Source organism: Notolabrus celidotus, chromosome 17 (genome assembly GCF_009762535.1).
Source record: "Notolabrus celidotus isolate fNotCel1 chromosome 17, fNotCel1.pri, whole genome shotgun sequence".
In the NCBI taxonomy this organism is placed as follows: Eukaryota; Metazoa; Chordata; class Actinopteri; order Labriformes; family Labridae; genus Notolabrus; species Notolabrus celidotus.
Genome location: NC_048288.1, coordinates 14,079,591 through 14,151,679, shown reverse-complemented (window position 1 = coordinate 14,151,679; position 72,089 = coordinate 14,079,591). Strand labels below are relative to the sequence as shown.

Sequence of the window (72,089 nt, the reverse complement as noted above, 5' to 3'; positions counted from 1 at the left end):
AACATTTACTGTCATTTGCTGCAAGTCATCAGGCCTTTTGCAATAATTTTTAAGCATTCACTTTATTTGAGCTCTATGCTGTGATTGAAATGAGGAAGAAATGGTCTGAAAAACTGCAGAAAAGTACTTCCATTACTGATATAAAGGATGGTTGTAATGGCTTTAAAGTTATCAAAATGTTAGAATTCAACCTTATAGCCAGGAGAAGGTGATGATTTTTTTTTTGGAAGTGTTTATTGCGAACATGTAAAAAAATGAATACAAATAAACAAAAAGACATTCCCCCCCAAAAGTAGACGTTACAAACAATGCAACATTTTTTCAAAAAAGTTGTTTCATCACTAATATGAATTCTGTAACATGTCTGATAAGGAATGGGATGTTGATCCTGCTTTAAGATGTGTGTTAGATCATTTTCTTATGATCGACTCAAATGTATGATTTATGTTCTTAAGTATGCAGATACAAATACAAAAAAAATTAAAACAAAACATAATTAGCAGATATAATTTTCAGGGTGAAGAGAATATCAATTTTGATTGTCTTACTTGATTGTTAGCCAGTACATTTTAAAAATCAGATACACACATACATGCACACACGCCTACAATGACACGTGCATGCGACAGACTGAGTTCCATGGCAACCATCAACGGGCTGACACCACTCAGCTGTTGCCTCCTCCAACCACCTCCACACCACCTCATCAGCAGACTGTGCAATGTGATTTGTGATTGGGTGCAGTGTTTTTCGAAATTAAGAAAGAACGGTGCCAGCTCTCAATGCATCAGCAGTTTACTTATTTGTATTTTGTTGTCACTATATTCTGGAAATAAACAGAATCAAGAGCAGACAGTGAGACAAGACGATTATTTCATAGACTAGATCATCCACTGGGAAATATAACTGACATACATAACACAAATTGAATGTACCAGGGGAAATTAAAAAAAAATTATGATAATTCTGAGTAAAATAATTCACTAATATTTTCAGCTTTCACATTTGTTTCCTAACGTTACTTTTTTCTTACTTTTTTGGCCAGTCCAAATTTATAGTAGGTATAAATTCCATGTAGACTAGCAGAAGACAGTGATATGTGGTAGAGACCTGTAACAGGTGTTGTAATGGATAGACAAGATAACCATGAAGGGCAGAGCTACTATGAGTGTGTTACAAGTGGCTGTGCAGTAAATGCCACCAAAGTGTAAGATGTAAAAGTGTCCAAAGGAGGAGTAGTGCTGCATTCATTGTGCATGGGGAAACTAAAAACAAACTGACTTCTAACTTAACATTATAGGAAAAATCTGAAGAATCTTGTTCAATTGTTTAAAGCACTGCAGTGACTATGTTTGCTAAAATGTATGATTGTATCACTTCATTTCAGAGGCAGCAAATCATTTCATATGTTCTTGAAGGAACAAGACAGGAACAACTATTGTCCACTGAGTAGAGGACATCTAGTGTGTCTTTGTATCAATAACAATAATCGTTAATTTCTTACACATCACACATATTTTCTTCATAGTTTTAACTTTTATGAGTGAGAATTGTACCACTTATCTCACCCTAACTAAAGCGAGAATCCATGTCTCACATTTAACTTATTTTATGCCTCAACATGACATCCAAATTCCCTTCATAATTAATAATACAAGGAAACACAGCTTGCACTGGATTTTTTTTCATCCACTCAGCTCAAGGCTGACTGCTTGAGAGTTTTCCAGTATGTATGTTTTAAAAAAGCAAAACAATGACCAGCTTTGAAATCTTTTGGTGTGAATGTTGTGCATTGCACTCTTGAGTCTTGGCCTGGTTTGAATACAATATTCAATCTTTGGAAATAATATGACACTAGTGTGAGTGAATGTCTGTGTGTGTGTCTTAAATTTGTCTTTACTTCTACCGTTTACTCCTTATCTTATCATCCTGTTTGATTTCTGTTCTTGGTTTTATGAGGCAATTTTGTGAAAAGAAATGCTGCACTATATCAAGGATTCTTTATACTTTGCTGGTTCCTCCAGTTCTCTTTGGATGATTTATTCATACTTGTGTACAACGTTAAATTAGTATTCTGAAAGCAGCCTACAAGCTAGTACTAAATCTTGTTCGAGCAAATATATCTAATCCTAAATTTCTAAATTCCTTCATTAAAAAATGAACTACATCAGAGTCATTTAATAATTACTGACTTTTCACAAATCCAGATATAAACTAAAACTGTACTTTTGAATCTTCTGAGCAAGTAAAATGCTTTGATGTGATAATTCTCTTAGAATAAATTTGCATTATAGTCATTTGTATTATTTTTTAATTTGAGACATCTGAATTGCACAGACTTTAATAGTAAATCTATGGGTTCATTTGTTGTCGTCAGATCTTTTCTTTAATGTGTACCTTTAGACTTTTGTAATTTAAGAAGGTTGACATTCTCTTCTTTTCTTTTTTTTCAAAAACAACTTTTTAAAAGAACCAAATCAATAACAGATATTTGTGTTACATGTATCATGTGCAATCAAATACCAAAAATGTGTAATTCTTTTATTATATGGAGCTCCATTGTTCCTCCTCTGTCAGGAACCAAATACCAAATTATACTAAATAAATGTTCCTTGATTATATTTTTCAATTTTTTTGTAGTTGGTGTTTGGGACTAAGTTTTAACAACAGAAACAAGCAATGAAACAACTGAAACAACACTTATTACAGCTTGCAGTTATACATTTTTAAGTTATATTTCTTAGAATTTGTGTGTGAGAGAAAATTTAAAAAAGAATCTTGATTCCATGGCTTTATCAAATACCACTCATGGTGCAAGAGTTGAACAGAGTATTCTATTTATTGCTTCTCTACAAAAGACATACAAAGCTGAGCTTTACCTACCAACAGCATGGAGTAGGTCATCCATAAGGAAATCATATCCAAAGTATAGTATCCAAATGCCAAAGACAACCAGAAACAAACTCATCTGCTATTTTAGACTGTCCATATGCTGATGCACTGTTTAAGTTGTAACTGTGAAAGCAAAGTTTGACATCCTCCTGCGTGATGGTTACAACACAAACACACACATGGAAGTATTGGCGGAACTGTCATTTCGATGAGGCTGAGTGGAGATGATGCTTCCTGCGGCTGTTCCCAATGACAGACACATGCTGTGTTCCAGTCCCAATCAAGAGTGTGTCCTGTCCAAAGCCATAACTTGTTCAAAAAGGGTAGTGTTCTGAATCTTTTGTGACTGCGAATTTCCACATATTACAAGATATGCTGTGCATCAAATAATAAATCAACGGTTTTCAGTAAAATTCCAGTTTTTCATGATAATAAAGGTTTACAAAAAAAAAGCAGTTGATAGTTATATAACATCCCAAAAGTGTTACAAAAGGCATTAAAAAGAAGTTAGACATGAGCATTTTGTGATCTGCTAACTCTTTGTCTGACAAAATAACTTAAGTTACAGAAAATACTTTGGCCTTTTTCTCATGGCATGGAGTGACTAAAACTGCTGCTAGGGGATCATAGTGTCAGATAAGGTGATTTGCATTATACTGCGAAGTGAGAAGGCTTCTGCATTTTTCATAGCAGAGATGCACAGTGAGTGCACATAGTGAGTGAATTAAGTGAGTACATTTAGGTGTCTGAATAAAGCAGAATAAGATTTTAGTTGAAAATCAAATCTTATTGACCTTTTGCATGTGATGTCACAATGTTCACACGCCAACGCCAGGACAGCAAAAAGGACATGTACCTACTGGATGCCGATGCTAAATAAAAACTCTCATCCACTAGTTCCCCACGGTTAGCTGTAATCTACATGTTCAACCATGATTATCTCCTGTTGAGCGGTGGGATGTAATAACAGGCAAGACAAGGCTGATGTAGCCTTCTATCATGTTCTGAAAAAATGGAAAGAAGGCAGATGTTGATCACAGCCATACAACAGAAGAATTGCCTTTCTACTTCCTATGCTAACTGGTCACTGTCATCCAGCGTTTGTTGTGTTTACCTATTGTATGAGCTGCCATCTGCTTCAGTCACAAGATTTGTGACACATTCCCAAACATTTCAACAGCGATTCCCAGGTCTCATCTCAAATCAACTGTAGCAAAACTACAGACCTAATCACAGATTAAAACATTTAATGTGTAAATTAAAATATTGGTGGGCTTGGATTTTATCTCTCAAGCACATGTGACTAAACTTGTGACTGAAGCAGATGACTCCTCATGCCCATAGGTAAACACGACAACCGACACCAGTCAGCATAGGAACCATAGGGCCATATAAATGAGGGGATAACACCATCTTCGCAAGTTTCCTTACGTACCTCTTTGTGAGCTCCCTTGACACCTGATTTGACAAAGTCACTGACATTTTTGTTAAGTAGGCTAAATATATTATGTTACTTTCTGTTACTTTTAAGGCTTCCAAATATACCTCATACATAATTATCAGTTAAAATCCAAAGTAGGGATGCACCAATCCTACTCTTTAGGTCCCGATATCGATACCTGGGCTTTAGTATCTGCTGATACCGATACTAGCCGATCGGATCCCGGTATTGATTTAAGAATCTCTGTTCCTTAATGTGAGGATAGTATCATGTTTTGGCAACTTCAGGCTTTTCTGACTTGATGGTGAACTGTACCTGGGTTCCAAGTGCTAAACCAGAGGCTGGAATCCCTTAATTTCATGGATTCGGAACAATTAAATCCAATAACCTGTCCGTTTTTTTCACACTTTGAATCCACTAATCCACTAATCCACTAACTAGAAGGTTTCTTGCTTCTTTGCAGTCGGCTACAGCTGACGTAAACTTCTTCCTTTGGGCTTCCATTATATTTTTCAGCGTGACTGCCACTCGTTGAAACAGTAGCGCTGCACATGTTGAATGTTTCCGGCAGAGTTGTTAGCAAAAGAAGCGTGACATGCAGCTGAACTGCAGAGCCTCTGTAGTTATCCTCCATCATGTTCCACCGGGCAAAAATGCACAGACCGGCAAGCGCTGATGATGTAGGAGACGAACATGGCTGTTGTAAACACAGAAAAGAGTAGAACTGAGATGAAAAGATCTGCCATATGGATCGGCACTATATATCGGCCCTGTGTCACCGATAACCGATCTAGCTTTTTGAGTCCGATCTAGCCGATATCCAACACCAGGATCGGATTGGTGCATTCCTAATGCAAAGTAGCTTGATGTCAACACAGCTACCTCCACTGTCCACTTCTAGGCTGTAGTAGCCGTCCACTATGCGGCATCATAGTGGACAAGTGACTGCAAGTTGCCAATAAATGTTCAAGACAATATCAGCGGTTAAACTTTTGTCCACCAGAGGGCACCAAAACTGGCACGAACTAAAAGTTCCTTATGGCAGCTGTAAGGCAGTAAGAGCTCCTGGATGTCTGTCAAGGGAACATCTGATAATATCTGTTGCATAAATCTAGGTTTATCACTAACAAGTGTATTGAAGTGAATGTGATCATAATAATCATGTTTTCATTTTGTCACAGCTTCATAAACAATCCAAAACCAAGCAAGCAATTTTAATTCTGAGAAAGAAATAGCTAATTGGGTCTAAGATGTACGAGTCATTTTCCCTTAGTATTTAGAAGTCAGATGCAGAAATATTCACAATATATCAGTGACTAAAGTAATTCATCCGCTTTTAGCTGTGCCTTTTAAAGGGGATGCATGAAATTACTGTCAAGTTAAATTGTACTTTTTCATATAAATCTTGACTTCTCCTGTCATGGTTTTTCAGAAGTGAGAGTCAACCCTTCCTCTCAGCAACATGAGGTTTTTTCCACTTTATAATGTTGCTTTAAAGTCACATTTACTGCTGCAGTGTTGTGTGTGTCACATGGAGCCTGTGTACACTAAATGGAAAATGTCACAGTGACTGTTCCTGTGAGAGTGTCATTTAAATCAAGAAAGGCAGGAACCAAGTGAATTATCACTCCAACGAATGCCCACTTTTCTGAAAACAATGAATCTCTGAGCTCAGTGAGGAGCAGCAAATGTCACGTTGGAGTTGTGAGGTTGGACACGTGCAAGGATTATCAGGAGGTTTTCAGACTCCAAATTAAACTGCTTCACATCGTTATGAAATGTGAAGTGTTTGGTTCAACTCCCTGAAAAAAGAAAGACATTGGACTGAAGTGCCTGATGTATCAGGGGTATGGAGTTTATGTAACACCAGTTGAAGGCGAACATTTCCAAAGAGTTATAGCACATCAGTGTTTCTTTTACCCTTTTAATATTTACTGAATGTTCAAGTCTCGTCTCCCATGACATGAGGAAATTAAAAGAAAGTTCAAACTTTTCATCTCAAGGCGGAAAGAACGGCATTCGTTTCTTTTCTGAATAATTCCCACCACAAATTTGATGAAGCATTAAGAGGTGGTAAATTATACTATAACATCAGAAATAATGATTTCATCAAATGTGTTAACACTCCAATAAAATACTGCCTGACCTCTCCTGAATATATTTTAGCACTTAGTTAAAGATCGGGACTTTAAGGTCTTTCTTTGTCTATGAAACATCAGAAACTGGAAAATTTGTTATATATATAATATATGTATATATATATATGTGAGTATATATATACAGTATATATTTCATTATAAGAACTTCAACCACCCAAAAAAACAGATGAGCATACACACACACACACACACACACTGCTTTCACTTGTATACAAAGCATCACTGCAGACAAATAAGACAGAGACATCAGTGCAAGTTCACACAGAGGGACACAACTCTGACAGAGAGGTGCTCCGTGTACATGTGAGTGTTGTGTGTGCGTGTGTGTGCGTGTGTGTGTATGTGTGTGCGTGTGTCTGTGTGTTATTGTGTCTTTCAAGCAGCCTCACAGAGGCACTGACATGCGTAAGAGTTTTTATTTCATGGTCGGTAGCCTTGAAAACACTGTCTCTTTCCCGTTGCACTCAGAATTCACATGCAATCACTGCAGACGTCTGTGCAACACAGCTGCAGGCTAAACAGTGCATATAATGTCATCATTTTACACTATTGAAAAATGAGAATTAGCCAAATGAGTACTAAGCATTCATAAAATATTACAATAAGGTGGTTATAATTCCGTATATGAGTATGAAAATATTTTTACATTTTTATCTAAAATGATCAACATTACACCAATAAATCATACTGTCACATGAGGTATATTTCCCTTGCAAAAGCACAACGTAGGTAGTTTTGATGAAATCCCACAGACACATTCTGTTGCCAGCAATAGAGGACTGATCAGTATTAATCTAACAAATGAAAATACCTTTAATCTGTATTGAAAATAATGAATCATTTGACCTTATGAAATTGTAAGTTTACCAGAAATGAATCAACAAAATCCAAAATAATGATGTAGAAATATGATACTTATAATACAATGATGCAGAATTTTACAAATGTCAAACAATTTAGTCAGCAGAAATGTCTTAACAGCCTGTGTAAGCTGATATCCCTCTTCTAATCTTACAAGGACATTCAATTTAAAATATTCAATTCAAATTACAACTCATACGAATTCCTTCACTCTTTCTTCACTGCACATTCATAGCACTTAAGAGAAAACGTGTTAATGCTGCTCCTCAAGAATAACTTTTCATCTGGCATCCTCGCCTGCTGAATATCTCAGTTTAACTGATAAAATACTACTGATAAAATACTTTGTTCAGAGCAATCTAACCGTATACACATAAAACCACATTTATCAGACGTTAAAGGCTTCTCTCACAACTTAAAATGAAATACTTTCACTGCCCCTGGAACCAGAGTGAGATCAACAAACCTGGTCACATTCATGCTGTCTGTATGACTCTCTCTGAGATCAAATGTTCAAACCCTTTAGAAGCTATTTGTTTAATCCACAATTATCAGCATCTCGAGTCAAATTGTAATTATTATCTCATCTAAAATGTGATCAGTAGTGATCCACTCTACGGACAACAAGGACAGTTTAACCTCACAGCTTATTCACACCCTCTAAAGCCAAAACATGCGCACACATGCACACGCCTCCCCCTACACACACGCATGCAAACACACATTCAGATAACTGCAGTTGGTCGATACACAGCATATTATCAACCCAATAACTGTGCTCTGGTGGGAGGCTTGCAGCATCCCTCCATCCACATCAATACTAAACACATGACATGATTTCCATTTTAGCAGGCGCAGCAGATAATTCATTTGGGTCAATACTCTGACACAAAGGAAAATCTTTGCAAACTTTTGGTTGCGTGCATGTGTGTGTGTGTGTGCATGTATGTCTGTGTGTGTGCAAGTTTGTGTGTTAATGGACCTACCTGGACAGTGTGGCAGGCTAATGCAGAGGGCTCTGCTCTGTTTCTGTGTGCAGCCTCATACTGGCAGCTCTGCCGGCTGCTGCTGCCTCTGATTGGACAGTTAGTGGAAGGGGGCTGTTATAGAGACAGCCAATACATGAGCGTTCTCTCACAAACACACACTCAAGCTGAGAGGAGCTCATCTTGTGTTCATACATGCATTCAATCCCCAGTGTGGGGATGATTCAAAAACCTGCTTGGTTTTGCACTGCTTCATTGAAGACTCTTAAAACTGCATGTACATTTTTGAAGTTACTCCTACTTTTCAACATTTCATTTCTTTAAGGTTGCGATTAAAAATCATTTTTAAAGAAATGTGTACTACAAAGCAATCAACTGTTTTAAAATTCTGGTGGGAAGAATCTTGCATTTTTTCTTTCTCTACATGCAGCTCCGCATGGCAGGTCCTCTTACAATCAGAATGCACTGATGCAACTAAAACTTCTACCAAATAACCTTGAATCCGCTTTTGCACTGACATTTCTCTGCCAACATAAGTATTTGTAACTAATTATACTATACCTACACACACGTCTCTCAGAAATGAAACAAATGGGTTGCAATTAAGAGATTAATTCCATCCATCCATTATCTTTACTGCTTATCCGCTTACTGGGGTCACAGGGGGCTGGAGTCTATCCCATCTGTCACTGGGCGAGAAGCAGGGTTCACCCTGGACAGCCTAACACAGGGCTAACATGTAGAGAGAAACAACCATACATGCACACACTCACACCTCTGGGTAATTTAGAGTCATCAATCAACCTGATGAGAATGTTCTTTGACTGTGGGAGGAAGCCAGAGTACCCAGAGAGAACCCACACAGCACAGGGAGAACATGCAAACTCCACACTTAAAGGCACTTGCCTGGTTGGGAATTTGAACCAGGAATTTTCTTGCTGTGAGGAAACAGCGCTAACCACTTAGAGATAAAATCCATTGCCCAGAATGAAATTTAAAATCATCACTGTGATGCAGAACAAAGGGTTAAATTTGATTATACATGACTGCATAGAGCAACATTTATTGAAATACAACAGTGCTTGTAAATCTCTGTCCTGCTTTAAGCCACAAGACATTACCAAATCACTCCCCATCAGTCCCTCCAGGAAATTGTGATTTCGCGATCGCAACTATCAACGCAAATTTAACCAATCAGCGCGATTTCTGTGCGGCGTTGCAATTTTACACAATCACCGCAACTTTCCTGCAAATTTGACCAATCCCCTTAATCTCAGACCCTGTATGTCATCGGTTGCGTCATCAATTTCACTTCCTTGTTTGCGGTTGACAAGATTAAGACTTGTCCGACGCGAAAAAAGCACATTTACCAACTAATATTTATGCCGAAGTTCGTTGAAGTCAGTTTCTGGATGTTTTTCATGAAAGCGAGGGTAAACTGGTTATTATCATACCAACCTGTTGCATGATATGGGACGAAATTTTGTTTCTCAGGTCCCGTATAAAGCCACAAAGAACACACAAGTAAAAGAACACATTATTAATAAATATAAAAATATAAATACAATATAAATATTGTGCATGGACTGATTGAGTTATTTATCTCATAGTGCAATTGAATGTGCAAATGTACAGTGTGCAAGTTTTGAGGTAGATAAAAGTAAGTCCTCGCTTGATCGGCACTTTTCAACAGCAAAACACGCACGAAGAACGGCTGAAGAGCGAGGACAGCAGGCAAGACAAGTGACGATGACAACGTTGTTATTTATAGATACTCAAATACCATTTCAGTATTAATAAGCTATAGATCATATTTTTTGATTTTGTTGACAAGACGAAAACTTTAGTAGCAGACTGCCGGACATTAAGAATCTATGTTTCCCCTGCGTCTACAGCTTGATTTAATCCAGTTTGGTGATACATCGGACACGTTTAGTAAGTTTTGATCAACTCCTTGTTGAAAGATGCAGATTCATTTCAGTGCCGTGAACTGACTGTCTGTCCAGTGCGTCACTGCAGGTACATTCAAGGACTGTCGTAAATGTGCAACACAGTCCTTTCACTAGCAAGGACCACACCATCAACAGAATGAGATTTGAAAGATAATTTATTGATTACGGATTATTATATTGATCGATATTGAACTCTTAGTAGCTTTGGGGAAGCTTCGCAGGGGATCCGCCGTAGTACCCGGGCACGACGAACCCCCTCAGGGCCATATGGATAAGGAGGAGAGGAGCAGAAGGAGAAAGGGAAAGGAGGGAGGGATTCAGAAACGAGAAAACGGAAGAGGCGCGGTTGAGTTGTGGCTCTGCTCCTGAAATTTTGATATCATCAGCACTTCATGGCATTTTTCAGTGAATCAAGAGAATCAAAATACAGTCACAGTGGTCACATCAAGAATGTTTTATAAAACCAACTGCCAATAATTTAGCATATTTACTTGCCCCTGAGATGTTATTGGGGGGGAAAAAGCTTTTTAAAAAGTTGCAACTTTCACTGCAATTTTCTCAAAAAGCTGTCGCAAAATCAGGCTTTTTTGGGCCGCAACAATCACAAAAAAAAAACAGCGAAATCCTGGAGGGATTGCCTAATGCCTTCTGTTACAACACCTCTGATCAAGAATCTTTCCGATGTCTCAGAAACTAGACTTAATACTTGAATGTGCAGAATGAAGCATAAACATGGAGCTTTGGTATAAGTTTTGTTTGACAGATAAAACAGTATGTACAATTTTAAAGTTGATGTCAATGAAAAATTTCTCCACAGGTAAGTCCACACTGAAATCTGTTTTGCTAACACTGAGAAGAGAGGTTTCATAAAAGGGAACTTAGTCACAAATGTTGAGTCATTTTGAATGTTTTGCTCAGAAGAAAAAAAATCTTTTGACTGAACTGAACTGCTTCCTGAAGCGACTCATTCATCAATTCATCAATCATTTTAATAAGCTCTCAGTCAGGTTTGAGCGAGCATGTAGAAAATCTCATTCATCAGTTATCAACACATGACAAACTACTGAAGGTCCTTTTTTGCTTTCATTTTGTCTGATATTGAAACATTTTCCTGGCTGATTGAACACAGTTAAACTAAATTCTTATTATTGTCAGATCTTTAATCAGTCGCCAAATTTCCATCGAAATACAGCTCTAATTTTACTCAACCACGCCGAAAATCTGTCAAAATCTGGATTAATTAACGTTTCTGTTCCAATGAGTTTGACATCACTCTCAAAATGTGATCGATGGCTGTGTCCTAACGCTTGTTCACTTGCTAGTGAACACTTGCTCTCCTCTGCTCTATGTGTCGGTTTACTTGTGAATAAAGAGCCTAAGATTATCAGAGCACACAAAGCATTAGCCCCTATGAGAGCATAAAGGTGAATCCATGCCTCCCTGGAACAGTTTCATCAAAAAAAGTGTAATCCTCACGCAAAAAAATGCTTTTGCAGAGCAGTATTAGATTTATTTAGGTGTTCCTAATAAAACTTCATCTGAGAAGAGACTTTGTAAAAAATTAAGAACCATCATTTAAAAAAAGTTTGTGGTTGGCAATTTGAGTGAAAGTGTGCTGGCCCTTTAAAAATAATTAACAATGAATTTGGATGTCTTGTTCATTTCAAGTGCCAATGAAAAAAGTTAAATTGATGTTCTAATATTCAACATATGAACAGTATGAAAAGGAAGAAAAGCAACTTGTCTTCTGCTCAACAGCTCAGTCCGCCATCCAACACTGCGAAGGATTGAACTAGACGACGTTAGCTAGGCAAGACGTTAGCTAGGCAAAAACTGTACCATCTATGGGCTTCTACGAATCATTAACTAACGTGTTAAATAAATGTTGCCAATATTAAGTTTTTCTTTTTGCTCTCAAAATGCAGCCCTTTTTTGGAAACTTAGCAGCTGATACAGAAGCCCCTCTTCCGTTCACCAACGGTACTTGCATGTAGTGAAGCACATCAGCAGCGGGGGAAGAACTGAGCATAGACTGTGTGATCTGTGATCATTTACACCTTAAAACTAGGCATCTATTTGTCACATTATGTTTAAATGTCTACTCTATTATTATTGCGTTCAACTTCAAACGTTCCTCATATCAGTGTATGAATGTATGCTAACTAGCATACATTAACCGATTCCATAGCTTTATGCTAACATGAGGGACCTTAACATGAGTGTCCCTTCCAGTCATATAAGAATGGAACTGAAGTGATAGGCTTCAGTCATCTCTTCCTTTTTTCTCTCATCACAGATAAAAAAAATTAGGCCAATAAAGGATTGTTTCAAAATTGTATCTCTCAAAAGCAGCGAGGAACACAGCACTGCAGCGAACTGAAAACACAATATGTGTTAGCGGCTTGGACCTAGAAACAGTTTGATCTGGAGATGTTACTACTTAACTACCCGATAGACAAGGTGAGGCAGTTGTGTAATACTTGTGACAGGCCCAACTGCTCAAAACATCATGTTTCTCCCCTCAGCATCAACAACACTAAGCAAAAAAACAAGTCATCTGAGGTTATACAAAGAACATGTATTCAATCATGATTTTCTAAGTCTGGGTATTGGGTCAACAACAATTGTACCCAAACTTAACCGATCCAGTTTCAGAAAGCAATATGAAACATATATTAGTTAATGTTACAGGTTTACCTACAGATCTTGCTGTGAACATGTAACTTCAAATCTACATTCTAGGATAAGGTAACACTTTGTTCTGCATCTATTTCCCTTTTTATCAGGGTCTTTAGGAAAAGGGTAACTACCTCAGTGTGTTACTGGCTCTTATCCATCTAAGACAAGTATGAGTATATGATATGAACCATCTAAATACAAAAAAAAACAAAGGAAACATTTTCAATTAAAACAGCATGTATGTTCCTTTGAAGAAGAAAGGAAGTGAAATACATTCACAAAATGGTCAAGTAAGGTCCTCTATAAAATGGAAATTGAATCTCAGGAACAGTAATTACAATGGGTGCCCCTGGGTTTCTCGCTTTTCAGGTTTTTGTCTTACATAAGAAAATTGTTATGTAACTATTTTTCAAGCAAGATGTCTACAGTGCCACCTCTTTTTTTTTTCACCCTCCTCCATGTTCTCATAATGCCACAGAGAGATGCAGAGAGGAAGAGAAAGCAACCAAGGACAAGTGTTTTACAAGAGTAACAGAGGAGCGAAATTCAGCTGTCAGTCCTTGTGTCCATGCAGACGTGAGTCAGAGCAAATCTGCTGCCCTGGCTGTATACAGAGGAGCTTAAACAAAAGATTCACCCACTATCATAAACGTATCTCTTTCTTTAAAGATTAATCTCTCATCTCTTTAATTGAGCTTGCTTCAGTGGTGAATATCAGCGAGAAGGTCTTTTGGTGTACTTTTTATGTATAAAGTGAAAATGAACTGTGGACAATTACCTTACATCTTTGCTGATCTTGTAGTGTACATGCATGTATAGTGTTTTTAGACTTCAATTCTCAACCTGCTGTCTTTTAACAGCCAAACATATCACTCACTGGGAATCTTTGCCATGAAGATGAAAACAAAAAGGCTGTTTCCTCAGCATGTTTATCTCCTTAACATCTACCCAGCAACAGCATTCATGGGCATCAAACACACTAATAAAGAAATAACCAGTCTTATTACTGGTGATCTCTTTTGTGTTTTAAGGTCATACAGAGGCATCAGTTTTCAGTCAGTTTCATTACCAGCTAAAAACTTGTCACAGGAGCTTTAACAGGCATGTGCCACCGCCAAAAACAACACTGTGACCAATTGTTGACGGGGAAATCATTTTTATTTCGATGGAAATGTAATCACACAGGTCAGTTACAAAGTTACATTCAAATTCAAACAAAAGAGAGACTAGTTAACTTGAGCATGATTTAGGAAGTTGTTTAAATAAGGCACAGCTTGTGTTTGAAATGTTTGACAAATGGCTTTATCAATGTTTAATACCTGATTTAACTGCACTTTTAGTTTTTTTTTTACTCCTATTGCATTACTGAGCTGCTACCGTATCTTTCAAAAAGCTGTTTCAGGCTTTCCTTCATAACTTAGGCCAAAGGAATTTGCTTCCAACTCAGGCACAAAAGCACTTAGCGAAGTCTTACTAGTGGAGGTGGTGCAGGGCCATGGTCAGGTTGGCACAAGACAGGGACAAACACAAACTGTTGACAAAATGTCAGAGGAGCACTTTGGTCTGAAAGATAGATTTCCTTTCATCTGGGCATTTGTAGCGTTGATTGAGATAAACACACTAAGATCAAATTTTAAGGCCTGTGTTTGTATGCTTTTGGCCATAGTGTGTGTTTGCCTAGCTGTGAAAAATAATTTTACAGTATAACTGTCTTTTAAAAAAGTGCATGAGATATATAAGAATTAGTTTATTAACAATTGAATACCAACTTAGAACTAGAGGACCAGTTATTCAGATGTTACTGCTCTTAAATAAATTGTTATTATGAATTAAACTACAAGTATTGCAGGTAAAGGTCCATTGCTATTGCAATAAGCCACAAAGATGTATTTATTTTGGTGAAAGCTTTTATAAAAGCTCCCTCCTCCACCATTCATGTACACTGGTTTAGCTTTCCTCTTGAGGGTGTCTTTATAAAGAGACAAAGCTGTTGGAACTGAATGAATTAAGATTGCTGAAAACTCTGAGGCTTTATTTACCAAATACTTCATCTTTTCTGAAATATCTCAAAAACCTTGTCTAAAGATTACAAACTAAAACATTGGTACTGAAAATACCAAAGTTCTACTGATTTGTCAGTGCAGCTGTTGATCTGACTTTGTAATGAAACTAATTTGCCAGGAGGTGGCACCATAGCTTTCTGAATCACCTACCCATGCCTGTGGCTATAAGCTGCTCACTCATCAGGACAACAGGCATTTCAGACTGTTTTGGATTTCTACTCCAAATGGTATGAGTTGTTGGCATCTTTCACACAATATGCATTCATACATTCATGGCAGAATGATGGATTTGCAGTAGGCTAGGCAATTACACACGTTACGTTCAAACTTATGAACCATGGGTATACATGGTGAAGAACTAGAAAAAGAGTTAAATTCTATTCTTACATTCCTTTCTCAATGACTGTCTCTCAGCAATAAGTACAGTTTTGTCCTATCTTCCCGTTGAGCAGAGCTTCATCTTCTCCATATTAATGTTGCCTGTGTTAGCAGATCCATCCACTCCTTGTCCCTGCAGGTACGGACTATTCTTTCCAGGCTTGTGGATAAAAGTTGGCTTGTGAAGCCCTGAATCATCCTTGTTTGTGTAGGTGTCCTCAGTAGTCGCTCTGTTGTCTGTTTCCTTGGCCATACCTACTTTGGGTTGAAAGACTTTGCTCTTGCATCCCTCTGGATGGTATGAGAGACACTCCTCCCCGTCATTTTCCTTTATGACATACTGGATCCCATCATCTTCAGCCTCATCATCACTGTTGCCTATAACCACCAGCTCAGCCTGGATGTCTTCTCCCTCTTCATCTTCAGCATTCTCATAGCCCATGAAGATCATTGTGATGGGTTGGGAATCCAGCTCTTCTGGCATGGTGTTGACCAGATTTACAGAAGAGATACTCTCTGCACTAAAAGGTGAGTATCTGTTGAAATCACCTGGGCTCTCTCTTAAGGCATCAGGATCAGCTTCAAACCTGTGCCTGGCAAGTGAAGGACTACGGTTATCAACAGCCCTGTAGACCGGCTGTATGAGTGGTGGCATTCCTTCAGACCTCGCTCTGACTGAGACTAGAGTTGCCGGGTTTGGACTGCTGGTATCTGTCTTGCTTATGGTCAGTCCTTGAGGAGATTTGGCATCAAAATGAGCATTTGAGCTTAAATGACTATCATTGTTGGATTGATGGTTGAAATGGGCCAGCGTGGCTTCTTCAGAACTCTGAAGGTCTTTTGGCATGGAGTCTTGTTGGACGAGGCTGGGGCTTGGTGTTTTGCTGGGGTTTTTCCATCCCTGTGGGTCTTGGCTTCTCTGGTGTTCCTCTTTAAGGATTTGAGTTTCATTTTTGGGCAAAGGACTGGGGCTGGTTGAAGGGGTAAGCCTCTGTGTTTTAAAAGGAGTCCCAGGTGTTGAAGGCCTGCTGTTCCCTGTGTAGGGCACAGAGTAAACAGGTAGATGGTACTGCACCTCAGTTGGCACATCCTTATCAGTAGCCTTATGCAGCAGCTCATCCACCTCCTTGGATGTCATTTCTCCAACAGCTTTATTAAGTCTTTGGCTCCCATCTGGGTGCAGTGCATACACGGACTTGCGCCCATCATCGTACACTTTCAAGCCCCTCTCTTCAATGGTTTCTGGGGTGATTGTTGTTGTAGAGACCACCTGACTTTTTCCAGTTCTTTTATCATGCTCCACACTTATTTCCATCGCAAACGTAGCTGGAAAGAAGAAAGAAAATACTTGAATGAAGGTCTTCGGACAAAGATTTTTCACAGTTTAAGAATGTAAAGCATGGGCTTGTATATTACATGTTAAATATAGTCACAGATCAACTGAAATATTTGTTTATTTAGCTGATAAGCAGCCTTTTTTCAGTTAGTTGGTATGAAACTTTTGCCTTTCCAAAGGGATTGTTTTGGCTTTCTGGCTATTCTGACAATAACAGAGAGGTCTGAAGACATCACTTTGAGCTTTAGGAAAATGTCTAGGTATTTTAACTAACTTTAAACTCTCACGGTGGAAAGGTTCTTTGGGCATTATCCAGGATTAAAAAGCTCAGTTGCATCTCTGATTAAGAGTGCACCTATGATAATGATACAGCAAAATTCATAGAAGTGGGGTTAGTGGTTCTTTACGCCAAGAAGAAGAAGTAGACAGCTAGTTAGCTAGTTTGTAGTGCAGTGTGTGGTCAAATCATGTTGAAGGAGATCACAGATGACACTACATGCACCCACATGAAGTTTCTTCATCAGTTTGTGAACTTTTGGGTTCTTTATAGCATGTGGTCTCAAGATGCTCTACAATGATGACATGTAAGAAAGCTGATGGCATTCATTCTGAGGTGAAAATCTAGTATCCTGACAGCCCTACTTCACATATCACCTACTTGTGGAAAAAAGATGAAATTATGAAAACAAGAATAATTTTCTAGACAAAGTAAAGCAGAGCTTTTGTTTTTGAAGGCCACAGATCACTGTGTGCTTCAGTCTTATGTCATCCTAATTAAAAACTAGTCACTGTATTACTGATTAATGACTGGCAATGTTTCAAAATCAAAGACATAGGAATGATCTGATCCCAACACTGTGAAATCACTGCTTCATTTTTTGGATGCTGATGAAATGCAAATATAAAGCTCTTGAAAGAAAATAATAGATCAAAGTGATGTTTTTAGTCAGAGCAGCTAGTCTTCTGCAGACAGCTACGCCCTGAGCGTACAAAATGGATGATTCTGAGCATCTACATTCTATCCATAGTTCGAAAAGATACCTCTCACATTTAACACGCGTTATCCTGAGAGTTGTGTGATTAACAGGCAATGACTATTTACAGCATATACACTAGTTATATAATGTCTATACCTTTCTTTGGCTCTTCACAACCTGCCTCCTGAACACAAGAGGCTTTCTTTGGTCTAAGAGGGATGAATGATGAGACATCTTGGTGTGGCATTATGGCATGATTTGTTGAATCTGGAGAGAAAATATAACCAATGAAACACCAGAAAACAATGAAGCATTAAAAAGAAGAAGAGAATAGCCTAGCTTAGCATGAAAAAGAGCCTTTAATTTGAAGCTCTTTTCTAGTTTTTCATACGGAATGCTACTTTCAACATACTGATACACTGATGCTAGAGGCTCATAAGGTTCTTATCTTAATTACCATTTACACAACAACCCAATGCTTCCACTCTTTATACTAATCTAGGCTTCTCTAGGATCTCCAGCACACGAACACTGGATTCATATTCATCTGAACATCCTACCAAGTAATATGTCAACAAAAATGGAAACATTTTCCTGTATTTGTCAGGATTTTTTCTCATTTGTATGAAAAGAATAATCTCACGAGTTACATGAGCAAAATGGGATATCTTATAGGCTCAATATCCCCAATAAAGTTAAATTCTGTCTCTCTCAAAAAAATATATTATAACAAAATGCTTATTCTAAGTTTTTCCTAAATCAACTACTTATACATTTCAACATACAATTTTGTTTTCCAATGGCTATTTTAAATACTGATATTGAATAATTGACCCAAGCATGAGCATCCAGTCTGTTAAACAATAATAAATCAGAGTTGAGTAGTTAGTGTATCAATCACACATTTAAGTAGATGTATGGAACATATGATTGTTAATGACAATTTAAATCACTAGAATCCCATAATGTTCATGTGTGTGCCATGTCCACAAATGTTTTGTTTTTTTTGTGCTAGCAGCCTGTTTTCTATTTAGCTATTTCTTCCCAGCGTTTTGGAACATCGCTGTGCTCAACAATGTCACTACTCGATCACGGACTAATCAAAATCAAAAAGGGGCGGGACTTCTGAATTCAACTTTGTCAACAACAATGGTGGAGAGAGAGAAAAGTTATCACTCTCGTGTTGTGGAGCTACAATTTCCAAATCTAAAGTTGTAATACTAATACTATGAAACAATTTCTATCATTAGTTTTTACAGTTCTTGTTGAAGTACCTTTGAATGAAAGCAAGTGTGAAGCATATAGAGCATTTTCAAACAGACCCAACGGTCACTACTTAAGGCTGATTTATACTTCTGCGTCGAATCGATGGCGTACCCTCAGCTGGAGGTCCGAGTAGCTACCTACGCAGAGGCCTACACACGTAGCTGATGTGCACCTCCTCCAAAAAGTAACTACGTGTAGAATCGACGCAGACCGCAAGCTCTGTGATTGGTCCACTCAGCGGGTTGTATTTCCCGCATTTACAGCACTTTCGGGATCCCCGCTCATTGGCCGCACATCAGCCGTGTATTTCATCTCCTCCTCTCTATTCTTCATGTAATCATGTCTGTATGATAAACAGCAACATGTATCAGCTGTAGATTAACATAACATGCTCTGAATCTCTGGAAAAGTAAACAGAGATCTTAGCGGGGCCGGAAGCAGGCGACCGGCTATCGGAAAGACCACACTGCCCTCAAGCGTTTCAGCGTAAAATTGCTTCGCGTCATGGACACATTGACTCACAAGTATGTGGTGCTCATGTCAGCCCCTGCTGCGTAGGGGTGACGCAGAAGTATAAATCAGCCTTTAGGGAAGAGGAAGTGCCGCGGGACAACTTATGTAACCTAGCAACAGTCAACGCTGGTGAGAAGTGCTCTAAAATTGAGGTTGTGGGTGTTCCTAGCACAAAAACCTTAGTGGACAAGGCCTCTTATTCACAATTAAACATGTCAGATTATTAACTTGTTACTCAAGACTTTGATGTTAATACAGGTCTTACTTTTATCTTTTGATCTCAAGATCAGAAATTGGAAGAGAAAAACATAATCAAATCATAATCATTAAAACACACACAAGAACAGAAGTGTTTACCTGCATCGAAGTCTGCATTGATCTCCTAAATATGAAGACAGAGTGGTTGAGGGTCAAAGCGGTCAGAGAAGCAGGAAGTCAAAATTAGCAGCAGGGCTATATTAATAATGTTAAGCATCTGCAAACCATGTGTCACATTAATGTCATCGTTAATCCACTGTGTTCTCTTTAAGATTTGATACAGATAGCAACAAGAAAAGCAAGTCATGCATATCTTTGTTCTCTCTACACCCACCATGAGCAATCCATTTACCTGCCACCTTACTCTCTACAGCAGTCTCTTGTGAACAAAATCACACCCACACAGTCCACCAGGAGTGCTTCTTGTTAGAAACAAACAGAGATTAGAGGAAGACCCAGAGGCAGCAAGTGAGTAGAAAACCATCATATCTAAATTCTGCATTGAACATGAGGAAAGGTTAAATTTAGAGCAAGAGGAATTTCATTTTCAATTAATTTTGGCTACAAGGATGATAGTCATAGCTTTAGTTAGGTGCATAAGAGGTTACATGCTTGGTTACTACCACCACAATTGTAGCAAACAACTAGTGTCCACCAATTGCAAAGGTTACTACATCATAATTTATATTTTATGTGTGGTTTAAATGTAGGTCTGCTGTTTAAAAGAGTCGATGGTTGACTTAAACCAAGATGCTACTCTGCAGAGTAGAATCCCTTGTGTATCTTTGGTACAGAGTCACTGTTGCATGTCTCAGTTTGTTTGATATTCATCAATCTAACAAGTGAATACATAAACAATTGTTCAGTGCATTCTATTAACACTTATATAAACACACGCACAGTACATTTTTTACAACCTTTATCTAAAACTTGGAATAACTGAATGAGCATCATCATATTGTATTGTCAGCATAAATCTGCTTAATGTGTGACCATAAAAAATCATGGATAAAATGACTGAACTGTCTTTTTAAAATCTGTGAAGTACCTCTAAATGTGTGAAATGTCATTAATCACCAAAGCAATCCCATACCACACGTAATTGTCCCGGTTCTTGGTGAAACAAAGCAAGTTGTGAGAGTTAGTTCTAGATCATTGCAAGAAGATCAGACAAAGCACTATGGATGCAACGGTTTCCAGAGGGGTGACTAATTAGTAATGAATAACTTATCAGTTAGAAATACAACAGTAAAAGCCAAGCAAGCAAGCAGAGCATTAAAAAGCATCAGTTTATTTTAGCCTACCTTAATAATGTCCTCAGTCGTCCTCTCCACCTCTTTTAACCGCTTCAGAACTACTTCCTCATTGGCAGAGATATTGAGCTCCTGTGTTTCCAAGGCCTCAATCTCCTTCTCTATACTGCACAAGAGAGAAATAAACTGTTGATTACTAAAACAAGCACTAATACGAACAACATCTCCAGCAGCTCTCAACAACAAAAACAACTAGAGAGTACCAGAATGGCTTTTAATAAAGCAAGCACACTTTCTTCTGTGTTTTGTCTTCAAACATGGTATTCCAGATGGTACTGCTGTTTGTCTGTTGTTTTTCCTTATCTCAGCTTTTTTTTTTTAAACCATGGCTTTGTTGTAAGTGTGAAAATGTCCTGCTGTGAATTCAAGAGTCAAAGTAACACATGTAGATTTAATAGTTGATAGTACACTTTAAAAAGGATAATGGACTTATTAATTTTTAAACCTTGAGATCTGCAGTTCATATCCATGATCAGCAGTAATCTTTCCATTCCAGTCAGCCTTGGGCAAAATAGAAAGGATCTTAACCGTAATCACAGTGAAGACTTACTTGGAACCCCTTCCCATGTCCCCTTTGTTTGAGAGGGATTTTGTCCTGATATTGCCTGCGTGAGCCAGCTTCGATCGAGCACAGCAGACAGAGCTCTCATTTGCAGCACAAAAGGCTCAACTAATGGGGTGAGTACAGTTCAGTCCTGCTCTAACATCAACAGACAATAGGGAATCTCTTTGCACTCAGAGAGCACAGAAACTCAGACTAGGGAGCAGTCTTAGCAGATGATTATCTTGAAAATGTATTTTATATGCTGTTTATGGTGCAAATGGGCCAAAGTAGCTGCAGTCTGTTTATGTGTGGGTGTTTATTCACACTTCATATTCATCCCACAATTAGTAAATAGTGTACAGAAAGGTGGTTTAAGGTATACCACCTTAAACCAATATGTCTGCAACATATAAGGTATAACCATCAGCTAAGAGACTGTCATATTAAGTTGATATGCAGATGACTGACCCTTCTCCCCATGAGCATGGCAAAGATCTCTAAACCTGCCAATCACTGGTCAGGACATACATTTTGTGCATGTAGCAGTTAGTGATGCACCGATCTGATCCTAGTATCGGATATCGTCCAGATCGGACTCAAAAAGCTAGATCGGATATCGGTGACAAAGGGCCGATATATAGTGCCGATCCATATGGCAGATCTATTCATCTCAGTTCTATACTTTTCTGTGTTTACAACAGCCATGTGCGTCTCCTATGTCATCAGCGCCAGTCTGTGCATTTTTGCCGGCGGAGCATGATAGAGGATAACTACAGAGGATCTGTAGTTTAGGTGCATGTCACGCTTCTTTTTGCTAACAACGCCACCGGAAACTTGCAACATGTGCAGCGCTAATGTTTCGACGGATGGCAGTCACGCTGAAAAATATAATGGAAGCTCAAATTAAGAAGTTTACGTCAGCTGTAACCTACTGTAAAAAGCAAGAAACATTTTATTAATGGGTTCAAAGTGTAAAAAACGGACAGGTTATTGGATTTAATTGTTCCAGATCCTTGAAATTAAGGGATTCCAGCCTCTGGTTTAGCACTTGGAATCCAGGTACAGTTCACCATCACCTAAATAATGTTTCTGACACTGCTCTGCCTGAACCCCAGCCTACCTCACTAAACTGCTGGTACACATTTATAATCTCTTGAATAATGATACTGTCAGTTTAAAAATGTTTTATTTTATTTTGGTTTACAAAGTCAGAAAAGCCTGAAGTTGCCAAAACATGATTCTGTCCTCACATTAAAGCTGCTGTGAGGAACTTTTGTTTTGTATCGGTTCTGGCGCCCCCTTGTGGACAAAGTGAAACCTCTTATCTCTTGTCCTGTACATGCAAAAGTAGTGTTTTCAACAAAAGCCTCATCCTGTTGTCTTCGACAGTCAACTTTATCAGGCAATGTGATTATTTTCCATGAAAACAGTCAAATAAAGGCTGTCTCTGAAGTGAGATATCCATCATCTGATCTGACACCTACCCCCTCAGGGTGGTTTCAGGCATTAAAAATGACAACAGAGAAGGTATCAGTGTTGTCGCTGATGGTCTTGTTTGCTATTGAAGGTCATAAAGAGGCATCAGTATCATTTTCAGTCTGTTTCTCAGCCAGTTCAAAACTCCTCATAGGGCCTTTAAGGAATAGAGATTATTAAATTAATACCAGGATCGGATCAGCTAGTATCGGTATCGGCAGATACCAAAGCCCATGCATCGATATCGGTATCAGGACCTAAAAAGTAGGATCGGTGCATCCCTAGTAGCAGTTATTTGCGTATAATAATAAGTGTTTAAGTAGATTTATGTCCTCTCCAGCTTCTCATAGAAATACATACCTTTGAACAAAATGCAACTGTTTGTTAAGTGAAGTCTTTCAGAAAAAATATGGAAAAGACATAGAAAATGTATTTAATTCTGAAATCTTGCACAATACTCTGCAACATATTGGCTATGTAATCCCTGTTTCCTCACAGCAGTGGTTGCAGTGGTTTCTGTGAATGATGGGAATCAAGCTTACATGTGTTGTTGTTTACAAAGACTAATCCTTGGCTTAGCAGTTCTCTTATGTAATAAAGAGTTAAACTGTCTGGGCTTGGAGTGACACATATGCTGCAGACAGTGAGTTCAGGTGAAACAGTCTGGTACTAATCCCCACTGCCTCCCACCATTGACCACATGCAAGCAGCCTCAAGATTACAAGAACAAGCCTATCAGTGAGTGGGTGATAGTTCAAAGCATACCAAGTCAAGTGCTCCCAAATACTCGTGTGAACCTTGTGTTTTATATGGCTCTGATGGTTTTTGGTATCAGAACAAGTGAAAGCTGTAGGAGTCAGAAAAGTACTTGAGAAATCTCTAGGAGAAGGTTAAAGTCAGTGTCAGCAAAAAGGTTTATTCTCTCTATAAGTAAAGAGACACAACTCAGAATAAACCCTGAGTCTATTTCGGAACATACTTAAAATACATTTGTCTCAATAATGGATTATATAGTTAAACTTTTACCCTTTATAAATGTTTGATTTGAGAATCAATTCAAATGATATCATTAAAAAACAATTATAACCCAAGGGAATTTGATCCGACTACACTTCCTCCTTGAACTCAAGATATGACCAGGGGATCAGACCTCAAAATGATGACTCAGCAAAAATGGCTCCAAATTAATCTGACTAAAACCACTCATCCCCTCTACATGCATCTTCTGTTCGGCCATTCCTTGGTAATCCCAACTCCTTCACCTTATAACAGAGGGAACCATCCTGTATCTGATTCTCCTGTTCCCCTTTAAACATTTATTTATTGTCCGTCATGAACATGTTGATGAATTTTAATTTTTATTTCAGGGTTTAATCAGAGTGACTCCAAAGTCTGCTGCTGCTTTGGTTGCCACCTATTTTTTATCAAAACAAAAGTTTCTCTCCTAAACTCCTTCAGTACTTGATCCATATGTATATGTGACCTCCTATATGATATCTTAGTTATGTAGCTCTCCGCAGGTTTTGCCCAGTGTGGGATGCAATGTGGGTTTGACATAAGTTCCGGGTTCTTTAAAGCTTTGTTTACCTGAGGATGTTGCTCTGCAGCTGTTCGCTCTGCTGCTGCTCGTCCTGAGCTTGAAGCTTCAGGGCTGCCTGTTCCTCCTCCGACTGCTGACTCAGACCATCCATCAGCCACTGCTCCCTCAGGGCTTTTTTCTGTCAGTCAAATACATCAACACAGTTAGCTCAAACACCAACAATGAGTAGAGTTCTTTTAATATTGTACATTTCACATTCATTAGTATCTTTTGTCTTATGGTGACCGCTGCTTTGGCTTCAATTTCCCCAGAATCTGTTGTTCCCAAAATTTCCACTAGATGCCCTCCAAGTTTCCTGATCCCTCTGTAAATGTTAGAGCTCAGTACAAAGTAAGTACAGAGTTCAACAGCTTGGATCATCTCTTGACTTAGGAGAAAAGTTTAAACATTACATTATCTGTCACATTTGAAAGGTGTTCAAATGTTCTTCACTTTAGTTTGAACTCCAGGCAGATAAATTAGTTAGGTCTGCATGAAAAGTGCAGAAGGCAATAAGTCACTTTGGAAGTCAGACAGAAGAGCCATGGGCCTTAGTAATATTTGCAAATGGGTTCATATTGTCTTAGTCTTGTTGTCTCAGTGTGATTAACTCACAAACATCTCTTAATAGTCTTTGTTCTGTAGTGTTAATGAAAATAAAAGCTTATAAAAACTAAATTGTCTTCATATCAAGAGTTTTTGATTAGAGGAATCAATGTTTGACTTATCTATTGGTTTAGTATTTAGGCCTCTTAAAGATTACAGTCTTATCCTCTCTATAGCAGAGGTTGTAACTGTAGCCAGAAAGAAAGATAGAAGACAGTCTGTGAAGATTAATATTTAATAGAGATATTTGTTACTTATTCATAGTCAACCTGACCTTTTTGTGATGCTAGACTAAGACATGTATTCTTGCATAAGGTACTGAAGGATAGATGGTTCTTTTGTAGTCACAAATACAGCATTTACATGTTATAGATTTTTGGTCTCTATCAAGGAAAACTCATTTATTTGGAATTAGGAGCAAGTACATACACGCTTTGCGATATTGGCTACTTTCTTTATCTCGACAGAACCCCTCCCTCTCCAATAAAATGGAACATTCTTTCAGTACACGACGTAAATTTTTAACAGATATGTGTGTTTATATGAAAATATATGTTTTTACCTTTTTCTTTACTTTTCGTCATGTAGAAACATTTTTTTGAATTAAATTCACAGATTATTTATATTCTACCAGACAGGTTGATCATCTTCATCTTCCTTATTTTCAATCAATCAATCTTTATTTGTTTAGCACCAAATCACAACAAACGTTATCTCAAAACACTTTTACAAACATAACAGGTCTAGACTGTACTCTGTTAAATTATTAACAATGACCCAACATCAAGACAGGGTAAGAACACAGACTGTATAAAATATGGACGTAGGATCCGTGACGTCACCCATCTGTTTCTGAAGAGCTGTTTGAGACCAATCGGCGGTGGCTGCCATATTGCTTCTGTCGAGCCAGTGTGACATAAAGAGGCAGGGTTTGAGCCTCCTAGCCAACAGCTGCAGTGTTCCCGCAGTCAGCTGTGCCTCTCATTGGAAGACTCATAATCTCAGTATCTTCGAAATTGCCGCGTTAGAAAAAAATTCACCACCCTCACAGTGTGTGCCGATCAAGAAATGAGCTCTCCAGACTACACTTGTCTTTAGTACCAGGCTGTAAACATGTTTATTTCTGCTGTAAAGATCGTCTTTTTCCCATTCATGTGTACGTGACTTCCGGCACTTCCAGAGCCAGCCACAAGCGGATCCTCCATGAACTGCAGTTTTTAGCACTTCCGCACTGGACTCATATTTTTAGACCGGAGGTTGCCGCTTGGGTAAGACTCAGTCTCTGAGCAGAGCGCTTTGCACTATTCAGAAACCTTGAGAAGAACCAGACTTATGTTAGACGGCCATCTGCCTAAACCGAGTTTTGGTTGGAAAGAGGGATAGAGGAGGTTAAGAGAGAGAGAGAGGGATGACCAAACATGGTAATTTGTCTCTCAGATATTTGTGTGCACAAACATGGAATACTAAAACGCACATTGTTAAGAGCTTGCTATTTTTAGAAATGCTTAAAAAGAAACTTTTTTCCCACTTAATCCATCTTTGTATAGCCCATTTATATTTGTCTCTCTTTTTTTAATTTGTATATATTTTTTCATTTTCCTACGTTTTTATAATTTCAAGATATCAGTCATTGGATTGATTAGTTTAGCTCCTGTGTGTTTATTGCTGCTCGTGTGTGTTTTGATTGTAGGTGTGTTCCTTAAGAAAGGTGAGGTCGTTTTGTATAGGCCTGGTGGCTTCTTGACCTCTCCTGAGACACTCTCCTTATTTATTTTATTATCAGATCTTATGCAACTTATATGTCTGCAAGTAAATAAACAATAATATAATAAAATAATAAAGAAATGTGAGTTTCATCATCATTGTGAGGTCTATATATATAGAGTCTCATATTTTACACAGCCAAACCACCAGTTGTGAAAATCACAACAGCATTACAGACTTTTCCCTGTGATGAATCCCAACCAAGAACAACCAAGCCAAGTTTTAGAATACTTGAAGAACAAAGAAAGAGCACCTTAACAGACAGTTTAGGATTGTTGTAATACCTTTACTTGTAGCAACTTTAAAGGGAAGACATAAAATACAACCTTGTATCTTTCTTCAAGTATAAAGGTTCAAAGGCTGAGATTATCTGCTTGTACACACAGAAACTGTTTCCCAGAAGAAGCTGACTAATAAGTGTTTGCTGCTGTCAGTGAAATGCTGACACTTCCATTTCTGTTGGAGACAAAACGAGCAGTGGGTAGAGTAAGAACGGTATTAGAGGTGATATTGTGTTCTGCAGAGAGACTACAGTTAATATTCGATGAATTAAGATTCATAGATTGTGCTGGAGCAGTAATAAGAGAATGTACCCGTGTTATTAGCTTTGAGACAGGAAGACATCACAACGCTCTCATCTCAGAGCTCCTCCGGGGATTCGTTTCAAGCCTTGTTCAGAGTCTGTTGGAGATGCGTGCCTATTCTGTGATGATGATTTTTTTATGTTAGCTTTATCTCTGTATATAAGAATAAAAAGTACCTTTATGTACTGTAGTTTTAACTTCTCCTCTTCAATCTGTCTCCGTTTCATGTTGATGTTCTCCTGGATTCTTCTTTTGTCCTGAGAAGGGAGAATCACATACACATTTGCATCATGTGTACATTTCACAGAATGGAAACTATCCCACCTGTTGTCTCCCAGTGATGACATTTCAACCTTGAACCGACAGCTGGGCGCCAACAGCCATTAATAGCTGTCCACAACCAGTCTCAACCTACCTGTTGTTTGTGTGTGTGTGTGTGTGGGTGCATGTGTCTGCCCACCTGTTGACCACAAAGTCTACAACTTTCCCTGCTAATGAACATGTCCTGTGGCAAAGAACAGCCATCTTAAACCAGTCAGATTGTCAGCCAGAGGTTCAGAGTCAGTGAATAATGGACACATTTACCCTGTCTGGATAATCACAGACAAACATGCTGCTTAGTGGCTTAAATCATTAAGTCAGCATCAAAACACAAGCCCTGTGTTCCCTGATGTCATATTGGTGGGGGTCACTGTAAGCTAAATTTAGCTCCTGGATCTTGGATCAGTGTGGCACTTAGCCCCAGTGAAAGGGGATCGCCTTGATGACGTGTGCTGGTATTAATAGTCCTGTCTCTGTCTGTGTCTCACTTTGACAATGCACTGGCAAGAGTTTGTTGGACCAGGAAAATCATTTCATAGAATCAACTGGCACCATGATAACTACTGGCTTTTTTATCGAAGTACTTATCTCACTACTAATGTTTGTTTTCCACCTTTGGATGAGCAGAGTGCCAGATTTGTGTTTAATGTCCGGGGAGGAAGGTCACGATGTTCAGAACGAGAATCAGAAAAACTTTATAAATCTCCAGGGAGCGTTAAAATACTAATTTGGAATAAACTGTGAGGAATATCAGATTATCAGGCTGACCAAGAAAATTAACACATCAAAGAACAGCGGGTGAATCATTCTGATCTCAAGCAGAGGACGCAAGCCTTGTTTCTTCCCAGGTTGATGATAATGACTTCACAGCTCCACAATCATGTCTGAAATATCTGCCAGTTTAACGTTTCATTTCTTGCATCGTGTTAAAAGATTTGATGAAATCTGTGCTGCCTTTCCGTACTCTGTCAGGGGGACTGACCTGCACATCTACTGCTAGCACTCTGATATTTTCCTCTTCTGCTCTGTCTTCCTGCAACCATACACCCACACTTTTTATTTTCAGTCCCTGCATGGAAACAACTCCTGATTCATTGCCGCATCGTGGCACATAGGTTAGGCAATATGTCACTGCACTGAATCACTATGCAGATGATTATATGGCAAGAAATGTATCAGAGTTTACTACTACCAATTAGCTGTTATTTCTCATTGGTATTTATATCGATATGTATGTTTATGTATGTATATATATGGTGACAGCATGATGTGTTTGAGGTCATATTACTATTGCTCATACAACCAATTGAGATGGTCACACAACATGTCACTCAACCCTACACAAAGGGTAGGATAGAATTGCTTTTTCCTTATGAACAGAAGACTGGTTCTTACCGTGATAGCCTGGAGCCTCTCCTTCAGCAAGTCAGCCTCCTCCATGATAGCCTGCAGGGAAAACAGAGAGCAAAACTGTGAATGAACTGGAATAGATGGCAAGACGTCATCTGATTTTTTTTCAAATAGGCTCAATGCCCCAGAAGCATAAATTTACAACCATATGGTTGGATATAAAAGTAAATGTAACAGAGCAGCTTCAAGAAAAGTTTGATCCTGAATGAATTTTGCAAAAGCTGCAGAAACAACTGGTACTATCCCATAGAGTCCTCAGATCTGAACCATGTCGTAGGTCAGGTTGGGTTAAGGAAAAAGATTGCACTTTTCATTGCGAAGGATTACTACCTGTTGAATCATGTACAGTACTTGGACTTTCTAATATATTGTGATGTTCGTGGCATATGTGTCATTACAGTGTGCAATTACAGTCCCACGCCAGTATTTGAAAAAGGTCTGTGGTAAATAGCCAATGGTACACCTTAACGCTACATGTCTCTATCACCTGTTCACATACACATTCATATACTCATGCAGGCGTTTCTAGACAAGACAACTCTGTTTTGCATTGCTCACCCTGTCAGAATTCTCATTATCACCTGCTCACTGTACATTATCCCCCTCCATAATTACTTCATCAATTTCTTCCTCTGTGAAAAAATCTCTTGGAGTGAATGAAGACTCAATGCATGTACTGCTCTTGAGTTTTATAAACACTGTTGGGAAAAATGGTGGCAACCCAATGCACATAACCATCACAACGGAGTTCAAGGTTTGTGCCCACACTTAATTCTGCGGTTACGTTAAGAAACCAAAGCTTGAGGAGAGATTTGCAAAGGTAACAAGGCCATATCAATTTCAAACTTGCGATACACAGTTATGCGGTCACCACTTATGTAGATGTGCAATATCAATTTTAACAACAAAAAGAGGAAATGCATTCGTGAGTGACCTCTTTTGGCAGCAGATGAGATATCCTTACACATTTGGTATCAAATAGTAACTTACTGGAGTTGTTACAACTGTTTGTGGAATTTGGAACAAACCCCTGTGTGTTATAATGAAAAAGCAGAATTGTGTCACTCAGCAGGGCATTGTGGCTCTTTGGTGTGTTTCATTGTTCTTAACAGTTTGTCCTAAACACCTTTGCACAGACAAATTCACCATATAAAGATTTATAGGTAATCATTATTTGTTAGAACACTTTGCACAGTGGCATACAGAGCACACAAAAATCTGTCACCTCATGAGAAGTATACATTATATCATGAACTGAAATGCACAAGCTGCACTGTATGAAGATGTAACTTCTCAGCAGTGTCCGTGTCTGCCAGCAGTGATTTACTGCAGTGCATTATAACACACAGGGTGGATTTGTTTTACCACCTATGACAGCCAGCGAAACAGAAACAAAATTGGCATGCCCGTGTCACATGTCAGATGGATGAATGACCGAGGCCTGAGGAATGGCACAGTGACTGTAAGGAATGTAACATGAATATGTGTGTGCTCTGTGTTTAAATGCATGACAGTAAAACCAGAGAAGTACTCAAGGTTAAGAGCCACATGACCCTCGGCATATAGCAAACAGCAAGCTCTGGCAGTGCTGTTTTAAAAAGAGAGCATGTGTTCACATATAAAGCCACGTGAGGGAGGATGCAGCAAGACAGTCTTTAAAAGTGTGCTGTAGGAGGAGTTGCTGGAATACAAGCGTAAGAAACTGTACTAAGCAAGAAACAGTGAAGACAGAGAGGGAAGGTGAGATGCAGGAAAAGACAAAAGAACACTTCTAATGCAAAATAATGATAGAGGGAATTTAGAAGGTAAACTTTATATAGGAAAATAAAGGAAAACAACCTGCTTTCGTCAAACAAATTGCTAAAAAGTAAAGAGAACTGAATACAAGTCACTGATATATAAACAGTCACCACCATCATTCTGTGATACAAGTGTCCATGACTTTAGAGTACATATATCTTCATAACCAAGGGTTACATCAACAATGTTCCAAATGTGTAATTCACTTGTAAATTGCATGCACTGGTAAAAATATATACATATTTACTATAATACATATCATTATCCATATCATATCATAACAAATCTATTACGTTTACACTTCTAGAATGCTAATACTGAAAAAAAATACTGACATGATTATTTTTAACTTTTACAGTCACATGATATCAATGTCTTTTTCAGTACTCTCATGTAAGCTCAGGCGATTAGATGGTTTAGCAGTTTTTATTGCAGATATCAACTTTAAAAGCAGCAAAGTATTGTTTATTGCTCTGTATAAACAAGTTTAAGTCTGTCCTTCTCCTCAAACTTAACAAGGGTACTGCTGTTTGAGTTGGCAACAGAATGATTGCACAGGTAATGGCGCAACAGGACAAAAAAAACTTTTTTATTTTTGAGCAACACTATTTTATAGCTTAGAACACACCCACACCTCCAAACTGCTCAACAGGAAGTTGCATGATTTATGCTTTATTGATATTACATCATTGTTAACATCATTTGGTGTTTAAGTTTTTATAATTTTCTGATTGACTATTATGTGGCACATTATACATTGTATACAGTACCATGACACACTATGGTAGATGGTCATATTTATGGCAATGCACTGGGATGATCTGTGTTTCTGAAAGAGGCATCTTGCTGATTCATAAGTAAAATCACTTTTGATTACAACCTATGATTGCCAACCACCAATTGCTGGTGAGAAGATGTGATTTAATGTTTCAGGGTTATAAATAATCTCCAGAGCGGCTGACTCTTTTCACTGTCCTATTCACACATCATCAGCAGCAAGCATACAGTTCAGCTCTGGACTGGTTGAGTGAGAAAGTACAAACCGTCAGTATCAAGGCAGTTCAAATGAGAGGTCAGAAAGGGCCCCTCTGACCAAACGGTCATCTGAAGACATTGAACCCAGCAGGACTTCAGCACTTAATGACAAACATTGACATGATGAAATGATTTTACAATACTGATACGAACTGACAGGGGGAGATTTAGACCATACACCCAAGATTCAGATTTTTTAGTATATGTTTGAACAACGTTCAGATATTTTGAATGTTTTTTAGAGAAGCCGATTTAATCCTGTTAGGACACTTTCTCTTTCTACGGATTTGACCCATTTGCATATATCCCACTGTCTCTAAAGAACTGGAAATGATAAATAAAGAACAGTTTTACTCTTACCCAGTGTAGCTATAGAAGGCAAGCTTATTGTAGATTTATAAAGAAAGTGAAAGCTTGACTTCATATAACTTTACTTGTGTCTCTGAGGATTGTCTGTCTTTGTTTACATCTTCTTCTATTGATTCATACTGTAATCTATTTCAACAATGTCATCTTGAGTTATATTGCTGTCTCTCCTCAGATCAACCACACATAACTCCACTTTGATTTATTCTGCTATAGAAAGACATGTTCTTGGATTTTCTAATACATTGTTATGTAAGTATGTCTCATTACATAAGTAACATGGCCAGTGTGAAATTAAGTCTGATGCACAATATTTGAAAAGGTCACGGTAAATGGTAAATGACCAATGGTACACTTTAACGCTACATGTCTCAATCATAGGTTCACACACACATTCATACACAGGCGTTTCTCTGGACCCCTCTGTTTTGCTCACCCTGTCAGAATTCTTATTATCACCTGATCACTGTACACTATCCCCCCTACATAATTACTTCATCAATTCCTTCAGTTTTTCACAGAATTATCCCTTGGACTGAATGAAGTGCTTTATTGATTTACTGCTTTTGAGTTGAAAGAACAATGTTGGGATAATTGGTGGCGACCCAAACTGTAATTTGTTTCAACAATGTCATCTTGAGTTTTAATGCTGTCTCTCTTCAGATCAACTACACATAACTCCACTTTGATGTATTCTGCTATAAAAAGACTTCTCTTATAGGAGATTTAGCTCTACATAGACTAAATACTTGATCGGCAGGGTAGTGGTAAGCTGCTCGTCGTGTACTGTAGAGGGAACATGATCCTCAGCGATAACTAGCGAGGACATGTTTATTTATGTGTGCCAGTGTTCCCACAGCCTAGTAGCACCTGAGCTGGGGAAATGTCATCCTCCACACGACAGCTATTTTCCTCAATACATCTGTAGGGATCGGTGGGTTCAAGAAGTAAAAGGTAGCAGAGTTCATAACAGCTTCATCAAAGTGCAATGTATGGCATTTTCAACATCTCCTTGTTGAACTTATTGGATTGCATGAAGCGCGGGGGTGGGGGCAGCCTTTGTCATAAATCAGAAATTGAGTTGACTTGGATGTTCTCTGCCTGATATTTGGATTGAATAATTTGGATGAAAACAATTCAGATAAAACGTATGGTCATTGTTCTACAGTCAAATTCTTCAATAATAAAAAATAACATGGTTTTAGAAATATGACTGACTAACACCATTCAATCGTTAGTTTATGATCTGAGCAGCTGTTCAGCTGACAGTGACTATTCACAATATCCACTTTCTAAAAATTGTATTTTGGGGTTCTGATTTAAAAAGAAACGCCAGTTTTTGGTCTCTCTTTCATAGTGAACTCATATATTGATTTCATTACAATAAACAATTGTCTTCTTCTGAACTTCTTCTATTGTATTGTTGTATTTACACTCACAGACAAATCAAACACATGAATACAGACAAGTGTAACTTCACCTCCAGGTCAGTGCCTACATCCAGTCCCTGCATGATTTTGACCCTGCTTACGCTTTGTATTAAAGCAGACCTAATATATCGATCCAATGTTTCAAACATGAGATGTTGGTGTAATCTCTTGACCAGTTTCCTGGTTTCCCTGAACAGCTACTTTTGAGAACTTTGTGAGACTTGACCTGAATCTTAGGTCATCCTCTGCCATTCTGTTCAGACAATGTTATAAGCCATGCCCTCCAAGCAGCTCTTTTAGAGAAGACCTAGACCTAGAAGCTGGAAAGTCCATTTCACCACTCTACTTATCCTCAGCTCACATTTTGTTGAATCAGTAAGTCTCAGAAAGTTGCTTATGAGTGTTCTTTTGGTTGTAGTCACTACTAGTTTCTCTTCCCAAAGACAAAGGCACAAGAAAACAGTGGGAAGTTTTTATGTCTTCAGGACAACCATAACACAGCTGTTAGTAATTGCCACTTCACTGATGACTCCTCTGTAAACAAAGGCCAGTCCGAGCTGGATTTGCATCTCAAGTGTTACTGAAACTTGTTGCTGTTTCATCTAGACCTTACATAAAGGTTCAGAACCACAAGCTGTAAGTAACATTGTTACAGCAAAGTAATGTAGTAATATCTAACAGCTAATAGTTATAATGGGGAACTAATGGCTAGCCTCGGACATTTTCTGTACACCTTCTGCGTAACTTTCATGTTGTTTCATGACTACAAAGCTGTGTGAAAAGCTACACTGTCTTTACATCACTGGTCAAAGCAGCCAAAGTGAAGTGTTTCAGGCACAGGGTGAAAAGTACTGAAGGGAGGGTTTTCACAAACACCAGTTTAAGATAAATGAGGCATTTTTTTTTAGCTGCAAAACTTGCAAAGGTAATCCATAGGGGAGGAAGCTGGAGTACCACGAGGATAGCATGCTAAACATCTCACCAATATGCCATGCTACAATATGTTTACTTTTTAAAATATAATTGTTATGAAAAATAAATTATAAACCCATAGCTTGTTGTTTCAGGGACATTCGAAGGACTTACACAAGCTAATTGGACTGATGTAAATGTCCGTGACAATCCATACAGTCTGTACTGTTGTCAGCTGAGAGTGAAGAACCCCAGTCATGTCAGTACAAGTCTGTTGTAAATACCCCGTACTGTATACCAGTAGGCGCTTATGTTATTACACATTTATGCTCAGCCCCCTCACTCACCCACACACATACCGAGTTAAATTGCCCTTCACCCACACAAGGCTCATACATACGCAGCACTAATGTCACAACAGAGAGGACCCTTGATACATATTTGTCAGTGTGGAAAATATACGACAAGTGGTGTGCTCATTTAGCATTCATATATAAGTATAACAATGAAACTGTAAAAGTCACATGTCCTAAAACAAATGAGATTAAAATGAAGATAGTTGCTAGAAAAACACTGTTAGAGCTTGAAGAGGGTGTCAAACTTTTTATATTAAAACCAGAATTTTACACTGGCATGAACAGTGAAAAATAGCTGTTGAGTGTTTTGTTTCTTTATTTTATCTCCGTCACAAACTCTACAAAGATAGAACCAAAATACCTTGGATGTTTCTGATATGTATCTGAACTTCTGGAGGCTGTTTGAAATTTGTTTCTTGCCACTAATGTATACTGCAGTGCAAATTATGTCCAACAGAGAAGAAATGCACCTCTATGATGATTTAAGCAGCCAAAGATTAAGTAAAATCCTGGCTTTGACTTTACTCTGCATGGACAACTTGAGGGCCGGCTTCCATTTCACAATATGGACATAAACTTATTATTTACGTTATCATTTTCTTTGACACACTGGTATCTGCTTTGCATAAAATATCCTTTTAAATGAAATGTAGGTTTCATATACTTTTTTTTCTACCTCAGCTCCAATTCAATTTCTTAAAAATATTTAAAACATGTCCGAGTCTCCATCATTGCAGTGACTTTAATGTTTCACCACTGCAAAGTACATGCCAAGATATGAATTTTTAAATGTTGGATAATGCTGTATTTAAGTTTTGGGTAGGGGAATGAAGTAGTTGCTCTGGCATGTGTTGGACAAACCCAGTTTGAGGATTAAATACAAGTTGAAACTCGAGTGACGTAGAAATGGAGGAAGGAAAAGGCTTCCTAAATGTCATGCCGATGGTTAGCTTGCCCACCTGTTGACACTATGGAGGTCTGATCCCACACTGCTGAAAATAGAGATGATGCCTGGCTCACAACTGGACCAACCTTGTTCGCATGAGAGTTTGCATGTGTGTTTGCAGCAGGTGATGCATCTCTTCTGAAAGAGAGCTGATGGTGGGAAATAAACCCTCAGCACCTGTCAATCACAGCTGAATACTTTGCTAATGCTAAATGACAGGAGCAAGAAAAAATGTCATTTCTAGATAATCCTGTTCCTGTAAATCTGGGAAACTCTAAGTTGGAAGAACACCTGAATTAGGTAAGAACACCAGGGAGAAAAATACGACTGATTAATGCTATGGGCACATTCTAATGGAAGACGAAGCCAAGGGAGCCCACACCAGTTTGGTGCCACGACAGAACTTGGATTTGAATAAGTTATGGTGCTCTACTAAGCCAAATGGGCTGTCATTGGCATGCTCAAAATGTTTGAGCAGCTTTCAAAACTTTTAAGGACTTTCACCTCTCAAGTGAAAGCTACCATTCATGATTTTCAAAATTAAAAAGGGGATAAGGTTACGGCTTTGGTGAAGGGGCACTGTACAGTGCTTGAATGTTCAGCCTATGACAAACCTGTAAGACACATTTATACTAGCTTTGACACTATGGGTGTAAAACCAGAATAAATATAATGTATATAAGGAAAGATTAATATGTATATTTAATATTAATATGAGTTCAAATATAGTCCAGATAGTGTACAGACAGTAGATATGTGTCAGCCATGAGGATGTCATGCCATGTTGATGAACATGTCTTTCATGAGACCTGGTGGGTCTAATTTCATGTTTAACTTCTTTGAGTTTTGGTGTTAGTGGTGCAGAATGAGATAGCTGCGTCACCGGTGAACACTGCTAAACTCTTACTTAGCTGAGATGATACACTACCTGCCTACCCCACAGATGTGTAGTTTGAAGAGGTTGAGGTGGACATTTTCAAATTTTTTACATTAAGGCAACCATGACCTAAACTTAAGAGCTGCACAGTTCTAATAAACAGTGGTTAGCATACCAGTTACAAACAAATCTTACTTTTGTAAACTAACCCACAGTAAGGCCCTATAATACGGATAAGTGGCTCTTTCAAATCAAGAAAAACAATATCAAGACTAATGCTGGTTTCCATAAACCAGCAGTTGTATCTGTAATCTGTATCTGCTTCAATCACAAGATGCGTGACATATTCAGAACATATTAATACTGATTTTCAGGCCTGATCTATTATGTATTGTGGCAAAAATGGTTGTATAAGTGAGCAGTGCATCATGGTCAATATTTAAAAAAAATGGAAACAAGTGTGAAGCTAAAGTATTTGCAAATACGAGTGAAGTGGAATTTCATCACCCGTGCACGAAACTTGTAACTGGAGCAAATGAGAACTCATGCCATTTGGTAAACACAACAACTGCTAAATTACAGTAACCAGCATAAAATCTACTGACATTCTCTGTTAAGTTGGCTAAATCTAATATGTTAATTTCTGTTACATTTATGGTTCCCAAATACACCTCATACATAACTATCAACTAAAATGCATAGTAGCCTGATGTCAACACTGCGACTTCTGCCGCCCACTGTAGTGAGTGACGTCACAGTTGGCACGTGACTACAAGTGGTAAATAGAGTTTGATTTAACTCCCAGTTCTCAGTCCATAATCCACACCAGACTCCAGTCCCACTGACATGACCCCAGTACCTGTCTGTCTGGTCATCCAGCCAAGGTCTTTCTGACTTCTAATCCTTGCTCCACCTTCTTAATCTTATCTCTCATGGATTAGCAGCACACAGGCAAACAGTACATGCAGTCACTGGTCAAAAACATGGTTTGCTGAGCAAAAGTTGATTAAAGTGATAAACATGTGCCATCCCAGGGAAAGTAACAACAATGATATTTACCACAAATGTAGAGCTTTTTGATGAGGGGAATGCTGTATTATTATAATAAATATAATGGGAAATATTAAGAAAAGGTTATTGGAACATATTAATGTTGATGTTGTATCATTAGAAAAAAGAAGAAAAGCAAACAAAAAAAGCATGATTTTAGGTCCTGACATGAGTGTGAAAATTAGCTCTTTACCTCATTAGCATCTTTCCTTCACTGCTCCACCACACGTGCTAAAATGCTGTTCTGACTGGGATGAGTGGGAGGGAAAGGGCGAATGGTGACTGGTTTTCTGCAGGCAGCCCAGAGCACAAACAGCACGCAAGTGGGTGTGCATCTGTGCCTGAATACTGTCAGCTTCTCAGTTTTATGTTTGTTTGATTTCATTTTTTTTTCATTTTTGTGTGTTTAATGTTATTACTGATGAGCAGGACATCATGACAAGTTGCCATTAAGTGACTTTATAGCCCTCTCAACTGCTATTCGTGTGAGCACCTGTGCATGTGTCCATGAGTAAGTAAAAGTGCTTGTTAGTTTAAGCCAGACCCCTGCTGAGAGCCTACAAGCAGCCGACAGCTTAAAGGAGTTAAAAGATTATAGTATCAAAAGACACTTGAGGCTTATTTTAGCTCTTGTAACAAGTTACCTCTGGGTGACTGTTCAGTGGTAGAAGCCATCGATAGAGGGGTCCCTGTCCATAAGGATATTCTGATCGAGTAAGTGTATGCACCCCTTTAAAACCTTCAGCTTCAAATAGATGCGATGCATTAAATCGGCAGAGGCAAAGCAAGCAGCAGCGGTAATACAGAGATCTACTCACCGAGTATGTGTCCTCAAGCAGGTGATAGCCGAGCGTGTGTGGAAGGTAGAGCTCACTCTTGCGGCGTATCCAACATTACTGAGCCTGAGGTTGTGTTGGGAAGCTGTGTAGGCTGAGAGAGAGTCAGACTCACTGGGAAGACTCCCTCCCTCCCTCTATTCCTCTCTCCGTCTTTATCTTCTCCCTGTGAGTCGGTCACAGAACCCAACCATGTGCCTGAAATACCTCTGCCAAACAATTGCTCAACAAATGTGCATGCATGCAGGCAAGCACACACTCACACATGCACACACCATCACACCCACACCCACACACACTGAAAATAGATATTTGCTGCATGTAAGACCAAGATTATTTAAAGCCAGGTCACATTAATCAAGGCTTTTATTAAGGACAGTCTGATGCATAATTACCAAGTTAACAGGAAGGCTTTTTAAAAGTTGGAAGGTCTTGTATTATAGCTACTCTGTTATAAATGGGGGGTATAAGTCTGGAATCATTTCCCTGTTGACACACTCAGTACATAATAAATACTCTGAAACTCCAGACATCTATTAGTCATCTCTATTCTGCCTCATCTCGCCCTTTTGCATTTTGAAAATTGAATATGTTGCATCAAAGTATGCCACGGACACTGATTTCTCATCCTGTCAATCTGATTGATTACTGCTTTTGTCAAAAGCTGAAAATATCTCCTATTCCACAATCTTCCAGTTTTTTGGGTGCTGTCCCACCCTTTCTCTGCACATGTGCAACAAACTATTTGGCTTGATAAATAGCAACAGATAGCATATATGTCCTGATCTGACCTTTCCCCTAGCACGTCTTTCCTCACAAGAAACTAGACCATAATATTGATTCAAAATGTGTACAGACACTCTTGATGTAGCCATATTAAATGGTGTTGGAGCTTTTCCCTTAAAATGTGTATCCATGAGCCCTGAAAAAAGGGTTTATCTTAATGATTTTTGTGTTCAAATTTCAAGAAACTTTTTACCAGATTCACATACCCTCCCCTTTGAAGTGCCATTTGCAACCATACCAAATAGACTCTAGGATTTGGCAGATAACATGGTAATATAAACCAAATCCTCTAGTCAAATGGTGGGTTTCTGTTTGAAATTGATGGTTTTGTTAAAGTTTAATGAAGGCTGAAAAGGTTTTTAACCATTGACTGTTGAAATCATCATTGATGTCAATTGTTATTGTATGAAGAAATGTTATGAAGCCCCAAGAAAGCCTGGGGAAAAAATAAGACATGAAGACCAAAGGTCACAGTATTAACATGCTGAATTCTTCTGTAAAAATTAACATTTTCATATTGCATCACTCAAAGTTTACTTGTCTTTTGGAGCCAGCATCAAACGGACACTTGAGGAGCTGTTTTGGAATACTTCTTTTGAGTAGCATTCTGCACACATTTAGAAACAGTATTCATAGTTTTTCAGTTTTAAAGATGCTAGTAGGTTTTGACCTTCAGTGAGAAATATTAAACGTATTTTCAGGTGACAGCATTTTACCAAGTTTTGTTTTTTTAGAATCTAAAGACGGTTTGGTTTTCTCACACGAAGGAATCTCCCTTCAATAGATCTATAGATGTTTTTTCAGCTGTAGGTTATATATAGCATTTTCAAAATACTCAAAGACACTTTACAAAAAATTCCCATTAACACAAATTCATAGTCATGATAGTGTGCAAAGACATCTGAGCAAACGTGTCAAGTACACTAATCCATATTTAACTGTCTAGTTTTTGAGCTTTGATATCGGGACTGGCATATATTTGTCAGTTAACGTGAAATTCTCTCTGACTCAACTTGTTTTGGTCCAACAATATAGTCAGAAACATCCCTATTCTATTAATGTAAGTCACACTATGAGCTATTGGGTTGACTGATGGCCATGAATGTAAATGAAAAGCCTCAACAACTTCATTGTTGGAAAATGGTGCTTAATTTCCATGGTCCGTTTACTGCTGTGCCTAAAAGCTTTAATTTAAGAGGTTGCTGTTGCCATAGCAACATTATCCACTTGAAATTGTAAATGGTTAGTAGAAGCCCAGAGAGGAGGGATGCCTTTGCTTTTCAGTTAGTATGTCTTTCTTTTAGCAGAATGACATTTTAAGTTTAACCTTCTGTACAGTGTTGCTGGAAACAGAACAGTCACATTGCACTGTGCATGTATTTGATTTTGATTTTTCTGAAATAAGGTTTACTTTTATTTGTATTAATACATCAACAAAGAGTGACCTTCTGTTAATAATTTGGACAGTGGATCAAAAGTTGTTAATAAAAAAACAAACTGATAAAGCCCGAAAAAATCATTCTCAGTCAGAAGAATGAGGCCACCCTGCTGAGACAGAGCAAGTGAATAATAATTAGCTCTAACCCTCTGGCAAAAAAAATACAATATGTCACCAGCAAGATGTTGTGTTGGTCAGACTGTATAGTAAAATGGAAATTGTAACTTTGGATCGAGCTGAAGCCAAGATACTTATAGCACCCCCTGCTGTCAGGCTGCAGTATTGATCAAAACCCTGCCTCCACCATTATTAAGATAAGATAAGATACTCCTTTATTTGTCCCACAACCGGGAAATTCATGGAGTTACAGCAGCAAACAAAAAGGTTTACAATACAAGAATTTCGACAAAAATATATATATAGAAAAGAAATGTCCGTCAAAGACGACAGCTTGGCCATAATTCTCCTGTCAGCCACCACCTCCACAGGGTCCAGGACTGAGCTGGCCTTCTTCCCCAGTTAGTTCAGTCTTGCTCTCCTGTATCCTGTCCGCCCACAGCAGGTGAAATCCCTCCAATGTGGCGTTCGTGTCCGGTGTTAGCTCTGTTAGCATGATGCAACTCTGCCAGTATTCCCTCTGGTGCTGGGTTAACTCGTCCACCTTATCGTAGATAGATCTTACATTCCCCATAACAGTGGGTGGAAGGACAGGTCGATGTTGTTTTTGTTAGCTTGCTCCTCAGTACCAGCACGTCGTCCTTGCCTCCTTCTCATCAGCTCGCAGGGAACATCAGGCCTAGCATCGTTTAGCATCAACATGCTACGGCTGCTAACAGCTGATCTTGTATGTACACAATGCGACCATGGTTACACATAGGATCTCCGGACAAACACAGGAACAAAAAAAGTAAAAACACCACTGCAAACGTAGCCAGTTTGGTGTCCACGGCCAACAAAGGAGTCATTAAAAGTCACGACAGGCTCCAAATATAAAAATAACTAAACAGATATGAAAAAAAGTCGAAAAAAGAACAACGAAGAGAGAGCTGCTGCAACAAGCAGCCACTAAGCAACAAGGGGAACATCAGTGAGACTATGAAATTAAAACACACGTCAAATTAATTATTTACAAACATGGTTTCAGTCACAGTAGTTATCGTGCTGATTCATGTCCAAATGCTAATTTTTCTCAGAAGTTTAGTTTTAAATAGTTTTTAAATTTTAAAAAGTAAGGGTGCGACGTCAACATTGATAGCTCCATTGACCAAAATGGGCTACACAGCATTCTGTACAGGACTAGCAGAATAGAGTAGAAACGGGAGAGAAAGAGTCATTGAACTTCCAATAGCTAATAACTTTCTCTTTTACATGAATCCACTGTGCTGTGGCCTGGACCCACCTGAGGGATCTTCAATGTTTTATGGGAAAGTTTAATGTGTGTTTCAGTTTGTGATGCAGGTGTGATACAATGCATCCAGCCAGGTTCCTTGGCACATGCACAACGAGGGGAAATGAAGTGATGCTGTCCATTCTATATTCTTGTATTTCTGTGCTGTAGTTTGCCGTTTATTGCCCCAGTTATACTTCAGGGTTGTATTTGCTCATTAGTTCTTTAATCCTTTATCCTATCTTTATACAGTACAGTGGACCACTGATCCTGTTCCGTGTACAAGTCAACCTAAGCTTAGCCCAAACGATGTCCTGAACATAATAAACTTAATTCAAGAGTTTCCCAACATTTACCACTTACTTGGTAAGGTTTAGGTACCAGTATACAGCTACCTGAAGTTTAGGTAGCCAAATGTTATAAGTCCTGTGTTTCACCTGTTGGTTTTTATTGCAAATCACAGCACAGTAGTTGTCACGGCTCCTTATTAGTTAAGTTGTTTTAATTAATTCTCTCATGTTTTCTGGCTTGTGTTTCCTGTTTTATTTTGATATTCACCCTTGTCTCCGGTTTCAGGTCTTTTGACTTCCTGCTCCCTTGTGTTTCCCACATGATGCACCTGCGTCTTGTTATCTTTACTCCCTGTGTGTATTTAAGCTCAGCCTTCCTTCCTACTTGAGCCAATTAGTCGTGTAGCATAGTGTCAGAGATCCAGCCTGTTTTTTTCCCTTGTGTTTGCACTACGGTTGGGACTAGTTTGTGAGTTTGACTTCGTCTCTGCCGTGTGCTTTGGATACTTTTGTCTGTGCTGTTTTTGACTTATTGTGTACTGACCCTTGGCCTAATTAAATAACATATGAACTTAATATGTGTGAATAACACGTTCCAGCTGCTTTGAGTGATTGCATTGGACAATATCTGGTATGATGCAGTGGCCTAGTTCAAAGCCTGAAGAATGAATCATTTCAAGTTGTAAACTGGGGCCCTTGTCAACACTTCTAGCTGGAGTCATCTGTTTCAGTAGCAGAAAAAAAGGCTGGTGCTAGCTTGCCAATGAATGTTTCTAGAGAAAGTCAAAGTCAGTCCTGCTTTTTTAAGATATCCTAAAATGTGAAAAAACCATACCGTGACTTTGAGTATTAAGAAAAGCGCTATATAAATCCTATGAATGAATTCTACCAACGGAAATTTTAAATCGTACTATTTATATAGCCTTCGCACAAATATCTTGACATGGCTTCTTAAAATAAATTGAATTGTGAAAACACCTATTTAAAAAAATAGGGGGGAAAAAGCGACCTTTTGCTAACTTGCACTGCGTCATATGTATGTTGACGTACAGTCCAAAGTGTAATATGCCAGAACACATTTCTTAGTATTTAGTTTACGAGTGTGTCTCATGGCTTTTCGCTGCATGGTCAACTACTTAGGGTACAGTTTTATCAGCTTATTATTTATCAGAACTGCAATCATACTAAGATTTTAACTCTAGGTTGTGCAGTTGAACTATATCTAAACATAGTTCATTCCTTCACTCAGTTCTGTTGTCCTAATCTGTTTGCTCTGATGTAGGGAAAAGTAGGTGTACTCATATCAATGTCGAAACATCATGGTAGGAGTAGTAATGAATTCTAAATCTGATTAAAATGTGATATCGATGACATGCAGGTCCCAAAATCTGTAAAGACTCTTTTTGTTGACATGATTAACACAACCAACATGATCACAGCTCCAATGCTGCAAAGAGAGAAGTAACCCTGGTTCAGTTACTTATGACAGTCATGTTCATCATTTCATCAGTCTTGTTTCTATCCCGAACACACCAGCTCTATCTACTCTAGCACCGTCACACTGGCACTGCGGTTTCCATGGCAACAACTGAAGTGAAGTGTTCTCGCTGCTCCAGTCTAAAGATAGAGCCTTTTTAAACACACCAGTTGGGCAGCTCAACCACAGTTATAATTTTCAATAAAGACAAAGGAAATGTGGCTACAGAAGAGAAAGGATGGTACTGAAAGTCAAGAGGAGCAAAGCGATCCGCTTCAGAGAAAAAACCCCAACAGAATAACAGATTTTAGCACCGCCATATACCTTCACCATGGACTGTGCGGCATATGTGAGATTAGATATCTGTCAGAATCACAGTTTACATGATGAATCATGATCTGTTTCCTATTTGAGTTTTCAAAATAGAGACATGATGAACACAACATTGCTCTAACAGAGCTACTAATCATAATACAGTGACACAAGAAAATAATCCCAACAAGACACAGTTTGTTGAATTGTGTGCTTTCCCCTCATTTTCATGTGTAGACACTTGCATACTGCTATTTCAAGGTGGGATATTTACGTCCTGTTATGCCTCGTCGGCAAGAGAGGCGTAATTGTGGGGCAAAGTGGTTCCTCCTCTCATCCGCCCTCAGAGGTAGAAACCGAATGGGGCGCAACGAAGAAGGTGGCAATACCCTCTAACACACTGAAATTCTGCAAGAGCTCTGGAACAGAGTTCCAACATTGCATCTCAGTAACCTACAGACATTCAGGTCAGAGATGCAGAGTATCAAACCCACACTCAAGCCTTTTACACTTGTATTCTCCTATTGCTTCAGAAAATATTAAATTTACATTTGACACAGCAGATTATTCATACCCTGTGAGAAGGATGAAGATACAGCAGTCAAAGACACACAGTTATTGACATTTTTATGTTTAGTTCCATGTATTCTCATTAAGATGTGTGTCCTTTTCTGACTACACTGTTGGAATCACATGTTTATCATATGTGGGTTTCAAGAACTACACAATTTGAATGATTTTTATTACTTTTGTCTTCATAACATGTTATAAATGTTAATGTTGACTTGTTCATTTACTTCAGTTTGGTGTAGGCACTGATCTCTCATCCAGCTCTGCTGTGGTCTGGAAGGGTCATTTAAACTCAAATGTGCATGTATCTAAAGGGTAACTCTATGCAGAAATCTCTGTTCTGCTTTTACCATCAGCTGCCCAATGTGTGACAGAAAGTCAACCTTATGGTCCAGTCATTGCTAGTATGCCACGAGACATTCCTACTTACACTGTTCACAGATGAATAGAAATATCTACGGAGCATGTGTGTTGGCGACAGTGGGCCTGACGTAAAGCTGCCTGTCTCTTTGATGAGGACTTCATGACACATGCACAGCCTCCCACCTACTCACATTCTGTGATGGAGAGGAATTATAGTGTTCTGCCGTGTGCCACAATAACACAGAATGATGAAGATATTATAAGAGAGAAACAGAAACATTTAGAATACCTGTTCAGGTTATTTTTTGAAACAAGGTTGCTCAATAACTGAAGTGACAACACACTCAACATGTGAATGTGAATAACAATTTATTTGCTATATTATAAACCCAAAGTATATGAGGTGTTTAAATTTTTACTATCTGCTGCATGGACCAAATTCATGACATCTTGTAGAAGGACTTCACATACCACTGAATAATAGTATTATTCACATATGACACTTCATTAAAAGTTTATAAAGTATAATCTGTTGGCTATAATGAATTATCTGTTGAGAAATAGTAACGCCTCGTGAATCCATGATTACACAGCAGTTTATATGTGCCATAAATCAAGACAGTTAAAAGTTTGCATAAACAACAATCATATAATTTCTGATGTAACTTTCAGGATCTGTTATAGAAAATACAATGATTTAATTTGTCCATTGGTAAAATAACAGAAAAAAAATATTTTAAACCCGGATCACAAGAAAGTAGGTTTATGTGAAAAATTAAAAAATAATATTCTTTGCCCCAGAATACCAAAAAATGCAACTATGCAGCTTAACATTGTAACTTTAAATACAAAAAAGTATTATCTTTCAACTACAGGTATCATCCATAGCAATCCTGCACAACCTCTCAGGCAGCCAACAGTAATCACAGAAGGCCTTCTTTCAAGAGTGACAGATCACATACGCGTGCAATACTTTGATTTCCGGTGCAAATACCTCAATAACCATGTGCAATATTGTAATTTATTTCATAACATATTTTATTATTATATTCATCCTCTACATGTGCACTGTGGCCTAGGCTAATTTAACTTATTGTATGTCTTTAAAAGTACTTTTTTACCTTTCTTTGTACAAATAGTATTTTTATTTTTATTTAGAATTTTTAAAGGTGACATATCATGCAAAATTGACTTTTTAATGGTTCTTTACCTGAAATATGTTTCCCTGGCATGTCTACGAACCCCCTGAGAATGAAAAAAATCCATTCTGCCCCTGTTTTGTTTTCTCCACCTTTCTGTAAATGTGTGTGAAACGAGCCGTTTCAGACTTCCGTGTTTTTGTTACGTAACAACAATATCCGGTCTGTCACGGAGTCAGAGCTCAGAGCTTGTTCAGCCCATAGACTGTATAAAATAATACTGAATCCCCCCTCCGTTTTTCATTACCTGCACAAATGTGTGCTAACAAGGAGCTTAGGAGGGAGGCATGCTAGTTGTAGGCTGTCTTAATAGACACAAAGGTCGGTTTTACTCCCCACGTCTGCAGATTTGAAGATCTAGTGGATGATTTTTATTTGTCATGGATAAGTGCTAGCGCTAATTAGCATAGCCACATAGCTACATGTTCGTAGCTGTGTACCAAGACACACGTCTACATACTGATAAATAAAACAACAAGAAACACTAAATTTGTGACCAATCCTTCAGAAAGGTCCTGCTACAGGCGCCTCTCCATCAGGATCAGATTCTGGATCAGATTCAGAGGGTTGAAGTAACGCGATCTCTGTGCAGCCATGTATATTCAGCCAACATGTAAACATTAGATCAACGTGCTGGAGAGCCGAGGCACATCCACTTCCTGAGGGGGCGTGGTCAGAGGGAAAACAGAGTGTTCTGAGGAGGACTGAAGAAGAGGGCTTTTCAGGCATGTCAAAATCTGATTTCAATGTGTTTTTTTGAGCATAAACTTTAAAGACATGTTTTGGGGACCTCTTAGACCAATATATATTGATGAAAAAAGCGTAATATGTCACCTTTAAGGTTAGATTTTAGGTTCCTATATTTATTGTCCTTACTGTCTTGTTGTTAAGTACCAGTCTTTCATTCACCACGTCAAATTCCTTGTGTGCGCGAGCTCACTTGGAAATAAAGCTTTCTTGAATCTTGAATCAAACCCTTGTTCATGCAACAATTATACCTAATATGTATCAAAGCCCTGATTGCTCTGGATTACTGCTGCAAACAAAATTGGATATTAAGTGTTACAGTACTGTCAAACCAACTCAGTATGAAGGAAACAGAAAAGGTAATGCACCCTTTGCTTTAAAACATTACTGTACAAGAAGAGTATAAGGCATGGCCCTGACTGAATTATCTGCTTTCGTCATACTTATTACTTGGCTTTCTCTTAATTTAGAAAGTGACAAACCTTCTCCTTTTAACAATGCTGAATAACCTACAGCTAAATCTTGCATTTTATGAACTCGCAAATGTTGATTATATCATGTGTAGTCTGAACCTGAAAATTGGAATGGATTTTACATATGGCTCACCCATCATTTCACACTTCATCCTGTAGGAAGAAGGAAGTAACCATCCAATGGAAGAGTTACCATCCTCACCTTTGACAAAAGCATCTACCGTCAGATAAGTCAGAGAGGAATCAGTTCTCCTCTCTGTCAAAAGGTTACTACATAAAAAAATTGTCATCTTCTTCTCTGGAATTGCTGGGGGATTTTGGCGTGGTGTATGATACAGCCACTCAATGATCACTGTAATAGTGTGGCACCATTGGGGTGATTTATAGTGTCCTTGTTGTGAATTGATTCCTTACTGGGCCTAGTCTGAGGTCAACAGTAAGAACATATTACATCATATGCCACCTTACATCTTAAATCAGCTACCTCAAGTTAGACGACCCTTTCTTTACTGTAATGTTCTACAAGTGTGCAGAAATATGATTGATAAGTGATGTAGCTAGTCTCAGCCCTCCCTGTCTTAGTTATTAGACTCAGAATTCCTCACCCCACTGTCATTTTTGGCTTCCAATTTCCAGCGCCTTATGACACTGACTACAGCACATCGCCAGCCAGTTAGCATCAGCTGACAGAAATAGCTCTGATGTCATGTAATTTGTCCTGTTAGCTGACATACTGTTTAAGATACACCTCCACTTTTAGAGTTGTTGGTTCCTTTTAAGTGAAGTTTTTAACAGTATATCCAGAACATACTGTTCTAGTGCTGTAATAAAATATAAGTATAAAATATAGGTAATCAATGTTAAAAAGCCAGTTTACTAATTAGCTTTTTAGCTATAATCAAAACATTTTTGAAAGACAAACATATCTTAACGTAACATGCTGGGTTAAACTTAACTCATTTTTAAAAGGTATATTAACCTGTGAATACATTTTTTTTATACACAAAATCCCAAATACATACAATTACAATTTAATTAACAGAAGAAGATACAGATGTGTTTTACAGGGGATAATAATTAGGATTCATTTAGCACTTTAAATTGAGGCTCTCTTAACGAATTCAATTTGGGTTATGGACACATACCTGATTGTCATACTGTAAATACATATGTGAATTTTCAGTACAGGCTGTAGCTCAGCCTTAATCAGTTATTGTAGCCTCACCAACAGCTGTTTTCCAAGTGAAATACTGTCTCAATAGTCTTTTTTTTCAGTGCTCATCAGTGATAACAACGATTACACCAAGTTATAGCAGTAATAATGAAGAGAAATGAAAGAGTGAGGATCTTCTTTCTCAAGTATATGTGACATGTTCAAAATCCTCTTTGGATATCTAGCCCCTATGAATGGCTGCACATTCTCAGTACCTATTACTCACCATACATCTCTTATCATACTATCATACTATAATTTTTCATATTTCAGCTCCAGCTAAATTCTATTTAATGATGTATACTGGATATTTATATTTTAAGACACGTTGTATTTTTGGCTTCAGAAAATCTTGAGAAGCCGGCAGCTAGAATAGGAGTACAGATTAGTGTTGCCAAGGAAACAACAACTGCACAATGAAAGTGTTTGCATATTTCAGCTGCATGCAAACCTTTTCTTTTGATTGACCTCAAAACAGCAATTTAGAAGATAATGAAGTGTTATTAATGTGTCAGTGCAAGTTTGGAATGTTCTACATCAGTCTGTCATCACAGAAACCCTTATTGACAAATCAAAACTGTGTACTATGTCAGTAAAATGATCCCAGTTAAAAAACAAATGTAATGCTAGAAACGTTCTTTAATCAAAAGAACATGCTGCAAAATCACCTGCATTAACAGCAATGTGCAAACGTTCAAATGAATGGTGTAATGGTTAAACACAAACAACACACAAATGAAACAGTGCAAACCCGTTCATCACAACTGAGGTGCTCCAGAGGGTCGTGCAAAGAAGGAGGTCAAGTAATTACCAAGCTCTGCTGAGTCAAAAGCCAGCGTTGTACATAAGTTCATATAGCTGGGTAACTTGTCTTGTGCACTATGCTTACTTGATCTGCACACATGACCTGGTCTGGATCATGAACATAGTTGTGTCCAATTTTCCAAATTAAAATGGACTGTGGCTGGATAATTGCCCAACTAGGGGAAAGCTACACTCAGCATTGATGACTATAACAAAGCTGTTTGTCCTGCTGTCCACAAATTTTTTGATTAATGTTGTGGTGTTTCTGTATGTGTTATAGAAGTGTGCAAAAGAAAGTGACTCATGGCCCCCCCACACACTGTTTCAGCAGCACTTGCTATAACATCTCACCTCCTCTCTCCCTTCTCTTCCTTCAATAATAAAGCTTTTCCACTAAGCAGCTCTACAGTCCTGAAGCACTTGAGCTGTGATTCAGAGCTTTTCTCCTTTGCATGTTTTATTTGCAGCACTGTGTATGTGTTTTGGCTGTTTGCAGTATGTCATGAGTTTTTTAGTTGCAATGCATTCCTTGCAGTTGCTTTTCTTGAGGAAAGTTCTAAGTGTTTTTTAATTTGCATTATTCTGAATTTGTAGTATGATTCTCCAAATTAAAATCATTTGGACTGTTGCAGTGCAGGGTCACTGGTCCACTGAACATATCCTTTTTTAATGTCCATTATAATTCTCAGGATGGAGAACATAATCCTTTTTATATTTGAGGACACCATGATACCATTAAATTCAGTGTCTTTTTTATTCATAACATAATACAAGTAATACAAGTACATAATAATAATAATAATAATAATAAATTTCATTTGGAGGCGCCTTTCAAGTCACCTAAGGTCACCTGACAGGAAATAAAAATGAAAAACATTCATTATTAAAACATCATTAAAACAAACAGACTAAATAATAATATAGAATAAAAACTAGTGAAGTGCAGAGATTATGCTAATTTGAAAAGGTGGGTTTTGAGACAACATAAGAATAAAAACCTCACTGGATGTTATACATATAACTTCAAGAGAAGTGCTTTGTTATATGCTGGACACCTCTTTTAATCTTTACAATGTAATAACAAATACAATAAAAACCTGCTCAACCAAAATAGATCTAAGCTATTAGATAACTCTAATAAAAAATGCTATTGACTTAAGAAACTGAGAGACAGCACAATCTAAGGTCCAGTTCATCCAGGAGTGTATTTGAGAGAAACCCTGTAGAACAGATGGATTTAGAGTTTGACAAAGAAAGATGCAATGATTATTGAAAAAGCAGCAGATGGATGATCTGTATCCAAGCAGTACATAGCAACATGACAGCTGAGCACACAGCTGAGTAACAAGCTGCTGTTGGCACTACACAAGCTCCTAACTGCTGTTGTAATGTTGATAACAATTAATTTACTGTTATTACTCATTCAACGTTGATTCATTTATAAGAACAGTGAGGCTGATATTTATCTAATAATCAATGATGCTCCACATTGTAATGCATTATTTAGTGTCACATCTAAACTGAAAAGGTGTTCACAGTGTTCCCTTCTTCTCCTCTTTAAAATCTGACTTTGCAGTTTGGATCCCAGACACTCAATGATTACTCGCACCACACTGTCATGTTTATTCTAATGTAGTTTTAAAATTAGACAATCACTAAGCCTGGAAATAAATTTTTAATCAAGCATTTACTTTTTACGAGGCCAGCTTCTTTGCCCCAACAATTTAGTAATGAAGACAACATACATTAAAGGACATGGTTTGTATTCTCTAGACTTGACTATGCTTCATGGATCATATCTGCACTCTTACTTCCTGTTCCATCCTCTAACAACTAGTAGTTTAAATGGTGGTATATGAAGACATCCTAAATATATAGTTTCATTCTTTAATACTATTTGGTCATTTCTGCCTTGATTGATAGGACAGATGAAGATAGACTGGCAATATGGGGGGTACAGAGTTGGGGAAACATGCATGTAACGGGTTCTTTGCTGGGAGTTGAACCAGCAGCTAGATGGAATGAATGGAATTTTAATGCATGTATTCGCCAAATCCAGTCATGTGTGCATGCATAAGGACACTTGCATGATTTTATCCCATCTTACTATCAGCTCAAAGTAGTTCACAGCATAAGGAAACAACATAAAGAGCTACTTGAGTTTTTAGTAATCCCAAATTAATTAACAAAGAAACTACACAAATGGAATCCTTTCATTAAACTGAAATTACAAACTTACAGACTTAGTTGAGACCATTGTACATATTACAGTCATTATTTGGACATTCACAATTTTAAAGGAGCATATTGAAGCAAACAGTGCCCTCTTCTGGCTTATTGATCTGAGACAAGCCTCCACACTCAAATACACTGTTAGTATTCAGAGACTCAAGGTATACAGGATTATTTTAATGAATAAGAAATGTAATTTACATTAAAGTACATAAATTATAAGATTTCTCAAAAATATAATTTGTCTGCCAAAGAATTAGAATTGTGTTTAGACATTGGCTTTTTTTAAATAACCACTAATAATATAAGTAAGAGTATAGTAAGTAATGAAACATCCCAAATTAACATTTAGTACAAAGATACCAAACTGTTTGCACTACGGATTCTAGACCCACTTTATTGTTGGCCCTAGGACCCAAGTCTGGATTGTTTGAGGCGATCCTCACTAGCTACAGTGTGCCTGTCTGTCAGTCATGTCAGTCTTGCGCCTAATCATGCAAAACTAGTAACCCCAATATCTTCAAAACAAATGAATTGTGGGAGGTTAGAGAAATTAGCTATTCAGACCAAAATATTTTCTTGCACCATGCGGTACACATGTTTATATTTGCTGTAAAGATGGGCTTTGTGAATGGGTGTGAAAGTGGCTTCCAGTACTTCTGGAGCCAGCCCCAAGAAGACACTCAATCCACTGTCACCCATTCACAGTCAATTTAATTTCATGTATTTATTTATTGAGTTGGGACAATGCAAATTAATCAACATTAATGCATTGAGCATCAATGTAAATGCGCTGGACTTAGCACTGATGCTAAATTTCATCCGTAGTCCCAAGGCAGGTACCTACACAACACAGACACAGTAAGACTTTAAAACCTCACAGCTACAAATCATACGATAGACAATTACAAAACAAAAAACAGGCAGACAAATCAAGACTAACAAAGAACAGGCAGACAAATCAAGACTAACAAAACACAGGCAGACAAATCAAGACAAACATAAAACAGGCAGACAATATCAAGACCGACAAAACAGGCAGACAATATCAAGACTAACCAAACACAGGCAGACAATATCAAGACAAACAAAGAACAGGCAGACAGTATCAAGATTAAAAAAACACAGGCAGACAATATCAAGACTAACAAAACACAGGCAGACAATGTCAAGACTAACAAAACAGGCAGACAATATCAAGATTAACAAAACACAGGCAGACAATGTCAAGACTAACAAAACAGGCAGACAAAATCAAGACTTACAAAACAGTTAGACAATATCAAGACTAACCAAACACAGGCAGACAATATCAAGACTAACAAAACAGGCAGACAAAATCAAGACTAACAAAACACAGGCAGACAATATCAACACAACAACACAGTAAATGGAATGGACAATGTGACTTTCAACCCATTACAAGCTTTGAAGCTGATAGACTGCTACCAGGGGCGCTGACATACTGTGCTCAGAAAAATGAGCCCATGTATATGAATAAGCATGGTAAGAAGTGTTTATAATGACAGAAACCATGTTTGAGAAAATGCATTTGACTTATATTTTAATTTATAGCCAGGGAGCTCTAAATCTTTTGGCTTCACAGTTAGTTAACACTTACAGCATATCTGAGCAAAATTGGGAAATGTTGATGTAGAATGGAGGTCTTGCCTGAATTCTTTAAGTAAAAATGCAATATTAATGCTTATCCAGCAGATGTCACCACTTGTTTGGATTAAATGTCTTGCATCTGTTTATGTCAGTTTATGGCCGTTTTCTTCTCTTCAGAAGCCAAATTTGTGCATCTTCATGCTTTTTGTCTCTGTATCAAATATTTCACTCTTTTTATTGAGTTGGGACAATGCAAATTAATCAACATTAATGCATTGAGCATCAATGTAAATGCGCTGGACTTAGCACTGATGCTAAATTTCATCCGTAGTCCCAAGGCAGGTACCTACACAACACAGACACAGTAAGACTTTAAAACCTCACAGCTACAAATCATGCGATACAATTACAAAACAAAAAACAGGCAGACAAAATCAAGACTAACAAAAACTGGCAGACAAATCAAGACTAACAAAACACAGGCAGACAATATCAAGACTAAACAAACACAGGCAGACAATATCAAGACTAACAAAACACAGGCAGACACTATCAAGACAAACAAAGAACAGGCAGACAGTATCAAGATTAAAAAAACACAGGCAGACAATATCAAGACTAACAAAACACAGGCAGACAATGTCAAGACTAACAAAACAGGCAGACAAAATCAAGACTAACCAAACACAGGCAGACAATATCAAGACAAACAAAGAACAGGCAGACAGTATCAAGATTAAAAAAACACAGGCAGACAATATCAAGACTAACAAAACACAGGCAGACAATGTCAAGACTAACAAAACAGGCAGACAAAATCAAGACTAACCAAACACAGGCAGACAATATCAAGACTAACCAAACAGGCAGACAATATCAAGATTAACAAAACACAGGCAGACAATGTCAAGACTAACAAAACAGGCAGACAAAATCAAGACTTACAAAACAGTTAGACAATATCAAGACTAACCAAACACAGGCAGACAATATCAAGACTAACAAAACAGGCAGACAAAATCAAGACTAACAAAACACAGGCAGACAATATCAACACAACAACACAGTAAATGGAATGGACAATGTGAATTTCAACCCATTACAAGCTTTGAAGCTGATAGACTGCTACCAGGGGCGCTGTCATACTGTGCTCAGAAAAATGAGCCCATGTATATGAATAAGCATGGTAAGAAGTGTTTATAATGACAGAAACCATGTTTGAGAAAATGCATTTGACTTATATTTTAATTTATAGCCAGGGAGCTCTAAATCTTTTGGCTTCACGGTTAGTTAACACTTACAGCATATCTGAGCAAAATTGGGAAATGGTGATGTAGAATGGAGGTCTTGCCTGAATTCTTTAAGTAAAAATGCAATATTAATGCTTATCCAGCAGATGTCACCACTTGTTTGGATTAAATGTCTTGCATCTGTTTATGTCTGTTCATGGCCGTTTTCTTCTCTTCAGAAGCCAAATTTGTGCATCTTCATGCTTTTTGTCTCTGTATCAAATATTTCACTCTTTCATGTTGTTTTGTGTCAGAGAGCAATTTTTCACATTCAAAAAATAAATAAAAATAGCTATGGCAGCAAAAAATTTTATTTTTTCATGTTTTTTTCTTCTAGGAAGCAAAACATTTCGCTTTTTTCATGGTTTTTTACATTGTAAACAACATTGTCAATTTTTCAGTTTTTTTTTGTGTCTGACACAAATTTTTATTTTTTTTCATGTTATTTTTTGCAGCAGAGGCAACATTTTTGTCCTGTACTTGTCTAAGTAGGGTTTTCTGATTTCAAATTCATCCTGCTTTCTTTTAACAGTAAGCATAAACAGTAACCTTGCATCCTCGCTATTGTACATTTTACAAGACTGTTTGGGATTAACTATTACAAGCCTTATCTGACTCTTACTCACAACAGCAGCAGTGCATGAAGGTGTTAAAATGACTCATACAATCATCAATCGACATGCTGATAGTACTCCTGCAGCACATCATGGTAAACAACTGTGTTGTGTTTTTATTCATCACTGTCTGAACTGTTTGTTGGATGTTAAGCAAACATTTTACCACAAGGCAAAAAAACAATACAGAGTATTGTATTCTGTCTCTCATTGTTATGACTTCATCCCAGCACTGACATGCTCAGCTAGTACTCCATAACTATGACCACACTATTCATGTGCAGTTCAAGCTTAGCTGACAACACTTGTTTGTTTTCTGTCCCAGTGGTCACCATTTCCATGATGTCTTCCTCGCTGTTCCTGTCCCCTGTGCAGCTGTGTCTGTCATACTTTATCTACAGACTCAGTTGTTTCAGACCTCAAGCTCTAGCTCTGTAAGACTTGGATATGTAGACACTGGTGCTTTGATAAAGAAATGCAAGGAGTCATGTGTGTTTTTAAAGTTAAAACAGTTATAATTGAGGATGTGCACCTTTCACATAAGAGAAAATCACAGTTTGTTTAAAACATCTTGTGCTTAATGTTCTGGATCTTGAATGCTGCTGAATGTTGATTATATGACTGCATCAGTGTTTTGCTGACATGGCACTGCGGCTAAAGATAGCATAATCTCCCTGCAGCTGTAAATAGCTTATTCTAAGTCAACTACCTTCAACATACACTATATAGACAGAAGTATTTGGTCACACCTGTTCATTATTGAATTCAGGTCTTCCATCCAGGCCCCTCATCTCCAATGAGGGGCGATCTTAATGCCTCAGCAAACCAAGACATTTTGCTATACCTCCAACCTTGGGGCAACAGTTTGGGGAAAGCCCTCTTCGATTCCAGTATGACTGACCCCCAGTGCACAAAGCAAGTACTATAAAGACATGTTATGATGAGTTCAGTGTGAAAGAACTTAAACTGGCCTGCACGGAGCCCTGATGTCAACCCTATCGAGCACCTTTGGGATTAACTGGAACGGAAATTGCAAACCAGGCCTTCTAGTCCAACATCGACTGACTTCATAAATGCTCAACAGAAAGAATGAGCACAAAATCCCTCAAAAACACACACAAATCTTGAAGAAAGCCTTCCAAGAAGAGTGGAAGCTGTTATAGCTGCAAAAGAGGGACAACTCCATATACAAGTATATGTATTTGAATACAATGTCATTACAGTCCTTGTTGGTGTAATGGTCAGGCATCCCAATACTTTTGTCCATATAGTGTAGCATGTAGCTGCCAGTATGGCGTCCTTTCTGGTCTCTTCTTTTCTTTTCTTTTTCGGTTCTTTTTCACATATTTCTTTGTGCATTGTTCACTGCAACTTAAGTAAAAAACATTCAGTGATTACTACAGCCATTGTAACTCTTGTTCATATGACTATAATGAACTCAACAGAACAATCTCTGCTTATCAAAATTAGTTTCTCACTACGTGTTCATCTGTATTGTTCTGCAAGAAGAATTTGTTGATCATGCAAGTCTCATGGAATCTCAGGATATGTCATCCTGACAAAGATGAAATCTCATAATGAGGCAGATTCCCTCATTCAGTCTTGAGATTTCTTAATGCTTTCTCTAAAGCTGCCAGTTTTTTTATTCTAATGGAGCCCAGACTTCTTTTCTTTAATTTTCAAAATATTTGACAATATGAAGGATTGAGATAACAATTTAAGGCAGATGTAATGTAACTGTGTTGGTTTCTTCTTTTCATGAATACACTGAGTTTATGAGTTTAGTGTGTTAACTATATTTGCATTGTAGAGAATGTAAGAGGGACTCTGTCAAGAGAAAAGGTGTATTGGTTCAATTGGTAGTCATTGGATTGATTGACAAAGCACAATCTAACTATCTATCTTATTCAAAAGAAATATTAATTCATCAAACAATTCTTAATATCACTTAAGTTAGCTTTGTTACATTTCATGGCGCATCTTTTCTTATACGCTGTTGAATGTGAGAGTGTAAACTGGGGTGTCAGCTAAGTACATAAACTCTTTGTCTTGCTTCTAAAATATCTGACATAATCCTTGTTTTTTTAAGTAAGAGGAAGAAGGCTCTCTGTTTTCTAAATATGTGGAGTGAGACATGTAACTGACGTTCAGACAATTTCTTCTTCAGCAGTCCATCAAGTGTCTTTCTGTTGCACTTCTCTCCCTCCTTCCTCTGTGCTCAGGACAGGTTCTTCCTTCGTCTTTTTCTCCTTCTCTCATTATAATGGCGGATCGCAAACCAAATTGTAAAGGTAAACACCGCCACCTACTGTACCGGAGTGTGTATCATCAGGGTGTAGTACTTCAGGTTAGATTCTACATAGTGAAAATATGAAAACAAATACATAAATAATAAAATAAAATAATAATAGAGTGAATAAATGATTACAAAAATAAATACAGAAATTAGATAAATAAATAAATATATATCATAAGTATGATCTTGTTTCTTTCAGAAAGATTAAGAAAGCCTTGTATCATTCTCTCATCTTATCATCCTTCCCTTAAATCCCCTGCAAACCTCGACTCTGCTCTAGTTAAAATATTCTATCACGTAATTCCCTCCTCTGTATGTCAAATTTGCTACACTCCACAACGACATGTTCAACATTTTCCTTAACATTACACACATCACACAGGTGATTGAGCTCACTTGCACCCAATTTGCAATCAGGAGCAGGGTATAAAAGCAGGAGGGAGGAGTTGGCTAGTTCCAGTGGGCCGTTGGTTTTGTTTGGTTGTTGGTAGTTGTTTCTCCTACAACAGTAACGGTAGTTATTTGCATACTGTCTAGTCTTTAAATTTGAGAGTTGACAAGCTTCCTCAGTCTAGATAGTGGAGTGTCGAGCTGGGCTGTAGCAGTCCTTCCTTCCGGCACTTGTTTATTATTTTGCCTTTCTTGTTTTTGGGACGAACTCTGGGCGGGGAACACTGTGCCCTGGTGGAGGGTTAGGCATTTCAGAGCTTGGGTTGCTGATGCTGCCTTTAAAGTTGCCTCGAGCCCAGCAAACCCCAGAAGATAGGTAGGGGAAGTTTTCAGTTAGGCAGGATCTGGGGATGTTCTTCAGTTGGGTATATATTTTCCTTAAGGTTTTGTTAATGCATCAAGTATCTTTTTTCTTTTATCCGATTTTTACTTTAAGTGAGTAGAAAGCAGTCAGTGTTTTGTAAGGTGAGTAGCATTCGTCTATTGGTAAGAGGAGTGCTACCTCTGTGTGGTGTCCTGTGAGTTGGAGCATCATGAATTTGTCTATGACTTTGGCTGGCCCATGCTCTTCTTCAGATTCTGCTGACCTCTTTGATCTTGGTAAAAAATATTTCTCTTGTTCCTGTCATTCAAGAATCTGGAGTTGACACTTTCTTTCTAATGTTTGAGCGGATTGCCACCGCTCTGCACTGGCCAAAAAACATGTTGACCCTATTATTGCAGTATAGGTTAACAGGTAAGGCCCAAAAAACATTCTCCTCTTTGTCAATTGAGGATGGTCTCAATTATGACAAAGTTAAGGCACAGATCTTGAAGGCTTATGAGCTTGTACCTGAAGCCTCCAGACAGCGTTTCGCTAACCTGAGGAAGTCCCCCAACCAGACCTTTTGTTGAGTTTGTGTGGAAGAAGGAGAAACTCTTAAAAAAAATGGTGCCAATCAAGCAAAGCCACTGACTTCAGCTCTCTACTTGAGTTATTGGTGTTGGATGAATTTAAAAAGTGTGTTCCAGAGGTAATATGAATGTATCTGGACAGACAGAAAGTTACAACACTACAACAAACTGCAGCCCTGGCAGAGGAGTTTGCCCTGATGCAAAATAGCATCCATCTGGGTAAGTGTAAAACATCTACACTTAAACCTCAAAGTCTACAGTCAGACCGGATATGTTTCTATTGCCATAAGATTGGTCATTTGATTGCCGATTGTTTTGCTCTCAAGTGCAAACATCAGTGTTCTACACAAAAACCTAAAGGAGTGAGGGAGATCAACAAGGTTTCTCCAGGTTATGAGTGTATCTGCAAACATGCCTGATGAATGCTCTCAAGTCTCTGTTGCAGAGAGGTTACTGTGCGTCCTGCTAGTGACCTTGAGAACCATGATGCAGGTGAGCCTGAAGGCATGTCGGAGCTGCTCAGTTCTGTTCAGTGTTCCATCCCTGCCACACAGAAGAGACCCAGGAGGCCAAGGAGGAAATGACTGCTTTCCTCCACAGTGTCCAAAAACTAGGTGTGTGTTTGAGCTGTGTCTGATGGTTTGGCACCGCATTCTGATCGTCAACCTGGTGGTGGGCTGTGTTGCCTTGGCGTTTAAATTCTCTCCCACTCGTTTTGGTGTTATGGCATGTTACAGATTCAGTGGGGTTGGCACCCTCACTTCCACTAGGTGGTGTCTAAGGGGTGTCACTGAAAAGATTAATAGTTGTAGGTGCTGCTCCCAGTCTCACCACAACAGTGGGTGATGAGCTCACCTGCACCCACAGTTCATAATTAGGAGCAGTATAATAGCAGGAGGGAGGAGGCAGCTCATGCTAGTGGGCCTTTGGCTGTGTGTTGGTGATGGATGTATTTCCTGCCACAGCTACACTCTTTCGCTGGATGGAGGGTGTGTTTTTTTTCTTCAAGGACTTAACCTTTTGTTTTCAGTTATTGTAGTTCTGGTTAATAGTACTCTGTTTCTGTTAAAGAGGTCAGCATTTGTTTTTGTTCTCTCAAAGGAGCTGGTTTTATGTCCCCACCCCTTATTTTTGTAAATAAACCATTTCATTTGCTTATACCTTATTCCTCCTTTTCCCTGGGTTTAATTTTTATTGTTACTCCCTTTCATCCCCTAATCATCTTTGGGCAAAGGAAGAGTACACATTGAAATTGAGGCTAACTAAACTACTTCAAAAGCAAGAGCGGCAGTAAAATGTTTTAAAAATGACTCCATGGTCAAGTTAAAGAGTGTGAACCACACGTCTCATGAATGAAAGACTTTCTCTCACTAAACTATGCAATATCTCTGACATCAGATTCTGCTGAGCTGCTTGACAACATGTTTGGACACTTTGAAATATGTATTTTGTTTATGGGACCTTTGATGCTGGACACAGGTGATTGGATGATGGAAGTTATATTCAAGAGAAAAGTTGATGGTTTCAACTATGTTAATAGCGTTCCTTTTCCTTTTGAACATTTCAGTCAAAGAAAGTAGGACAAGGCCAGCGGCTGCACTGTTACATCTGCCAGGGAGGAGGGAAAGCACATCTCTAATCCAGTCATTCTTAATATGACGTGTGCAATGTGATAACTTTCAGAAAATGAAATATGGTTTTCATTATGATGGGCGATCATTTGCTATTTATAGTATGGTTAATGAAACTCAAAAAATGTGTTTAAGCATAAATTCAAGTCACATAAATAAGTCTGTCTCCCTTTTGTACAAAGGCAGGGATTGCCACCTGATACCTGTTTAGTTGGTTCAACTGAGAATTATCACATCTGCATGCCTCCAGCTGAAAAAAACAGCTTTGGAGTCTTTATTTAGGCGACAATTTACACGGAGACAGGGACCATGTTGCTATGGCAACCTGGAGGCAGAAAGCACGAGGAGGCTCCAGAGAAGAAGAGCAGCTAATTAGTACTGTGAAATAAAAAAACAGAAAAAGAGTATTTGTTTTTAGACCCTGTATCATCCTTTGGCTCCCATTTCTGTGTGACTCTAACAGGTTTAGGGTTTCTTCTTCTGTCTCTGTCTCATGCTGCTGTAACGGGCATTACAGACAAAAAATCGTCAGGGAGATGAAATAGTGAACTGAAGAAGGTTAAAGATGACTTTGCAAAGCTGCAGGGATTCACAAGAGAGGCAGAGACCAAGTAACCACTTGAGTTTTACTTGAACATTGTAATCATAAAAAGGCAGACTCTAACAGGTAACAGCAGTTTAGCTTATCAGTCAAGGAGTTTTCTTCCAGCATTTTCTGCAGACTGCACACAATCAATCTCCCCCAGAGACATGCAAACTACCTCTGCTGGTCAGTTGTCTTGAATTTAGGTGCCTTCGTCAACAAAACTGCATCATTTTTTAATGATTTTGACAAAATGAAGATAACTGTGACAAAGAAAAAGTCTGTGCAGTATGTATCCCAACATGCTGTTACTCAATTTATTATTTGTTGTATTTCTGTCAGACTTCTTTGCTCTTTTTTTTTGTGTGCTTTTGATCCTGCCTCTGTAAATCTTTCTTTATGAAAAAAATCCATTCAACCTTACACACAAACAAACGCATGCATATCGACAATCTAATATGTTACTCTACTGTTCAAAGCTTGATCTGCAAAAGGAAATACTTTTTGGAGAAGAAGTATAAGGTCTTGGAAGAATTTCTTCCAAGTCCACTTGCTTTTTTTGGATCAAGCTTTGAATTACCATAACCTGGATGACTCAGAACCTTCAGACTGTACTCATTAGCACCGCAGGGAGTTTCAATTACTTTTCTGTATTATTATTATTTTTTTTAAGTTATATTTTTGGCCTTTTTGCCTTTATTTTGTAGGGCAGCTGAAGAGAGAGAGGAAATGTGGGGAGTAAAGAGAGGGGGAGGCATGCAGGAGATGGTCAACCGGCCGTGAATCGAACCGGTGACCCTTGCAACGAGGACTGTAGCCTCTGTATGTGGGGCGCTAAGACCGCTAGGCCACCAGCGCTCCTGTTTCATATTTTAATATACCTATTTTTCTAAGTATTAGAATTATGTGTTTTCAAAGTATCTCCAGTTCCAGACTCTAAAAAAACCCACTTATAAATGAATGCATTCTAGTTGTGTCTGCCAAAAGCTTCTGTTTTTTTCCATATTGTTTGTCTTTTGTGTCACTCAATTTATGTTATTTAACTAATGTTAAAAAAACAACATAATACGTTAACAATACGAAAAGCCCTTTTGGTAGTATTTCCCTCTTGACTTTGTGTGTGTGTGTGTGTGTGTGTGAGTGTTTGGTAGATTTTAAGCTCATACCAGACTCATCACCTGTCAATTTCTGTGTTAAAAATAAAAATAAAATCCAGGCTGACTTGATAATAAAGATATTCCATGTATTATGGTAAAATGACAGTGTTCATATATCTTATCTTTCTCTAATCCACCAAATTCACACAGTGGTGGCAGAGCTTCTGGGGGCAGTTTGGGGTTAAGTGTCTTGCTCAAGGACACTTCGGCATGAGGACCTGGGATTGAAACCCCAACCTTCCCCTTCAGAGATCACTGACTTTCCCACTAAGTCACAGCTGCCCCTACTATTATCCAAAAGACAAGAAAAATGAATACGGCAGCAGTACTTTCATATTATTAGAATATAATTTATCAGTTGTGGAATCTTATTAACTTCCAGGATGACCCATTTTTCCATTCAGCTGTTTGATATCACGAGACTGTTTCTGCTTTTCACATGCAGAGTTAGCATAAAGCAAGTTCTTACAAAGCTGCAGCTGTACATAAAGCTGGCTTTAAGATGCTGCCTGTAAGGCACAGCAACCAGTGTGGGAGGATGTTATTAGGCTTAAAGCAAATATAACTTAATGGTAACCTACACATAAGGCTTATCTGAGTTCTGCTTTGGTGGGTGTGAATTAATGCAAGGCATTTGATATTTCTTTTAACATGTTAGAAAACTCTTGAAAAAAAGGTCTGTGGGGAAATTTGTTTTTATTCCCTTAAAACTGATGCTTTGCCATTCATAGGGCTTCAAAACAAGGCATATGGTCATACTTGAGTTTGAGTTCCTGTCAGCAAAATAAGGGATTGTGAGTAAACTTGCTGCATTAGCTATGAGACAGCTTTCTTGACTTGCAGCCCACTTCTGACTGATTCAGCTGAGCACAAAGGTGTTGCTCACTTTGTCGGAAAATGATTGAGGCGTAGCTGCTGACTGCAGAGAGTGAGGCCGCTTTGAAGAATGCTCGCCTATTATCACACACAACCTGTCACAGCAGTTCATAGTTGGTCACTTGCTGTGTGACTCATCACTGAAATGACCAATCAGAGTGATATAGTGTCTAGTCTTGCCCTTTAATATGACCAGCAGGTCACTGAATCGCCCAGCTTGGAATGTACCAGGCATTAAAATAAATTGCTGTAACAATGCCATGCAAAACACGATGAAGCAGGGGCAATTGGAAATTTCATTTATGCACAGATGCTGGATTTGACACATCCCTGAAGATTATCAGTACCTTTTTTCCTCTTTATCTTCCTGTGTGTTTTTTATCAACTATGAGCTGACCTGTTGAAAGTAGGCTAGTTAATTAAGGACATTTTACTGTGCTGCTATAACTTTGTACAGAAGCCATAAAAGGACATAATTATATACATTTTGTTTTCTCTGTTTCTCAAGATAATGAGTTCATTTTGTCATTATCTTGAGAAAACAAAGCTTGTTAACTCAGGATCTCAACTTATTTTACTCCTGATAATGGAATCATTTATTTCATTTTATTCAAAGAATGAAGCTTTTTTTTGTGTGTGTGTGTGTTTGATCTTCAACCTGTAAGATAAATGTCTTGTAACAAATTCATTTTTAATCTTTACTGAAGTCAAATTATCTTAACAATGTTTGTGAAAAAAGAAACTAATTACAGAAATGGATAATGTATAACACAATAAACTAACCCAAACATGATGACGCAGACACTGTGCAGGTGGAGAGACAAAGAGAGCACAAGGCTTATTGATCCTGTGTGGAGCAATAGGTTTAAGGTGCTCCAGATCAAAACAGGATATGACAATCCGCTCTCCTGGCACCTTGCAGAAAACATACACACTATGAGTGCATATATCATCTAACACAAACATATTACTAAGCAGGGGCTGTCGTAATTCCCAGAGGGGACTGTGAGATGTTATCCTACTCCTGGTTTGTTATAAAAGGTGCATGAAGGATGTCAGTTTTTAAAGCTTTGAGTAATTTTTCACCAACAAAGCGCAGAAAAAATCTCTCTGACACAAAGGGTTGATACCATCGAGTTATTTGTCCAACCTCTAGGTCTATAGCTGCTTAATGCACCTCTGTGCATGCTTTCGATTTGGTTGCTGGCAACTATTTTAAGAGAATAGGGGTTGATAAATTAGTTTGCTAAGTTGCATTTAGTTCATATAGTGATGCTATCAGTCAGAAAGTGAATGCTTTTCCCAGTTTTATTTATATTACCTACCTGCACCCATAAGATGTTTTTTTCATTTTAGGTGATGTTTATGTAAAAACATATTTGACATAGCCTTTTTAATCAGCTTTTTGATCACTGTGAACATTTGACCTTGAGCCAGAGAAAAGTCAGCATTTAAAAAAATCCTGCACTGATGAGATGAAACCTGAAAGTTAAAGCTCCAAAGTGCATTTGTCCTCTTTTCCCCAGTTGCAGCTGAAACAAACCTCTATGTAGGACACAGCGCAATGCACCTTTAAATAATTAGTCAGGTTCCTCATCCTTTTAAATGAGACAACTTAGCATTTCTGGTGCTTTTCTTTTTTTAAATAATGGATTATAGCTATTTGAATTATTCACTGTTAACTTGACATGGCTGTAAGCTGGAGAGCAGTCTGTCAAGATTGGAATGGTTATCCTTGAGTTTAACTCTGGGGGGAAATTGAATGCAGTTTCATCACACAGAAGAATAATATTGATACATTTAGTGATTGTAACATGATGTGCTGTTCAGCATCCATCAGATGAGGACTTTTTAAGTTAATGTTTTATTTTGTCCATTATTGACAGTAGTAAAAACATTGGTTGTCATGTGTGTTTTCAGCTGTAGGTCTCACATTAAGTAAAGCTAATATTATATTAATGTATTATTTAATATTTGTAAAACCAAATAGTTATCAACAAAAACACTAAAAATAGACAGAAAATCTGCATCTTCAACATGGGCTCTGACCTGAGCTGTTGTTGATCTTGCTTGTTGTCTGGACTTCCTGGTCATAACACACTGCTGCGGCTGGAGCTGACATATTGAGCTGATGACATATTTTGGAGTCAAGACATGCACAGAAGTGATCTGACTAGAAGAGCCACTGTGGTGAACAAAGCACACATTTAACTTATGAAAGACCATCAAAGATCCCTCAGGTCAAGTCTACAGCAGAACCGATTCTTGTCTTGATTAGTGAGTAGACACTCACGGTCATGGAAAGTTCAAAACCTTGTGTAATTCATATGTTTTTTTCCCCCCTCTCCATCTCTAATGTGTAGCTTCAGGAAGAACACAACAGAAGCCTCATTTATCAACCAAGCTGACAGTTTTAAAGTTATAACTCCTCAAATTATTGATTAAACTCAGACAGATCAACAGTTATGCATTATAATTAGCATGAGAACAAGTAACTCTATGAGGAAAACTTATCTGGTGGGCATGCAATGTTATTGTGTGACCTATGCCCCAACTATCAAAATGGGGGAGGAAGGGGGAGTTTCAAGTTATGATGCTGACTTTTTTCCTGGGCAGTTTAAGGAAAGAGTCTGACTTCTAAATTCAAAGAATGCTGAAATAAAAAGTCAAAATTTTGACTTGCAATGCAAAAATCTGAAAATAGAAAGGTAGATTTTTTAGAAAAAAGTAAAATTCTGGGCTGCACTGTGGTTAGCGCTGTTGCCTCACAACTAGAAGGCTCCTGGTTCCAATCCTCTGTCGTACAGGTACCTTTTTGTGTGGATTTTTCATGGTCCCCCCTTGTCTGTGTATGGGTTCTTTTTTGGGTACTCTGACTAACTTCAACAGTGCAAAAACATGTGCACAAGGTTGATTAGTGATGCTAAATTGCAAGTAGGTGTGAGTGTTTGCATAAATGGTTGTCTGTCTCTACATTTTAACTCTGTGATTGGCTAGCGACCTTTCTAGGGTGTACCCTGCCCTGCACCCAAGGACAGCTGGGAGAGGCTCCAGCCCCCTGCAACCCCAATTAGGATATGGTGTGACGATGGATGGAGATCAGACCTCAACTTTCTTTTTGTAACCCTTATCCTCTTCCATAGAAATGCAACATACATCTGGACAATCCATTTCTTCATAAAACACCAAATACATAAATAAGATATTCGCCAGTAACAAATAAAACAGTGACTAATATACACAATTACTTTGTCTTCTCTCATCCAAATCAGTTGTATCTACCAGAGGTTGGATGTGTAAAAGAACATCCGAAAAAGGAAAATAAAGGGTTACTTCCATAGACTGTATAAAATATGGACGTAGTATCCGTGATGTCACCCATCTGTTCCTGAGAGCTGTTTTGAAGCAAATCAACGGCAGCAGCCATATTGGTAATGCGGAACTCAACCAGGCAGAGTGTGACGTAGTGTGAGCCTCTTAGCCAATGGCTGTGTGTTTCCGAGAGTCACGTCAGTCATGTCCTTATTTGGGCAAAACTCGTAATCTTAATATCTTCTGAACCGTCACGTTAGAAAAAAATTCACCCCCCGTACAGTGTGTGCCATTAGAGAGATTAGCTTCATAGGGCCAAGACGTTTTTTGAACCAGGCTGTAAACATGTTTATTAATGCTGCAAAGATCGTCTTTTTCCCATTCATGTCTATGTAGTTTCCGATGTTTCTGCAGACAGCCTCAAGCGGATTCTCGATGTACTGCAGTTTATAACACTTCCGCATTGGCTTCATCGTTTGAGACCGGAGTTTGCCGCTTGGTTACTTCAAAACAAAATGTCAAAAGTGAATTGCTTGCTTATTCAGTTTACACATTCTTCTTGAATTGAGTGTTTAGTCAGAATAAAAGTTTGTTGACTAAATTAATTTTACATTTTTATATTTTGAATGTAACAATTAGGAAAGGTGATGAGGTACAGAAACCTCTGAGTCAGGAAATCAAGACATACATTGAAAATGAAATGACAACAGCCACATGAATTGGAGGACATCCATTGATTGGTTTCAATAGCAAACATTTATTCCAATCATTTCAACGTTTCACAATTTGCCTTCTACTCCGATCAACGTGCTGTGAACTCTCAGTGTGATTGCTACTTCTAAAACTCTCTTCAAGCCGTCAATACTTTGCTGTTCTGACCGCTGCACATCAACAACAGCATTTACCTTTTTTCTTCTTGAACTCAACTGATGGTAAATCCATTTTTACTATCTTTTCTTGCTGCATAGAACTCCTACAGCTGTTCACAGTATAAGAAAACATTAATGATTCATCCAAAGACAACACAAGAGGCTACACATGCAGAGAGCATCCATTCACAGTTCTACCCATTAGGTCTACATTACTACTCATGTGTCACGTAACACTTTGATTTCTCAGGCCTTTGGGATGGACTGAAATCAGACATATAATTTGAAAAAATGCCATATGAATATTCTCCTCATATCATTTTTCTTTATATCCAATCTATATATAATATATATTACTCTGGTGGGGGTTCTGATATTGTATGTATCATCATAAAGGGAGATTAGACAATATTAAGGCTTTCATCTAAGATGTGTTACTTGTATTTTGCACAATCATACAAGTTCCGCTTTTGTCAAACAGACTGATTCCACATACTTCTATATCACATAAAAAATGGCAGTCTTTTTTTTGATATGTCTGCAACAAGAGGCTGGTATGAAATGTTATTCGAAAGAAAATGAGTACTGTATTGTAGTTGGCGGCTGAAACCTCTTCCGTGCTGAAGTGTTGTCTCAGGTGTTTTTCGTAGCAGAGAGTGACATTTTTCCTTGTTACACTGAGCACACTCTTAATCTTTTCTCTATCACATATACGCTGTCCTGCTGTCCGGGATACTATTTTAACCTTTCTGGGAATCATATGTGTTTGAGCTGGTTTTCAAAGCTTAAAGAGGGGGTATTGTGCTTTTTTCAGGCTTTATAGAGTCCCTCTGGTACCTCTGTTATAATGTTACATCATTTAAAGCAAAAAAAAATCCCTATTGTTCTCACCCTGGTGTTTTAAAAAAAACTAATTTCAGCTTCTGTCTGAAACACTTTGTTTTACCTGCCGTCTCTTTGAGGCCTCCTGTTCCACAAATCCCCTTTCCTCTGATTGGCTAACCCTCCAGAGGCCTGACAGGGGCAGAGCTATGGGCAGACGGTTCTCCTAACTGGCAGAGCCGTATCTGTACAAGGTCGTTATGCGATTACCTCATCACTTCAGCAAGTCTTGTGAAGTTCTCATGAAGATCTCGCAGTATTTTAAGAAAGGACCATTTTGAGCAGATGACACACAAATTCAGGGATTTCTACAACATATAAATACCTAGTGATTTGAACATTGGCACACGTTTAGTGTAGACTTCCAACATCATTACTTTATATCTAACTTTGAAATATAGAAAGCCTAATACCCCCTCTTTAATGTTTTCTGTAGGAAAACAATTGTTTAAGCGATGAGAGCCACAGAAAGAGTTGGGAACATAAAAAGAACTAACACGTTTTTGGTTTTGGTCTTTTCATGGAATTTCTTGACCACTAGATAAAGTCGTTAGAAACATACAAAGTTTAGTGCCACTGAAGTAACTCCTACTCAGCTATGCTCTACTTATTGATTTATGTTACTATAAGTGCTTTTTGAGTACACAGTGTCACAGAAAAAGAAATCTGACTATATTTAAATAAAGGCCATGTCACTGACGCCATCCAAGTAAGACAGCGCAGAAGCCCAGGATGTTGAGCTTGTCTGAAGTCTAACCCAACTAACTTATACTTAAATGAAATCTATACTGAATTATGTTCACCAAAATTCTTACAGAAACAAATGTGCTCAATGCAGCCTTTTACATCAGCATTTAAAACATAAACTTATTATTGTGGCTATAACTGATACAAGAAATTATTCTAAGGTGAGAGTAAAAACCAAATTAGGCAGCTTGCAAACACTGGAGCACTGAGTGCTTGACAGTTCAAATAAGACAATAGATTAAAACACTCTCTCCACTTGGTCGCCTTCAAAAAGAAACACTTTCTTGTGTCTGATTGTGTCAGAACCTCAGCTATTCTTTCAGAGTTAAACACACATTTCAAATAACTGTAATGCTTAGTGAATGGCAGAATCATTTATCACATAAATTGGCAACAGTTCTTGGAATAAAGAAAAAGAAAAAAAGATTGTCTTAAACTCTCTCTATGATACACTGAACTGAGAACATACTGTCAAACACTAGTGTAAAGTAAAAATAAAAAGAACATTTATGATATAAATCTTGTGATATGCATTATAAAAAAGTGACCATGCAAATGTTACTTGGGTATAGACTAAATCATGTACAATATATTGCAAGCTTGCTGTACAAACACTTAAAGTTAACATGATAATCATTCTTTTTTTTCAAATAAAAAAATCGAGCTTTGGCAAATTTTCTCACATAGTAACACTGGCAAAAAATTTCATTGAACAATTATGGTCAATTCAGGAGTATTTGTATCAAATATAATTTATAAACAGTGGGTGCTCATTTAACCACTGACATACTAATATATGATATGCATATTTTATAAACCAGTGTAAACAACAGGTTTTGTAATTCTTCAACTGAGTAACAGTCGTCTTTTAGCTTTTTTTTTTCCAAACAGTATCTACCCTGTACATCTGTGTCTTTATCTAAAAATAAAAACAATGAAAAGCATATTTACTTAAGACATAGAACCATAAACAAATCACATAGTTTCTGGGTGAGCTGGCAGCGTTTACTGGCCTCTAGCATTTGATACACTTGGTTAGATTTAGTAGAAAATCTGCTGGTTGCTTCATGGCACAAAAATAAATGACAGCACAAAACTGGAAGAAGGTGCTGGTCTTCCAGTGCATACGGCAGATGATGAAGGGAGTGCAAAATCCCCTGTTACATGCTTATCCTGCCAAAAATACCAAGAGGTTTTGATTATGTGAAAACTACTACACTCAGGTAGTAGATATTATACTTACCAGCAATGTTGAAAGCTTCATGTATCATCTTTAAATGTAGGCCTTTGTTTATTACTAAGATGAACACACTGCCTTTCATAATGTGTATAAAGAAATATCTGCAAATACTTTTAATAACTTAAAAAAAAGGAAATGCTTGTCAGTAATTTAAATCAGAGTCAGAAAAGAAGATCAATACCAGTTTCATCTCTGTCAGTCCAGTACAGTAGTAGCTCTTGGATGTATTTAGCTTAATTCAGTTTGTAAGAATGTAAAAACTGGTAGCCTCAATTAAAAAAATGTGAAAGAGAAGTCTTCCAACAGCATATTTAACATGACAAGATTACATTAAAGAAAAATAATGTGCTTGAGTTAAAGTTTTAAAACCTTTTTGAACAATTGGAAGGCCAACAACTGCTGGGCACACACTACACTGGGCCAGAGCTTTGTGCTGTAGGGGAGAACGGGGTTAGTTGTCACACGGGCTGGTTGGCACACTCATTACATCTTAAGTTATGTAGGCCTATCACTTGTCAGTGCAATTAAACTTTCAAATTTAGTTCTGCCTTCTTGCCTTTTTAAAAAGATTTTTCCCATTGAAATACCATTGTGACAAACAACCCCATAGTGTGTGACAACCAACCCCGTGATGGGGTTGGTTGTCACAATGTGCCAGAGTGTCTTTGACAGTTAATCGCCTCTTTGTTACAATGAGTCGGAAAATGAGAGGGATACACATTTCAAGCCAACACCTTAAGCTTAAATTTAATGTAGGAATGACTATTGAAAGATTGAAAAAGTGTGACAACCAACCCCGGTCTCCCCTACTAGCAAAACCACATCCCAAACTACTTCTAATGTTATCACAAATGATTAAAATAAAAGGTTGCAAAGAAGTGTTTTCACACTGTTATTTTTGTTTCCAATCTTTATGTTTTTGGTTTGCTACGGCAGCTGTTCATCTTTTTGGGTTTCTACGGAAAATCTCCATTCCCATCCAAGCCTTGGAAGTCCAACTGCTGCCAGTCATGACATGGGGTTTATTTAAGAACCAATAATACCTTCTTCTTTTTGGACTCTGTTCACGTAATCCTTTGGCTTTGGATTTATTAGCTACAACTATATATCTTAAAGTGTTAATTTGAAAAGCTACAAAAACAGCTTTTAAGTTGTTTTAAACCTGCAAAAATCATTATGGAAGCTTGAGGTCAAGTATTGCACTGAGATTTGGATATGTACAAATTATCTTATGATATAAAGACACAAGGTATTCCATTGTTATACTGTTTTTTGTGCTGTAGACATGGGATTGAAATGGATGTCCAAATATAAGAAGAGGATATAAAGATAAGGTCAGGGTTTACAGTATACTAGGTACAGTAAACGCATATTTCAGTGC

The 72,089-nt window shown here is 38.1% G+C and overlaps 1 protein-coding gene across 1 annotated transcript; it reads right to left on the bottom strand.

Annotated features, from left to right (window-relative positions):
* Window positions 1–15,228: 15,228 nt before the first annotated feature.
* palmdb (palmdelphin b) lies at window positions 15,229–39,069 on the bottom strand. The gene is made up of 8 exons (XM_034705787.1): window positions 38,949–39,069; window positions 29,344–29,394; window positions 27,804–27,884; window positions 24,682–24,812; window positions 21,066–21,180; window positions 19,861–19,885; window positions 17,881–17,991; window positions 15,229–16,737 (listed from the first exon to the last, which is right to left on the bottom strand). The coding sequence occupies exons 2-8, from the start codon at window positions 29,386–29,388 to the stop codon at window positions 15,467–15,469; spliced, it is 1,779 nt and encodes a 592-aa protein (XP_034561678.1). The 5' UTR covers window positions 29,389–29,394; window positions 38,949–39,069; the 3' UTR covers window positions 15,229–15,466.
* Window positions 39,070–72,089: the final 33,020 nt, after the last annotated feature.

Coding starts and splice junctions, on each gene's coding strand:
- palmdb (XM_034705787.1), bottom strand. CDS start 29,388: ATGGAGGAGGCTGACTTGCTGAAGGAGAGGCTCCAGGCTATCACG. Junction 24,813..27,803: donor TAAAACTACAGTACATAAAG/GTACTTTTTATT, acceptor TTTGACTGACAG/AAAAAAGCCCTGAGGGAGCA. Junction 19,886..21,065: donor CGACTGAGGACATTATTAAG/GTAGGCTAAAAT, acceptor CTTCATATTTAG/GAGATCAATGCAGACTTCGA.